Source organism: Trichoplusia ni, unplaced genomic scaffold (assembly GCF_003590095.1).
Source record: "Trichoplusia ni isolate ovarian cell line Hi5 unplaced genomic scaffold, tn1 tig00001826, whole genome shotgun sequence".
In the NCBI taxonomy this organism is placed as follows: domain Eukaryota; kingdom Metazoa; phylum Arthropoda; class Insecta; order Lepidoptera; family Noctuidae; genus Trichoplusia; species Trichoplusia ni.
The window spans coordinates 16,758-88,846 of NW_020800153.1; the positions used below are offsets into that span (position 1 = coordinate 16,758).

At 36.2% G+C, this 72,089-nt stretch overlaps 3 protein-coding genes across 3 annotated transcripts; 2 read left to right on the forward strand and 1 right to left on the reverse strand.

The window, feature by feature from the left end:
- Positions 1 to 9,386: 9,386 nt before the first annotated feature.
- On the forward strand, positions 9,387 to 11,010 carry LOC113507365. Its single transcript, XM_026890227.1, has 3 exons — positions 9,387 to 10,109; positions 10,276 to 10,474; positions 10,598 to 11,010. The coding sequence occupies exons 1-3, from the start codon at positions 10,095 to 10,097 to the stop codon at positions 10,912 to 10,914; spliced, it is 531 nt and encodes a 176-aa protein (XP_026746028.1). The 5' UTR covers positions 9,387 to 10,094; the 3' UTR covers positions 10,915 to 11,010.
- Positions 11,011 to 11,801: 791 nt separating this feature from the next.
- Positions 11,802 to 13,379, reverse strand: LOC113507364 (putative nuclease HARBI1). The gene is made up of 3 exons (XM_026890225.1): positions 12,829 to 13,379; positions 12,428 to 12,715; positions 11,802 to 12,342 (listed from the first exon to the last, which is right to left on the reverse strand). The coding sequence occupies exons 1-3, from the start codon at positions 13,111 to 13,113 to the stop codon at positions 11,842 to 11,844; spliced, it is 1,074 nt and encodes a 357-aa protein (XP_026746026.1). The 5' UTR covers positions 13,114 to 13,379; the 3' UTR covers positions 11,802 to 11,841.
- Positions 13,380 to 35,163: 21,784 nt separating this feature from the next.
- LOC113507363 (Krueppel-like factor 6) lies at positions 35,164 to 55,706 on the forward strand. The gene is made up of 3 exons (XM_026890224.1): positions 35,164 to 36,690; positions 36,871 to 37,038; positions 48,077 to 55,706. The coding sequence occupies exons 1-3, from the start codon at positions 36,519 to 36,521 to the stop codon at positions 48,250 to 48,252; spliced, it is 516 nt and encodes a 171-aa protein (XP_026746025.1). The 5' UTR covers positions 35,164 to 36,518; the 3' UTR covers positions 48,253 to 55,706.
- The last annotated feature ends 16,383 nt before the right edge of the window (positions 55,707 to 72,089 follow it).

The following is a 72,089-nucleotide window of genomic DNA, read 5'->3' on the forward strand; positions in this document are numbered from 1 at the left end:
AGGAGCTCCGAGTCACTTACCTCGTAACAAGAGTAAGCAGTTTCATTTCAAAGGCGAGTAAAACGCATAACTTTAGTACATTGCGGCACCGTGCAGCTTTGGTTTCAAGAGTGGTGTAACATTGCCAGCAATGTATTTGCAACTCTCACAATATTGTTTTGCATTAGGTATCTAAGAAAAATTGGGAGATTCTTTAAGGGCTTCGCGACTATTTAACATGTTCGACTCAATAGCGTATTTATTTTTAAGCATTCTCCCTCGTTTTTATATACTCGCTTTCTTGTTTGTTTGTATGTCATTCCGGTTATTTGCAACTTACTTTTGAGGCACTTCCCGATAAGCTAGCAGGCTGAAATTTTCAGGGTGGCTTCAAACCCAATGACAATGCAATTTAGAACTATGAAAAGGGCTGGCCGGATTTCGATAAAATTTGAATGGACTGATATTTAAAAACGTGTGTATTCAGATTTATCTAATATATAAAATTCCCGTGTCACGATGTTAGTTACTGTACTCCTCCGAAACGGCTTATCCGATTTTTACCAAATTTTATATGCGTATTCAGTAGGTCTGAGAATCGACTAACATCTATTTTTCATACCCCTAAGTGTCACGGGTAGCTCGCACTAAAAAAATATATTTTATTATTTGGCCGAAATTGTTTGTTTTTATTTTTTTATAATGTGGCACTAAAAATACATACAACTAGAAAAAAAATCGGCAAAACAACTAGCTAAGCTAGTTAAATCTATAAAAAATTATACTAGTGCTTGTTACGTGTTTCATAGACATTCAAGTCACAAACACAAAAACATATAGATTCAGAACAAGCGTTCGCAGAACAAAATAATTGTTTGTCCTACGCGGGGATGGAACTCGCGGCACGTCGCGCACAGTAGGTACTAAAACCTTTTTGTTTGAGAAACAAAGGATTTATATGAAAACGCATGACCCAGTTTCGAGGTCGAAAGGAATATATTTTCTCTTCAAGTAGAAGAAACCATGTGTATGAAATGTTACAATGCTCGTCATTTCTATAGCTGTAGAGAAAAGGAATAAAAATGGACGTTCAGGAATGAAACAATGAACTGACTGCGAAACTTGGTAACTTAAAAATGAAAAAATATTTTAATGAATACGAGTATCGTATGGTTGTCAAGATGCATATGAAGTATATCTATACACTAGGTGTTGCCCGCGACTTCGTCCCCGTGGGTAGAAGATATACCTAAGTTATTATTTATACCTGCCCTGTTTTTTTCACATTTTCTATTGTATCTTCGCTCCTATTAGTCGCAGCGTGATGGTTTGTAGCCTAAAGCCGTCCTCGATGAATGGTCTATTCAACACAAAAAAAATTTTCAATTTGGACCAGTAGTTCCTGAGATTAGCGCGTTCAAACAAACAAACAAACTCTTCAGCTTTATATATTAGTATAGATATTTTGTATAATAAGAAAGAAAATAAGGCATTCACCTTTTTTTATTTGCGTTCAAAGAGAGATATTACATAGCTAAATAAGATTGAAAACTATCACCCTCCCTTTGATGTAAATTACATAAATATCTGTTAAATAGCTGCTGAAACATTACTCTCCTTTAGTCAGCTATCTCCTTACCAAATGTCATCGAAATCGGTCCAGACGTTCAGGCGTGAAGGAATACAAACACACATAAGTGCGATGTCCTGTAATTATGCACCCTGTACCACGAACGCTTGTGGTCGTCACGACCCCCTACCATGAGACGGTACAAACGCTTTCAGCAATTGATACAGTATAAACAAACGGACCAAACTAGAATATTCGCAACACAGTTGACCCCCAACAAGGTTATACACAGCGACTGCATGAAACGTACACGAATTGGAAATGCTAACTAGGCTAGGCAACCAAAAACTGGCCACAGACTAGTTACCTCACAGAGGCGACACTTCGTACATCTGCGCCACCGTTGGTATAGATCGGGTTTCAACAAAGCTGATCATGTTTTTTAACTTACACACAACGCCATCTAATCTCAAACGAAGCAAAGCTTGTTGTATGAAAGTATAGATGGTATTATGAGTATTTCACAAGTGATATATTTCGCACTCACGACCTCCGGTATAGCAGTCAGGGCCACCAACCACTAGATCAACAGATTAATTGTAAAATGGAAATCAAAATTTACTTTTGCAGGTCTGCCGCTGAAATACTTCAAGCGACCTACATTTTTACAGTTGCGTGAACCATCCCCTCTGTATTCCTACTCTGTGGACTGAGCGTCAGATAGGATATTCCGTATTTGCTCCACTTAACCCTCGGACGCTACCAGTTTACCCAGTTACCTGTTTGCTAGCCTTTGAACGTACTGGGTTTAGACTAGTTTAGAACGGTATTTACCTAAGTGCAGTCAACCGCGAATTAGCATAAACACCCCTATCGCAGCGGATTAAATACTATTTTTGCCTTAAACGAAGTATATTATAGTATATTTATTTTAGCTTCGCTTTGGGAGCGTTGATTTTATTCGTTATATTTACCTATATTGAATGTTGATTTGCCTTCAAATGCCTCTTTTTTTGGTAAGGCGGGGAATGGGTAGTGTCAGACTTTTCCTGACTGCACCTGAACCGCCGTGCTACAACATCCGCGTTTTTGTGTCGGTGTATGGCAATGCGTTGCAATCCTTTATACGGCCTGGAAGAGGCCTGCGTGAGTTAGGTAATTTCAATGAAGCCAGTTTAAGAATTCAGAAAGTGGGTCTTAAGGTTGGTTCACGCATACACAAGTTATGTGGTAATAATGAATTAAAATATGAAAATGATGAGCCCTTAATATTGTTATCATACCTACTTAAGGTGGGGCTGTCAGAGAAAAATGCGTAGATATAAATAGACGTGTTTTTGAGAATCATTTTTTTTAGTTTTTCCTATTGTTCTTTACACATGTATAAAGCCTCTTTGAGGACAAAATCATTTAGGTATTCAATTTATTTTTAGTCTATTGTGAGCAACAAAAAATCTGTCTAGACGATTTTCTGTGATATGATAATTAACTTTAGAAGTCAAGGTTCGTTATGTAAGTGTTAATAGATGTCTGTAAAAGATAATCTATCTTACCTACCTAGTAACAAGAATGACTAAGTATGTTTGATTCAATCCGTTTGAGTCTCTTGCCGGTTCTTCTCCATAGTGATTGCTGTAACGTTTTAAAATTGGGTATCATTCAAACGATATTTCTGTAATATCTCTCGTCTTTTGTTTTGTTTATAAATCTTATCAAATCGTTGAATGCTCAGTCACTCAAATATCAATTGGGATGGAAGCAGAAATATGTTAATTATATTTCCTTTTTATTTTTATTTTTTTGATTTTTGTTGCTCAGTATGTTCTTCATTTCTTTATTTAACCCACTGTGTCCCACTGCTGGGCAAAGACCTCCTCTAAATCCTTAAAAGATTTGTTCTGGGCCACACGGAACCAGTCCACGTCGTAATCCTTTAGATTAAGATACTAATTATTAAATTTGAAGTTTTATTTTATAACAAAAGAAGAAGTTACACAGCCGCCAAAAAGCAAATATGAAAAGGAAAACAGTTAAATTAGTCAAATTGACGCCCTATTTTTGAAGTCGGTTTATAAATAACTGGCAATCACGCACCGTGCTCCATTTTCAACCATCACAATTGTAAGTCGACACTTAGTAGGCAAACACCATAAAATAACACATTTTGAGCCAAAAACCGTGTCATTATTGACCTGCATTATAAACTGCTGATGCAGGACTGTTAGTGCGGTCAAAGCGAGACGTCAATATATTGGGCGTAGCGGCGTCTCGTTTACTCAACGGCGTAGCGACGGTACGCGAATCACGGACATGGATCGTAGAAAAAAAAGGAAGTGGTGTACGCTTGTTATGCTCGTGTCATTGTTAGGAGATAATGATTGACATACAAACATTTGATAGGTTTTAAACTTATGTAAGTGTTTATTACGATTATTTTTCTGTTTAATGTCGTTTTGTGTGATGAAACTGCACCATTCAGACATATGTATGTATGTATAGTAAAGCAATTGTATTTTACGCAAACGGTAATTTCAAGAACAAAACGAGGGAAGTCATAGATTGTGTTTTGTCAACACAGGCCGATTTTTTCTTGGCTTGGCTGGAAAATCGTCATAGACACCCATCTCCTCTGGGGAGCCAAACCGCGGGTAGCGAGTGTCAACGTCTCCCGCCTTTTCGCCGGTGCGTGGCAATTTATCACGCATTTGTTCTCCGGCACTTCCCTCTATTAGCTTATGCTCGGTGTTCACGCTCGACGGTAACTCCGAAGCTATTGTAAACATGATGACGTCACATCCTCTGACCGTACATTGTTGGGCCCATTACGGTAATATGAGGGCAATTCTCACTAGCGTTCTGTTTAGGGCTAGATACTTTAATTTTTGGACTATTACTCTCTATGCTCACTGTGTATCTTATAGTATCTGTGGCCAGCCTGCTACATATCGAAAATGATCCCACAGGAACATAAAATTGGGATAAAAACTATCCTATGTGTTAATTCTGGTTGTAAACTATCTGTGCACCAAGTTTCTTCAAAATCCGTCCTGTGTTTTTTGCGTAAAGAGGAACGAACATACACACAAACAGTTTCACGTTTATAAAATTAGTAGGGTTATGAATTAACTCTGTCACGGGTTAACAGGATCTCCAAAAAATTATAAACAGGTATTCGAGCGAAGCTTTGCTTTTTTTATCATCAGCTCAATTTTCTATGTATGTATGTTCGTTACTTTTCACTCCCAACCAAATGAAACAATCTTGATGAAATTTGGCATTGAGGTTGGAATAGTTCAAGTATTCTAATTCATAGCGATAGACTATATACATTACTAGCTGTTGCCTGCGACTTCGTCCCCGTGGGTAGAAGATATAAGTTATGATTTAGGTATACCTGCCCGGTTTTTTTCACATTTTCCATTGTATCTTAGCTCCTATTAGTCGCAGCGTGATGGTTTATAGCCTTAAGCTTTCCTCGATTAATGGTCTATTCAACACAAAAAGATTTTTTCAACTTGGACCAGTAGTTCCTGAGATTATCGCGTTCAAACAAACAAACAAACAAACTTTTCAGCTTTATATATTAGTATAGATATAGATAACACATCATCGACATCATTTTACTAATATTATAAATGCGAAAGTGAGTGAGTAGGTATGTTTGTTCTCTTCGCGTCCAAACGGTTGAGCTGAAAGCTATTTTTAACCGAATCCGTTTAAAGAAAAAATATTGCATCTACACCTACATCCAGGCAAGCGAAACAGCGAGTAACATCTTCTCATAAATAACTATTTGACATGAAAATAACCCATTACGTAGAGTAAACAACAGCGGAGTCTCATTTAATTTGACTAATGCACGCCAAACTGAATTTGGTTAATAACCTCCCCGGTCCAGGATAACCAATTCCAATTAATCCTTCGTCGGTATAATCCACAATAGAGTTTGAATTAATTTGGTCTGCAGGTGAATTGATTATGTACGATCCAATATGGCTGGTCGAATAGATCGGGTTCGAAAGCCTGATACAGTATTAATGCAACTAAAATGACTATGATTTGTGATTCGATGGTGAATTGGGATTATAATGTGTATTTGTAATGAAATATTAAATTAGACTAATATAGTGCGAATTTGAAATGAACAATAGAGTACCTACTTATATTCTGTACTTTTGTGAATTTGTGAAAAGAAAATTAAAAAAAATATACACCGTGATTTTTTTGTCGTCTTACAAAAGCAGCCCAGTTCATGTATCCAATGACTAGAACACGTTCATGATAAAAAAATAGGTATTTATGAGATTTGAAAAAAAAACTGCAATTTTTATTCAATATTATGATGCAATTCGTAGTTTTTTAGAAACACAGCTCTGTTGCGAGCGCGGTCCGAGCCTTGTAACAATGGTGAGGGGTGCGGGCGGCGGCGTTTTTTTCATTTTTAAGAGTATATTTCAGATTTTTATTGTTTAATTTTCTTCGTACTTATTATATTAGTTGATGATAAAAAAATAAAAATCGCGCCTAGGGGTATTTTACGTCGGATACATGAACTGGGCTGCTTTTGTAAGACGACTAAAAAATCACCGTGTATAACGTCGACATTTTCATCCTTTCTGGGCGAAAATGTGTGTCATGTGTATAAAATTATCCCACTAATATTATAATCGCTAAAGTGTGTATGTGTGTTTATTACCCTTTCGCACAAAACCTTTTTTTTTTACAACTTTCACACAACGCCATCTAGTCTCAAACTAAGCAGAGCTATTAATTGTGAGTACTAGACAACTGATAAACATACTTATATATTACTAAATACATAAATAATATAGATATATTACACTAAAGACACGCAACAAATTATCGTGCTCATCACACAAACCTTTGTTCTGGGTGGGAATCGAACCCACGACCTCCGGTACAGCAGTCAGGGTCACAAACCATAAGACCAATAGGATTTTAAAGCGAGATCGGTAAACAAAAAATCAATGCAGCGGCGTACCTACCCAGACGTCTTTATTTTTTGGAATCTGAGGGCACGGCAGTGCCCCTGCCAAGTCTCGAGCAAAACGGGCACGGCCGTACCATCTTTTCTCGAAGCGATTCGCGGCTGTTTCGCCCCCCCTGTATCTTTGACGTGGACAAAGCTAGGAGTTTAGCTTTTCGGGGAATAATAGTAGGCATTAGAACAAGCTGAAGTTCGAAATTACATGCCAATTGAATTAATGGTTTAGGAGTTACGGTCGATCAAAGTTACACCATTTTGTCACTCACTGACTCACTGACAGATCATCAAAAATCTAAGGTACTTCTAGCAGACTTAGATACTTCAAATTTTGCACCAAGATAGGTCCTTAGCTACATATAAAGGAAAAATTATAAAAACATTAAAAAATAATATGCCATAGAAAACAATTTTATATTTGCGGTTTGGCAAGAACATTATGTATGGATTTTGACTGCATTGTTAACTTTGTTCGTTGTTTAAGTACCTATTCAATTGGATGAATACATACATAGAATAGAAAAGAATAATATAAATGTAATACACAGACTATCATTAATACAAATTAATACATAAAATTCATAATTCATTAAATTAATAAAGCTAAAACTCCATTGTATTGCGATAAATATTGTATGCGCGCTCGATAGATGGCGTTGTACGTGTCTGAATCGCGCTATGGTTTCGTTACAAAGCGCAGTCTAAGTAGTACTTCAGAATAATTCGATAATTTTCATTTGATAGCGCCACCTGTCTATGAAAAACCATTTCGAAACTAAAAAATATTGTAGTGATAATTGATATTCGGAGAACTTTACGTGTTATTTAGTTTAGTTTAGCTATAGTTTGTAAGTTAGTAGATATATATATGCATATATATATAAGTTTAAGCTTGTTTACATTAGAAGTAACGAAGTCTCAGAGAAGAAACAAAAGAGATAGAGATAGAGAATGGGTTCTAAGCAAAGCAGTAGCTGAAGTCCTAGAAATTATGACACCTAAAAAAAAAGAAAGAAATACACTTACAAAAAATAAATGAGATCCCACCAAAAACATTAAATGTAAAAAAATGCCAAGTCTCTCGATGCAGTCTTTCCATCGTAAAAAGTTTTGAGATCTCATAGAAGCCAAGTCCTATTCAAAATATTTTGTAGTTATAAATCAACATTTAGTAATTGTATCAATAGTTTTCTTTATATTATAATTATAGTGACTTGGCAATGAGCACAAATTAAAAGCTGCTTGATGCCTGGAATTATGTGCAAATGTTACTGACGAGACCAGTGATCAGATTATTTGTTATGTGTGAATCATGATGGTCACTACCGACTACATGCTCCAATACAATAATTAAGAATACCTTACGGGCCATCGCTTTATGAAAGTAAATGAATCGAGAGTACACTAAGACTGACTGCCGTTGCCGAAATTCGGTTGGGACGACACGGATAAACCAAAAGAAAATTAATTTTGTGATATTAATGTTTACGCATGCGGTGTGTGTAACTTTCAACTCCTACAAATATGCCGTTTTATTTGTTTCTTCTTGTGCTCATTGCCAAGTCACTATAATTATAATATAAAGAAAACTATTGATACAATTACTAAATGTTGATTTATAACTACAAAATATTTTGAATAGGACTTGGCTTCTATGAGATCTCAAAACTTTTTACGATGGAAAGACTGCATCGAGAGACTTGGCATTTTTTTACATTTAATGTTTTTGGTGGGATCGAAATTATTTAGTTACTAGAACCAAATTTGAAGGACACTCTTGTCAACCCTAACATCTATGTACAGTTTTCATTACTTGTTCGTTATGAGTAACCTTTGAGTCAGAGATAACCAGAGTAAACATAGCAACGTGTTTGTTTATGCCTAACGCCGGCGGTCCCTGTGAAGCACTCTGTTTAAACACGTTGGCAGAACTTATGCGAGTTTTATGTGTTACTTAATGACGGTACGGTCCTGCCCGTTGCGAATCGAAAATGATCGGGATAAAAGCTATCCTATATATTAATCCTTCTTATAAACTATCTGTATACAAAATTTCGTCTAAATCCGTTCAGTGGTTTTTGTGTGAAAGAGGATCGAACATCCATATATAAAAACACTCGCGTTTATAATATTAAAATAGACGAAACTTGGTACAAAGATAGTTTAGAACCAGGATTGACATACAGTTTTATCAAAATTAAATCAAATGAATGTATTTGTCAGGAATGAGGTACAATATTAATGTATTACATAAATTTTAGCGCGTTTCATTTCACATTTCTCCATGCTATGTTCCCGTGGGATCATTTTTATTTTGAATTTTAGACATCAGCTGATGAATTATAAAAATGTCACGTACGTACAGAGTTTGCTCTCGTTACCAATCTAGATGTTTGTCTGCTAAACACAGCGTAACTGAATTTACATGATAATACAATTTATCCAGGTCGTCTGACTAAACTAAGAGTGGTTTCACCTAACGCGACTCGGTGACATCACGCGCGTCAGCTAAATTGTATCTGAAAATCCATACTTAGATTACAAATGCGATAGTATCTGGCTCGCTTTCAGAACTATTCAATTGATTCTAATTAATTTTGGTACACAGACTGGAAAAGGACATGGGCTACTTTTAAATGAAAAAAAGGGTTAAAAAGGATGGTCTAAGTTTGTATTTAACTTTTTTGAATGGACTACGGCATTGAATTTCGTCTTAAAAAATATTTATTAAAAATAATGAAATATTTCCACAGGGGTTTTTGGGTATTTTGAATTAATTGGGCTAATAAGTCCACGCGGACGGAGTCGCGGGCAACACCTAGGTCCGTATTACAGAAGGCTACTCAAGTCCAGTTTGATCTTAAATCACCTGATCATAGTTTAAATATTGAATCTGCACTTGAGGGTCATTCTTATTTCAGAACATTATTCAAACTTCACTCAGCTGAATCGAGATTCAAATCGCGTCTCAAGCAGAGAATATGTCTTGTCTATGAATCAGACTGTCTTCGTTTACAAATGTATCTTTCCCGAAATTCTGGTTCAACATACGCAAAATAAGAATTTAGTTTCAAACCGAATTAATAATTATATTGTAGTTTTAAGACAATATTAGCTTTTTACCCTTCGATTTTATTTAAAAACCTTAATTTCACGTGGCATAAAAGTATTAAAGAATGTGAAGTCGGATATAATATTTAAAAATTCAAAAACACATTGACGTGTTCCTAGAATGGAATGTTTTATAGGTATATCTGTGGTGGTAGAGATTGACACTTGACAGAATAATTTAAATACAGTTGTTGATTTTTGTAATCAATCTATTTAGTGTAACTTAATTGTACTTCTCTTTTTTATTATTATTGTTCTGTAAAATGTCAGGAAGAAAGAAAAATTTTAGTGTTTTGGAACGAAATTTATTAATAGAAACTCTCAAAGAGTTCAAAGATGTTATAGAAAATAAAAAAAACAGATAGTGTAAGCGCAGCGAAGAAGAAGTCTGCTTAGGCGCATATTGCGGAAAAATTCAATGCCTCATCTATGATTAATGAGCCTGTAAGTATCTTCTTATATTTATATCCATTATTTCCTAACCGTCACTTACCGTTATGGTTTCATGTCAGTTTTAAAAGTATCTAAATTACGGATAAAAAAGTTCTAAGCAGTCAATAGGTAATATAACCTACTATTGGTCATTTATTTTTACTCCTCAATGTTAAAGGCGTCAGGAGAACAATTAAGGCGTCTTTGGCAAAATTTGAAGACCCGGCAAAGAGATGCTCTCACAAGAGAGCGTCAACATAGAATGGCCACTGGCGGTGGTGGTCCCTGCCCTGACGCTGACATCGACCCAAATATAGCCGAGATATCTCCCGCTCTCTTCGTGGAAATACAGAATACTTTGGACTCTGACCATATTGGTATGTGATCAGTGCTAATACTAGTACTATCTTGATTTACTATTCATTACCATCAATCAAAATAAGCCTAGAATATATACAGTGAGTATAAGCTCATCCTTAAGAATATTAATGACATTTCAGAGGTAGAAACTGTTCAGGAAACAAGTAACATGGAAACAGATGTAACCGCCACTGTTCCTGATCCTACATCCAATCCAATCATTTCACATAGTGAAATTCAATCTGATGAACCTAGCTCTGAATTTTCATCAAATGAAAAAAAAATGCGTGTACAAATTTTAAAAGCAGAACACATCAGCAGAGAAAAAAGAGCAGAAGAATTACACAAGCTCCAAGTAAAATTTCTGCAAGAAAAACATGATGTAGAAATGCAAATTATGAAAGAAAAATTAAAAGAAGCGAAAGCTAAAGCCGAGTCAGCACAACATCACCAGTGATATAAGTCATTTTAATGTATTTTTAATGAAGAGAGATCTCCGCAGATGAGCCTATAGCACCTTTTATTTGTTGTGTTTATTTTACAGTTGTTGATTTTTTATTATTATGCTTGTTTACGATTGTTAAATTATTTGTATTAAGACCATTGAGAACAAAAGAGATCTCATTTTGTGTTATACTTCATTGAAAATAAATAAAAAGATGATTATTTTTACATAGTTTTTCCTTTATTTCATTAAAATACATATAAATTACATTTTTAAATATATATAAAAAACAACATACATTTAAAAATATAAAAAATAGTGTCCAATCGGCAACGGGTACAGGGCCCAAGCTGCCGGCGGTCAGGGCTCCAGAGAGAGGAACCTCCTCACGATGCGCGCCGTGTCCAGAAGTACCGCTTTCTGAATCAAACCCTTGACCCAGACGCCCAACGAGAGCCTCCGAAGATGTTGATCGAGGCTCTTGGCTATTAAGCCATTGGCACTTACGACTATCGGGACAATGATTGCCGAGTCCACCTCCCACAAGTCGACAACCTCGTGAGCTAAATCCAAATATTTCAATTGTTTTTCTTTTTCTGCTTTCACGAGGTTCTCGTCATGGGGGATAGTGATATCAACAATTATTGTCCGACGCTCTGATCGATCGATCACCACTATATCAGGCTTATTGGCAACAATAGTCCTGTCAGTGATGATAGATCGATCCCAGTACAGTGTGATATGACCACTTTCGAGAACTGGGTCGGGCACATACTTATAGTACGGCACCTCAGATTCCACAAGTTTGTATTTCAGAGCAAGCTGCTGATGGATAATCCTGGCCACTTGGTTATGTCTGTGCAAGTATTCACCGTTAGCAAGACGAGAACATAGTTAACACATAGTTTTTTATTGTTAGAAAAACTGAATAATATAAAATCAAGAGTAATTACTAATAATTGTGTTTCTAAAAGCAAATCCATCGGTAGTCCCTTCACTGTTGGATTCATCATATATGACTTCTTCATTGATTTCACCATCTTCTTCATATGAAGGCATCATGTCATTTGTAGACAATGATATATTAAAAAGTACAGCACATGCTACTATTATATTTGACACTGTGGTCAATTTGTTGCCCAACCCCCTACTTAGACATGGAAACCGCCGTTTCCATCGCCCAAAGGTTCTTTCCACCACATTTCTTGTTTTGACATGCACTCTATTGTATGTTTGTTCCGCATGGGTTGTTGGAGTACCTACAGGTGTTAGCAGGAACCTTAAACAAGGATATCCGCTGTCTCCAATGAGATAACCAGAATGTTGTTGATGTATGTATTTGGTGCGCAACAAACACATCTGGAATATTCTGCTGTCGTGTGTACTGCCAGCCCATCGAGCCACAATGTCCATGAAATTGCCAAATGGTCCAACAACTGCCTGAAATAAAAATAAAACAATAAATGTTATTGGATGACATGCCCATTTCAAAGAAGAATAATAATTTAAACCTTATTTTGCTGACCTGGACATTTATAGAAAAGTAAGATTTTCTGTTTCTGTAGGCTTCATGATGTTCCACCCCTGGAGTATTTACTATTTTAATGTGTGTGCAATCAATTGCACCATCCACATTTCTTAGGCCTGGATTTTGTTGATACTGGCCGAGCTGTGCAAACTGTGCCCTGTGTGAGACCATGTCTTGAGGATATTTTATGTAATGCCTCTGTTGTAGAGCTATCAACCTTGATATATTTGCAACTATATTTGAAGCAGCTGGTTGCGATACATTTAATAAATCTCCACAAACTATCTGCAAAAGTAAAAAAGTATTAATATGAGTAGTATGATCAACTTTGCTGAATTTATGTTTTTTTTTTTATATATTTGCATATTATGTATTGTAATGTGAGCAGCAAAACTTACCTGGAATGACGCTGTCGCATAGAAACGCAAACACACAAGAATTTGTAATTCCGGGGCTATTGGATTGCCACGGTTGCTTAACCTTCTCAGATCTTGGTCAATTAATGGCAAAATCACAGATTTCACTACATCTTGTGAAAACCTATACCTTTTCTTGAAATTTTCAATATTGTATGGGTCTTGCACATCTCTGAGATATCTGAGAGGAACGCGAAAGTTCAACCTTCTGTTAGAATCATCGTTAAATAAATTATCGTAATAATCAAACTGTTCAAAAATATCCATTATTTATATTCACAACACAATTATTTGCTAAAACTCAAAACTGACAGGGAAATCTCTGCTCAAGCGCGGTGTCGACCACACTTGAGTAATCACAGATCAAATCTCTACTTGAGTATTAATCTAGAACTGAGTAATGATTTGGAATAAGATCTACACTCAGCTGAACTATGATCACCGAATCTATGCTTGAGGAGCGTTCTAAAATGAAATCTCAACTCAAATCTAGTTTTAAACAGAGATTAGGACTTGAGTAGCCTTCTGTAATACGGACCCTAGTGTTTAATAGAAGTACCTATCGTCTTCAAACTCTTCAAGAATAAATTAATATTTTTCCGTTCATTAAATATTTCATTTAACTAATAAAATGTTTTCATTGATTTCAGGTATATAAATAAGCGAGAGTATTCCCTTAGGGGGTAAGTAGAGAAGTGCTCGGCGTTACAACACTGACCTTTGCTTGCGATAACATACAGGTAAGGTTGAATGACTAAATAACTAGACTCAGAACAGCAATGCAGTAGCGATAATTTTGCAATATCGCTCTTAAAATGTAAGTTTAACAGCGATATAGTAGAATTATTGTTGAATTGCTTTTTCTTGTGAGGATAATAAACGTTCATCTTAAACTGAAAATATAATTTAAATTTGATTTAAGACACAATTAGTTATTAAAAGCAGTTTTAAATGGGATTTTTTATACAGAAATCTGTTGTATACAAATAAAATGACGTCAATCTACAAAAAAATACAATTTTGTATTCTAAACAATATAAGAACATTAATTTCAAACAATTAAAACAAAAAACGAAATTCATTTGTCTAAACCACTAAACTACAAACCGAAACAAAACGAGAAAACCCGAACAGTTATCGTTATTCAGTTAAAATAACCTTGAAACCGCAAACACAGTTACACAAGCCGTGTAATATACGTACTAATATAAAAATGATTCATCTCGCCTAGATCTCGGATGCTGACTCACTTCTCCAGCTGATCTGAAGAGGCAAGGAGGAGGGGGGGGGGTAACGAGAAATATGATTGGTTTTCTATTTTAGACATTCCATGTGTATGGAATATCGGAAAATGTATTTAAATGAGTTTGTAATGTTTAAATAGAGTAGGTAGGTATAGTCGAATCAACTAATCTTTGTGTTTTAAACCCCTGTGAATATAATAGTAAGTTTTTGTGTTGAAGTTAGGCCTAAATTACATCCTAATATACGCAGCGTCCGACCGTACGTCACCGTTCCCTATACTTAACTGTCATTTAGGAAGAATTTTATATACTTACTACCAAAAAAATACATCCTGTACCTACCAAGAAGGTTTAATGTCATTTTAAAATAAAAACTGTTTTGAATATTCATCTCATTGTGTATTATAGCTTGAAGTTAGATGCAACTTGATGCTTCAGTACAATGAGCTTAAGTGCGACTCAAGCTACTTACAACACGGGGCAAACAATACACCCTTAGGAAAAGCCTCTTTGCAACGTTGATAGGAAAATGAACTTACATTTTGTTGCCGTAATAAAAATACACCAGTTTTAAGGTAAAATATTTTTAGAAAACAGTGGGTTTAAGTCGTTTTATAAGCCAGTTAAATGCTAGTTGGACCCACGAAGCTAAGGGTTCCGTGCAAATAGGTTAAAGAACAAGTTTTCAAAAATCGGTCACCCATCAAAATTATGACCGTAGCAATAGTTGCTATTTATATTCTTACTACAAAAGAAATATATCATCTGTGAATCACGACTTCGCTCTCATGGATAAATATTATAGTGGCAAAATCATGACCCTCCTTAAACTCAGTCGGATAAAAGTAGCCTATGTGTTAATCCAAGGTCTCAACTACCTCCATACCAAAATTCACCGAAATCGGTCCAGCCGTTTAGGCGTGAAGATGTAACAAAACACACTCGCATACTTTCAAATAAAATTTTAATATTTTCTGAATTGTATGAACATTTATCACAAGATATACGAACACAGTCTGTCTGCACATTTCCTAATCTTGAGTATTTATTAAGTTCACTATGTATTGCAAAGGGCGCGGTCTGATAATCATATTTATTGCATCGCATTCCCATGACTCACGCGGTTGTAATGTATCATTATAAAGTTAACTTACATACGGCTGCCTAAGTCATGTAATAAGCAGTGCTTAGTAGTAACACCGTTGGGTTGCCAACTTTAATGTCGTAGGTTTGAATCCATAATATATCAATGTATTTTTAAAGTCAAATGCCAATTAAAAAGTAGTAAGGTTTTTTTAAAAATGGTGATAAATTTTGCGAAAATTTTGAGTCACGTCAAAGGCTTAACCTCTGACACCAGGTTGTGTTGCAGGCATATAAGAAGAAGATATCTGAATAAACCATTTCAAAGTGCCCGCGACTTCGTCCGTGTGGAATTGATCAAATATTACATTATTTTTCAATTATAAGTTACTCCTTATTAAATCAACTATCGGCCAATTTGAGTCTCGTCGTAATCAGTCGAGCTATCACAGAGATTAGCCGGGACAAACAGACAGGCACACAAAAATTGTGAAAAAAAATATATTTGGCGTATGTCTTTAGAGACACTTTCATAATATGCATGTAATTAGAGCGGTAATTTCAATATAACGAACAGACACTCCCATTGCATATACTTGCATATACAGGTATATGTACCTATAGATACTAAATCCGTATAAAAAATGAACGAAAAAGGAAAGTTAGATGTTTGCGAAAACACAATGTTACCAGCACATTGCCGTCGACGTTAAATCACATTTGATACCAGAACTAAGCGACGCCGCAATGTATTACAACTGCGGCGATATTTCTCCAGCTTTTATAACTGTTGAGAGGTACTTTATACATGGTGAGGTCTGGCTAACATCCGCCGGCGACTGGCCCCCGCGGTCCGGAAACACTGCATGCGTTTCCTTAGCAACATCTCCTAGTACTAGCTATCCTGTCTGAACTTGTAACTAATAGCAAAGCGGTAAAACATTTCATTTTTGTGTAAGTGTGTATGTGTCTGTCCGTGGCATCGTAGTTCCCAAACGGATGATCCGATTTTAATGCGGATTTTTTTGTTCGAATGGTACATCAGTCGTGAGTGCTATGTTTGGCGGAAATCGGTGCAGGTCTTCAAGGTCATCAGGTCGTTTGTTAGGTGGGATAGGAATGTTACACGCTCAGTTTACTTACAAGCATATGTGGGATTTGATATTTGAAACACTAATGTCTTCTGGAACCTCTGAGCTGGTCTGCTGTTAGGGCTCGCAGGTAGGAGACGTAACCTTGGTCTACCTTTTAGTAAACCTATCAAGTTTGGGCTCATTGAATAAATCTCTTCATGTTTCTAATTTGGGTCGGGGGTTTTTAAATTTTTAATTTACCTTTATTAAACCCTGACGCAAAATAATTGTGTAGTTCCACGTGCTTGTTTGTGGCATCATACCTCCCGAAGGGATTGAACGATTTGAAATTTGGTTGGTTCGTAGTAAAGGAGAATTATGTGCGAGTGTGCGATACATGTTTGATAAAAATCGGTTGAGCCGGTAAAGGTTGTAAGGGTTGAAATTGAATTGAATAACTGAATGTCTGCGAATATTTTTAAGTGGGGACTCGAATAAAAGCGCACTGATATAAAATATTGATAACTTAAATGAGTTTTTAGCTTCGTTTGATGAGAAAATTGGTGGTGGGATATTATAAAAAAAAATTGTTGCGTATTGTTTCAACAGTTTCCACTGGATTCCTTTAGTCAAATCAAGAGAGAAATAAAGATCTCAGTTCAAGTCCAAGACACTAGTCGGGCAATCTCTCTCGGGACATTCCATTTCCATCATAAACACATTAATTACTATGTAAAATAAACGATTTTCAACTTGTAATTTGTCTCAAAGTCGATCGTAGTCGAGATTCAAAAAGCTCGTAATTCGTGGTTTCGTGCCGGTTAATCGAATTCCCCTCAACCCCGGGTGGGTCCCCCTGGCTCGTGACGCATGTTACCGGACACCGGAAGAATCCCGGTAATGGTTTCAACGGTAATTGCCAATTTACGCGCTACTCTCGGATCTCGGTGACATCTCGACAAGTTTGTTGAAACTTTGGATGTGTTGGGGCATTGTTATGGCTGTCCGTTTTGTGTGCGTAGTTTATTTGCTATTTCGATTCGCAAATTGCTTTGTAGTTATAAAGAGTGGATAATAACAGACTATGTAGGGATTAATTGTACAGTGATGTATGGAAATTATTAAGATTAGGCTTTACACTGAGAAATAGATTTATACAATTTGTATCTAAATCCCTATGAATATGATATGTCCAATGCCGATTTAGTCTATAAAAAATCCCAAAAAAGGTTTTTTATCTGTCTCACTGTGTCCCACCGCTGGGCAAAGGCCTCCCCCAAATCCAAAAAGGTTATAGACAAAAACAGTTCTAGATGTTCAGCTGATGGTAAACCTAAATTTCTTTTGAGAACTTAATAATATCAGCCTCTATTCTCCCCACTGTTGGGCACAGTCCTCTCCCATTATAAAGAATTTAAAAGCATTTATCGCCACACTAACTCACCGCAAGTTGGCTTCTTCAGATTCCATATCCCAACTACATATTTGCAGTACATATGGCAACCTAATGGCAAGTTACAACGATACCGCTTGAAACTTTTCCGTGGTTCAATGATGTTGATATAAATCCATCTGAATTGGTCTACGTTGGGAACTTTGAACTGCTCGTGTTAAGTCTATAACACCGCACATTCGAACGTATTTTTAGATACTACGCCATGCCCGAAATTGAACCGTGTCGGGACGTGGATGAACGAAGGAATGGATGTGGGATGTGCAGAAGTGTAGACGGGAATTTATGAGGTTTTTTTTTTGTTGTATGTCTGTTGTAGTTGTACATTCATATAAAAAGATGGGTTTTAAAAATGTATGTCAAGATGTAATTGCTTGTGTGATTCTTTAATTTGGAAAAAATAATTTAAATAATTAGTAAATCTAAATGGATAAATAATTTGAGAAAAAATAGCTATCCTTAAAACTGAAAAGTGGTGTCGTATATAGCTTGAAGTGAAAAATATCATTTGTACTGTTGCGAGGACTATAACAATACTCTGTCCCTACCCTATCAAAATAGGTTTAGGCATTCGTAATTCATGTACGAATAAAATATATTAAACTCACACAATTACCTATTCTATTGAAAATGGTTAAATAATTATTAGAAACGGGAAATCCCGAAACCCTAAATAAATATGTTTGCATTCGTCATTCATTCTAATAGGAGAATATTTTAATTGTTTACAATTATTATGAACTAGCTCTTGCCCGCGGGCCCGCCCTGTATTAATGCTCTGAATTGTGACTTGACAGAATTATTGATAACACATACATACGCATGTCGTACGATAAAAATATAAACATATCTCCTTTACACCCTTTTTTACCCCACTACGGTATAAAAAAGAACAAAGAAAATACTAAAATATTCGGAACCCATTTACCATTTTTAATACTTTCGTAAACAAAACATTATCTAACCAAAACATCAAATATTAAATCGGTTTACAAATTCACTTTGATAAACGGGTCTCTATGCAAAATCATGTCTTTAATAGCCGTAGAATATTAATTAAAACTTCGTAAATCTGCATATAAATTAAGCATTACATTTTACAGCTGAACCTCTGAGATCTCGATTATCGTGCTAAGAAAACTTGGTAATTAACATTTTGCATATTTTAATTGTTTCTGAATCATTATTCGCTAAAAATATTGGGTAAGAGAAAAAAATATATCATCGTCCTAGCCTTTTCTCAAATACGTTGGAGTCGGCTTAAAGTCTAATCGGTTACAGCAAAATAGCTGTGTTTTGCTAGGAGTCTATCTATCTTTACCCAGTTACCTGGGAAACACGATACCCCTTGGTTAGACTGGTCGTCAGACTTTCTAGCTTTTGACTACCCGTAACGACTGTCAAAAATGTATGAATAACAGCCGGGACCCACAATTTAACGTGCCTTCCGAAACACAGTGGAACTCGTCATGACATAGATGGTCACCCATCCACGGACCGACCGTATCAAGCGTAGCTTTACCTGTGATCGGTCAACTTGTCCAGTTGAAGCTTAGCCACGAGCTCCTGTGTACTATGTAAATATTATGCTTTTTTTATAACAATTTGTCAATGATTTAAAGCAAAAAACAATGCCATATCCATTGGTATTTTTTCTCATAATTCCGTGCGATATCAATTCATACACTCGTTGTACGGGTAGAGTTGCTCACAGACACAACTCAGCCCTTCCTGACGCATTTGTTTCTTCATTTATTTTACACTAGCTTTTCACTAGATCAGCCTTGATTTTTGCCTATAATTTCTTCTCCATAGGAATGCCATTTTGGGACAGTGCACCTAGAGTACCTAATTACTGTAACGTTAAGTGCCTGGACAACGGCCTATTTAAAATCAAAACTTTATTTGGATTTATAGTTGCAAAACCATTTCAATTCAGTCTAACGTATTCTTCACTCTATACTAACTTTTATCAAAACCAATCCAGCCGTTTGAGAGTGAAGATGTTACAAACATACACACAAAAATACTTTCGTGTTTCAAAGTGCACATTTTGCTCGTGAAGCAATTGTGGTTCAGCTTTTTTAAATGGTCATCAATACTCAATCCTTCTCCATGAGAGAAAAGAGTTGTGAACCACATTTTTCTGTTTTTTTTTCTTGAACCTATATGCAAAGATCTCTCAGAGTTGAGAGTTCAACTGGAAGTTGACGGTTATTTTTCAAAACGACTTCAAAAATAAGGTTTTTAATTCGTCAGTATTTTTTATGCTTGTTACCTCAGCACTTCGGACTGGATGAACCCATTTTATTGATTCTTATTTCATTTAAATCAATAGCTGTCATTTTGTCCGCAATATTCAACACACTTAGCTTCGGTTGAATGATGATAATCTATACTAATCTATATCTATCTATACTAATATATAAAGCTGAAGAGTTTGTTTGTTTGAACGCGCTAATCTCAGGAACTACTGGTTCGAATTGAAAAAATATTTTTGTGTTGTATAGACCATTTATCAAGGAAGGCTATATAACATCACGCTGCGACTAATAGGAGCGAAGATACAATGAAAGGAAAATATGAAAAAAATATCAGCAGGTATTAATCATAACATAAATCTTCTAACCACGAGGACGAAGTCACGGGCAACAGCCAGTGTATTATAAGTTTGAAATTCAGCTCTATTTAACTTCATTTAATCAAACCGTTAAAGTTAATTATAACGTGTTAAACCGTTGCTTTCCAATTATTGTTAGTCTAGTGAGTTACGGGAAATAGGTTAATAACTTTTGCAGTTTCTGATAACTTTAATGCAACAAGTTTAATTTAAACTAGTCGTTTGTACGTTCCCGTTTTATTATTTGAAAACTAATAGTTAGGTTTTGTTGGATATATTAACTGTCCGGAATCCCTACTAATATTATAAATGCGAAAGTAACTCTGTCGGTCTGTCTGTCTGTTACGCTTTCACATCTAAACCACTGAACTGATTTGAATGAAATTTGGTATAGAAATAGAGTTGACCTTGAGAAAGAACATAGGATAGTTTTTATCCCGGACTTTTGTAGAGTTCTCTTGGAAACGCGATATAACCGATCTCGACGCGGGCGAAGCCGCGGGCGAAAAGCTAGTAACTTATACTAATAAACTTATGAAAGTTGGACTCGGGAAATAAAGGTTCGGTACATAATAAAACTAGAACGAAATTTGATCACCAATCAGATTCTTTACCGTACCTAACGTTTTACCTAATATTGTTATTATTATACTGGCAACAAAAATACATCATCTCTATAAGTTTCATGAGATCCAGCCTGGTCACAAACAAACATCCAACGCTTTAGTAATAGGGTATTCCATGTTTGTAGATGAGACTATTATATGTATTAGAATAATTACAATATAGAGGCTAATTAACATTAAGTTAGGCTATAACGCTTTATCCAAAAAACTACATGACGATTCAATTTTTTATGATTTTTAATATTCACTCGACCACTTCAAAATCTGGGTAATTATTTCACAGTGTCTGTTTGTTTGTCATAACTTTTAGATTAGCACTTCTACTCCTCCCTATTGTAAAAAGACCTTTATAAGATAAATGTTCGTTTAGCAAAGTTCCCTTGGAGTTAGTTATTAAACCCGGATGCTAGCCGGCAGCATAGTCGCCGGTAGTGCCGGTAGTCCATAGTTACCCGGTCCATGAAGTCCGGATATTGCAGAATCTAGTAGCTATTGGCTAAATAGAACGTGCTTGAACAGCCCCCGGTCTGATTGAAAAAGTTTTCATATTAAAAAGCTGAATTTAAAACAAATGCCATCAGTTTTAGGATTTTCTTACTCAATGACTTAAAATGGAAGCATATCACTGAGGGTCCGCTGTCTTTCGGTCTATCTGCTATTCTTGTACCTTTGCCTACAAAATTTAGGAAAATTATTTAAAGAAAAAACGACTGCCGCTTTTTGGAATTGATTCCTTGTGTCGGGGTTTCACATGCATATTTCCCAGACTCAGATCAGGCGTCTATCACTCACATAAATGCTTGTCCTACGTGGGTATCAAAACCGGTACACGTGATGAATAGGCTCTGCGTGGGCACTTAAACCACTCGGGTATCCTTGCGTTTAAAAATGAAAAATCGACGAACAGTCGTGATTTTTTCAGTACCTTACAAATCGGATCTAAAATATTGTTCGTTCAATAGTTTAGTTTAAAATCACATTTCGCTTCGTAGTCTTCTAGTAATAGGATTGGCGTCAAACCGTTTTCATCCGATTGAGAGGCGCCGGTAAGTCCTTAGTCAACGCAAGGAAAATGTAGCGAAGAAATATCGAGGTTTCTTCGAAGAATTTAATAGATCGGACATTTTGCTTTCAAGTGATTCTAACTTACAAGGAAAATAAAAATGTCTGTTTTTCTCAGCTCTTAAAGTATCCTAACTACTATTATAAAGGCGAAAGTTTTTAAGTATGGATGTATGGATGTTTGTTACTTGAATTTGAGGACTTTGGATTTGAATGAAACTTTACCACAATATAGCTTATACATCAGAATAACACATAGGCTACAATTTTTGAGGTTTCTAATGTGAGGTCGTAAAAAGACACATTTTTTGCGCTTACATTGCAAACGCTGACTGAATTCTACAAGATAGATAGAAGGCAGATAGATAGATAGAAGGCAGGTATAAATTATAACTTATATCTTCTAACCACGCGGACGAAGTCGCGGGCAACAGCTAGTAGTTTACACATAAGCTACTGTTAGAGTTTTTAAACTAAAATTATTCGTCTGTAGTCAATAGATCGTCGAAAAAATCATTTGCAGGTACAGCGTTGATCGCCACGCCATTTTTAGGGGTAAAATTTGCAGAGTTATTGCGAATAAAACATGGTTATTATTAACACAGTTTACATTCAATTGTCTTGACCACCTACATTTATCCGAGTGAAGTAAATTTCGTCTAAAACCACTACGGCCTTGACGCCCGGTGCGACTTGTAAGTGGGTGAAATTACAATATAAAGCGACTACTGATTGAACGATTAATCGCTGCGACTGAGCTCTTTGGCTAATTCTTGACTGTACAAGGACAAGTACCTACATCGTTGCAGATGCGTCGGCTTTAGCTGTTATTTTGATATTGAACAATTGAGACAAGCAAACATCACTGGATTCGAAGGCGATCTCTCGATATACGGGTCAGTCCCTTTACAAACTAAGTTATTGAGATCATAGACCACATAGTGCACAGATAGTCTAGAGCCTGAGAAAGGACAGGTGCTACTTTTTAATTAGAAAAAAGGACTGTAAGGGGTCGAAGTAAGTTTCTTCTGGAATTTTGGCTGTCAATTTGATGTTTGCTTAAAATAGTGAAAAAAAGGTAATGTATAATGATAAATAAGCGGTAAAATTAGGGTCAAGGATTGCGCGCTGTAAAATGAAGTCCACGCGGACAGAGTCGCGGGCAACAGCTAGTCGAAACATATTTACATTACAATATACGATTCCATACAAAAACCATCTGACCCAGTTTCGTAGATGCGACGTCGTGCGTGCGACAGATGTTGCGTTGTTTACGATTTTTTGTCGCACAGTGCACCGCCGGCCTTGCGGTGTGACCTTAATGAGGCAATGAACTATTTTACAGAGAAACGTTTTGCTATACGTATAGTAAAACTCAGTTAGTTTAGCAGTTATTTGGTTCAAAATTACCTACAAATATTTTCTAGGAAAATCTTTTATCTTAATCGAGAAATAACTAAAATTGATGCCGTACCGAAGCGGTCGGTCATCGCGATGATGTTATTGCAAACAGTCTTTATATAGGTCACATTAATAAATATAAAAAAATACAGTTAAAAAATATCGTAATTCGAGTTATATTTGTGGAGGCATTTTTGGCTACCTCCGACTTTCAGAATTAACGGTCGCGAAGAATGTCCCGGTGTACGAAATTGAACTCCTTCGAAACCGATTCTCATAAAATGTGTGCTGGGCTAGGTCTGACAAACGAACGGCCTTATTCATGAGAATTAATTTGTTCTGCAAAACCACTTAGCCGGGACTGCCAGTATTGTTAAATAAATCTGAATAGAAAAGAATAAATTGTCCCAAGTTTGAAAATTTTATCCTAATCGGAAAATATAGAATTGCTTACAAAAATGCATCCACTGAAATATACTATTGACATACCAACCTGACTCTTAGGTACACAATAACATTGCTTCATTGCTTTCCTTTAGCGGTAACAGACCGTTATGAATAAATTCGTAAACCGCGAGTGATGGTATTGAACACTTCCTTGTTTATCTTGCGTCTATATATAAAAAGAAGACCACTATGAGCTCTTCAAATAAGACTGTCGGCTGTGGGAGCGAGATAGCATACTATAAGTTACTAGCTGACCCAGCAAACGTTGTTTTACCTAATAAATTATTTCTAGTTGTATGTATTTTTTAATGCCACATCATAAAAAAAAAATTCGTCCAAAAAATAAAAAATATAAATTATATTGTGAGCAACCCTTCTTATCATTTAGGGGTATGAAAAATAGATGTTAGTCGATTCTCAGACCGACTGAATACGCATATAAAATTTGGTAAAAGTCCTTTCGGAGGAGTACGGTAACTTACATCGTGACACGGGAAGTTTATATACTAGAAGATAGAGCGCTGCCCTGCTCCTGCATCTGCTATTTCACTTAACGATGTCATGGTACGGGGTTTTATTAGAATCCTAGAGGCTCGTACACGCTGTGTCGGTACGCGAGTGAATGACAGCTATTTTAGTCTTCATAACTGGGTATCAACTAAGATTGTACAGGGCGGATACGAAAGAAATTTCAAGATTAACGTTTGTCTTTGTAGACTAGTTTTATCACGCGGTTTCGATTGATGACTGTAGGAAAATTAGTGAGGTTTTTTGATGTATGAAATCTTTTAATAATTTTGAGTGATATTTACCTATTTACCTATTTTTGTAACTTAATCTTTTGTTCGCGTTGTTAATAATTGATGTAAAGCATAATCTAGATGTTTAGGTAGGGAAATAGTTATGGATTCTGACAGAATATTATCTATCTTCGTACCAAGGTTCATCAAAATGAGTTCAGTACTTTTTGCGTGAAATAGCTACTACTATTTTAATTTTCGTTAGTTTCGATTTTAAATTTTCTCTTTATACATAAGTTACTGAAATATCTGTCTTTCTTTCTATATCACAATGAAATACCTACTTATAACGCCACAGCCTCTGGCTCTTAATTCTCATTTGATTCATTTTCGGCCAAATTTTTTTCCCAACTATGTTGGGGTCGGCTTGATCCCAAATAAAAAAACGTAATATTTTTATAACAACCTTATTAATATTCAATATACGAGAGATTAGTATAAACCCTGCAAACATCACGCCGGCTCTGCATGAGTCATCGACAGAAATGGATGAAGTGTTGAGATGAATGACAGAATTAAGACGCGCTCCTAACATTAATTTTAAATAACTACATCTACTAAAGAACACTGTGACGTCACACATGTTTAAGCAACGCGTAGTTATAGTAATTAATATAACGTTCTAAAAGTGATTAAAAATATTTTTTAGAAAAACCTTGCGATTTTGAAACATTTAACACACAGTCATTTTTTTCAACACTGCTTCGGGGCACTGATTTCAAAATGAACGGTTAAGTGTAAGTTTGATATGAGACACATATTGTTGTGTACAAAAAGTCTAAACAAATACTCTTTATAATATATTTTAAAAGTCTTGCGTGAACAACCTTTTCTGGAGGCCCAAAAATAAACATGCAAGGATCTAACCCATACAATAGATGTACAAATCTTAAAAATATAATGGCTCACGCATTAAAGAGATTTAAATCCTTGTGGTCACCATTATCATCTTTAAACATTCAAGTCACGTCACAAAGACACCCAGACTCAGGACAAGCATTCGTGGATCACACAAATGTTTGTCCTACGCGGGGTTTGAACCCGCGACCGCAACCACTCGGCTATCCGCGTCGTCAAATTTCTAGGATTTGAACCTAAGATCTCGGGTAGGTAATCTTGCTTTTACAACCGCAACAGTCATTTTAAATGGTTTTCATAGGCAATAAGGAACATTTAGTCAGAATTTTAGATATTCGCAATACAAATGTCGCATTCAGTAAATTCCTAAAATACTTTTGATAATACAATGAAGTTTAAACTTTACGCTACTGTAACAAAGTTGAATTTTCAACGAGCTAACGTTTTATTAAAGATAATGACACAATTTAGCTTGTTACATGAATTTGAATCTTAAGTGTTGATGGTTAGAGTTTAGTATCCATTGCCGTTCTTATGGTATGCTTTCAAATGGAGTTGTCGCTTACCAATTCGCGTAAAACGTGGACCTGCGAACAAAGATAAATGGAATTAGTTGAAATTGTTATAACTTTAAAACATTAAAAAATTATCATATCATTCAACTAGAAAACCAGAAGTTGTTATAATACCTATCTGATGGGTGATCAATTTGCTAATTAACTTGAATTCATTAGTCCTTTGTATATGAATATACGACTGGCTTTAAATAAAAAAAAAACAATAATAAATTGATAAAAAAATCTAAAATCCACGTTTTTAAATGTCACTTCCTATCAAACTTTATAAAAATAGGTCCAGCCTTTTTCATAGTTCTAAATTGCATTGTCATGAGGTTTGAAGCTACCCTGAAAATTTCAGCCTGCTAGCTTATCGGGAAGTGCCTCAAATCGACAAAAACCAACTTCAACGACAAACAAACAAGAAAAGCGAGTGTATAAAAACGTGGGAATACAAACTCCAAAATTTTTGAACTTCATGTAACCGGCCACCCACGTCACTGCCTCGTGAACGTAACAAAACGATTCAAATACTTCTCCCAAACAACGAACAGTAAAATTATCATCAATTATCACTCGGGCAGTTTCTAAATCGATGACCTCGATTCACGAATCTATAGAACATCACTAAGCTACCAGCAAATCGATTTCCACTGATCTATTTCATGAAAATTAATTATAAAATTATTTATTTATTTTATTATTTATTTATTTCGAAAATTTGTGGCAAAAATGTCTGTTCGGTTTTACGAATGTTGTTTAGAGATAAAAAAAAAACAGTTTTTGTTGTTAATGTAATGTATTTGACTAAAAGGTCTAATTAGCCCGTTTTTGGTTTCGAATAGTAAAATTAAGACCCAGTTAAAAACTTAAACCCCTCGATTTTAATCAAACATACCTAAAAACAAATCAAGTTGATACAAAATAAACTAAATTTAAATCGCTCCATCCGTTTGAGAATTATAACGCCATTGACAAACAGACACGACAAACTCAAGACCCCTATTTTAGCATATAAGTCTATGTAAGTAACCACAAGTAAAACGGGTTATCGCTGACTCTTTTTCACACGCCATGCACATACAACTTGCATCTCGCTTTAATTACTTTGACGCCAATATTGAGACCTATAATTTCTATAAGATGAAAACCAGAACACTAGAAAAAAAACAAACGTTTTTTAGCTAAGATTTTCCTGTAATTTCATAAAAAACCCGAAACGGAATGATGGCTGATTCATTTATGTGACAGATCGACTTTCCTCTCTATGAGTCACTCGCAGTCTGTGATTTCGTTCGCGTAGTTGTCGAAAATGCCATCGTGATGACCAATAAAAAAGGATTTCGCGAGTTAATATAATATTCCACAACTTTCACACAACGCCATCTAGTCTCAAACTAAGCAAAGCTTGTATGATAATGTTATAAATGCGAAAGTAACTCTGTCTGACTGTCTGTTACGCTTTCACGTCAAAACCAATGAACTGATTTTAATGAAATTTGGTACAGAGATAGAGTTGACCTTGACAAAGAACATGGATAGTTTTTAGCCCGGAATTTTGAAGAGTTCTCTTGGAAACGCGATATAACCGACCTCGACGCGGGCGAAGCCGCGGGCGAAAAGCTAGTTACTTATATATTTCTAAATACATACATTTTATAGATAAATAACATCCAGACACAGAACAAATGCGTCTTCATCACACAAACATTTGTCCTGGATAGGAATCGAGGCCACAATCTCCGTTGTAGCAGTCAGGGCCACTAATCACTAGACCAACAGGCCAGTCAATTTAAAACAATTAATTTTCTTCCGCCTAAAGCAATATAGAATAACACGTTATCTTAGTAAATTGGATTCTGTAACAATGATGTGATGTGTTAGCACGTACATACCAGTAGTTAGACTATTGATCTTGATGCACAAAGCGAGGTATACAGTGACGCTCAGTCTATGTGTGAGAACAGTCCATTGTAAGGGCTTGCCTCCCAATTTACACCTGTATAGGTTAAGGTTATGTACAGAATACTAGCTTTTCGCCCGCGGCCTCGCCCGCGGCCTCGCCCGCGGCCTCGCCCGCGTCGAGATCGGTTATATCGCGTTTCCAAGAGAACTTTTCAAAAGTCCGGGATAAAACTATCCTATGTCCTTTCTCAAGGTCAACTCTATCCCTGTACCAAATTTCATTAAAATCTGTTCTGTAGTTTAGCCGTGAAAGCGTAACAGACAGACAGACAGAGTTAGTTTCGCATTTATAATATTAGTAGGGAATAGGGATGAGATATGACGAGCCTTTGTTTCCGCAATTTCGTAGGTTGCGATTGAAGACAAACATTTTTGATCGTCGTCACTAAAACGCCTAGGTCGAAAGTATTGTGAAATAATCACTATTAATAACTTCATATCGTCGTATTACTTTTACTCATATTAAAAGCTGAAGAGTTTGTTTCTTTGTTTGAAAGCGTTGATCCCAGGAATAGATGCTCCGATTTTTACAATAATTTCCATCTTAAAAAGCACAGTTATTGAATAAGGCTCATATTGTATTGGTAAAACCAACTCGCTAAAACTATTAATACATTTTCAATTGCTTACTCATATCGCCATAACCGTAAGAACCGTGGTTAGATAAACTCTTAGAATAATATTATTCTTGTTCAAATTTTATGTAACGTTTGCTATTTTCTTGCCTTATAATTTTTGCCACGCAATGAAAAAATCTTTGGGAATCCTCAGTGACGAACGAAATAAATTAATGCTTTCACATCCTCGCAAGAAGGTACCTCCAAAAAGATTCTATAGAATTAACTATCAAATCAGATCTCCTCCAACTTCGAAAGCATTTTGTACCTGTATGCACATTACAAAAGTATGTAGGTATAGGTATCTACACTTCTGTCGCAAGCCGGTTTGTGCTCCGGATATTGTCAGTCCCTTTTCCATACGGAGGAAATCGCTCGGAATCTAGTTTCCAACATTTTCTACTGTCAAAGAGCAGGCTTACGGTGCCGTTGCTGCCTATAATTGCATTGGTCTCACATCAAGAAGGTGTAAAACAAACATGGTTTATGGAAAATGGACCTTATGCTGTATCGAATACAGGCGTTTGGGATGCTCGTTTTGGTCTTGACGTTGGGATAATGGCGGACCCTCTTCCTATCCAAATCATATTTGCTGGAGTAATGCATTTCACGACAGGGTTACCTTTTGAAGTGGAGGGCTTTGGATAATACAAATTTTAATTGTATTAAAACTAGGGTATCTATTAAACTGTACTATAATATTATAAAGGCGTAAGTTTGTGAACATGGGTTTTTACGCAAAAACTACTGAACGGATTTAGACGAAAACTTGTTACACAGATAGTTTAGAACCTGAATTAACGCATAGGATGGTTTTATCCCGAGTTTATGTACCCTTCTGATCATTTTCGGTTTGTATTGTGCAGGCAAAAGCTAGCCAATCATAAATTGACACCTAAATATTTCACTAAATCCCATTTGAGAGAAAAGACTTTTCCAAATCTTTCCCGATTTTCTCTCATCGCCAAACAGTTTGAAAGGAATATAAATTGTTGAAGTAAACCAATACATGAGAATGACCAAAGCAATGAAGACGCGGCGTGACGTCACACAAGGATCGGGTGTCAGCAGCGCGCATAACCGATGGTCTGATACAATAGGGTATTTGACTAAATCCTATAACATACGTATGTACAGTCCGTCAGACAGATTTCCAAAAAATAGTGAATACGTATTTTTCATTTTATCAGATCAGCCTGACAAAGAAACAAAATCTGCGAGAGTCGCTTTTAGGATTCAATTGTACATATAATTATAGGGTATTTGACAAAACCTATTTAGTTCTTCAGATAGATTTCGGAAATATAGGCATCATTAAAAAGATTTAAAAAACTTAAAATGATGAAAGGTAGTGGGGACTAGAAACATCACTTACTAGTAAAAAGCGTACTGGCAAGTGACGTCACACGAGATTGTAAACAACTTTATGCCCTTTATTCTTCGTTTACGAGATAAAATAAAAAAATACATCCAATATCAATCCAATATTTTTTGGTAATCTGTCTTATGGACTACTAGCTTTTCGCCCGCGGCTTCGCCCGCGCCGATGTCGGTTATATCGCGTTTCCAAGAGTACTCTTCAAAAATCCGAGATAAAAACTATCCTATGTTCTGTCTCAAGGTCAACTCTATCTTTGTACCAAATTTCATTAAAATCGGTTCAGTGGTTTAGACGTGAAAGCGTAACAGACAGACAGAGTTACTTTCGCATTTATAATATTAGTAGGGATACAGCTGTTTTTTGTTCATTATACAATTCACATAATACACCGATCTGTCGCGTTTCTAACCGTGGAAACATCGTACACGAGAAACTATGAAAGACGCTGTGAAAGTTATTTGAGCGCGCAGTAGAGTGGCCTCGTGGTCTGGCAATACGAATATACCTACATTTACCCGATTTTCAAAGGGTTGAAAAGAGTTGTCAATTGGAGTGTTACTTTAAAAAAACATGTATCACACGGTATCAAGGTTTAATTATTTTTAAAACATCAAAGTTAAAGTCAAGTTCTTTATTTCAATAAGACCTGTATATGACACTTTTGAACGTCAAATAATTTAACGTAAAACAATATTAAAATCTAGTGTCAGTCTGTCGGTCAGTCTCCTAAGCTACCGCTCGTTCGGAAGGTAGATTCTCATGGCGAAGAACGAGCAAGAAACTCCATGGTTACTCTTTCTCATCATCATCATCATTCCCCTGCTCTATCCCAATTATTTTTTGGGGTTGAATGTAACAAATAAATAGAATTTCGGTCATATTTTAATTCTCGTATAAATAAAATATGTATGTATTTCATAAAGATCAAGGAAAATCGGTTATTCTCAAAAAAATAGGTTACCATACAAAATTGTCAGCTGACCAAAATTTGTATGTGCAAACAATTTTTTTCGGAATCGCTTTTTTTCTTATTTTTAAGAAATCTGCTTATTACCATTTATGGAAACGATATTAAAAATATGACTAGGTATCAGCGAAAAAAAAACAAATTTTGACACGTTTTTAATACAAATTTTAATATATTAAATTTGTAGCGAATAAAAGCCATAGCGATTTCTAATATTGCGAAATTTTCGTGTACATTGCGAATTTATTTTGCTCTTTATCTGCGAGTGCGAATATTGTGTGCGAATTTACTATTAATTGACAGCTATCGCATGACACTTGTAATTAATTGTCTGTGTTTCTGTGCCGTGACATACATTCAGACCTCCAGCACAGTTTATATTGTTGTGTATTTTATTAGTGTTTTTGAAATGCGTGTCACATTTATAATTAATGCTTTCTCGTCTTGCTAGATATTAAATTAAACCGCTTGCTTGTATCTTTTTCACATTTAAATAATATAACTTAATATGTAGAAAATAATTTCCTTATTGAAACCTTTATCACACGAACGCCTGATCAAAATTCCTAATTGACCAAAAAAACATATCAAAATTATAAGGCATCTAATAGAAAATGTCTTCCTGGCAGGAAATTCTCGTGGCATCGGTACCTAACAGGTTGGTCACCGCAAACCGCATTTGTATGACAGTTCCCCCCACCTCGCCCCCCTCTCGCCTGCGCGCGCGCATTATAGATGCCAGGCGATGCGCGCGACTCCACATGCACAATGGCCGCTAGATCGCCGATAAACGCCATTACGAAGCATAGTTCCCTACTTACTGTCGTTGTATGACCACGCAACGTGTTTATAAACTAATTATGTTACTAACACGTGTAAAAATACTCGCTCGAAACGAGAATCTCTGTTTGAAGTGGGTTAGAAAACTGATAAAGAGATTTTGCTTAATAAGTTTCTGTAACTGAATATTTTGACTTCTGCATCCAGAACCAAAAACTGATCTTAATATTAAGGTTCCGCTGCTTATCTGTCTGTCCGTCTGTCACCAGGTTGTATCTCAAAAACCTTGTTAGCTAGAAAGTTAACGTTGATTAAAATAAAAATATACTTTCTTCTTCTTTCTTTATTTACATAAAGATATCAAATTTGGCTCATATATTGAGTCGTACGAAATACACAAATATATTTTTTCAAAATTAATAAACACATATCAAACGGTTTGCATTTTTTTTACACTGAGGTATCTTTTTTTTCATTTGTTTCACAAACATACAAATCACATGCACAAAGACACCCAGACTCTGGACAAGCATTTGTGGATCACACTATTAATGCTTGTCCAACGAGGCGATCGAACCCGCGACACGTCGCGCTCAGTGGGTTTGGCGTGGTGACCTCAACCACTCGCCTATCCGTGCAGACGTCTATCTATTTATATACATTCATCATTAAAAGATGCATCTTTTGTAAAAAGTAATATACGGAACTCGTGCTTAAAAACAACTCTTACTTGTCTTTACTACATTGACGTGTTTTGAAACGAGAAGGATAATTCTTTACGTGACAAACGACCGAAAAAGAAACTTAAAATTCTCTTTAATTCATGACCGTATTTAATGAAAATTGTTGTGGTCTGCCTGGGGTCCACATTTGTTCAATATCTCACCAAAAACGGTGCAGCTATTTCAAAGATCAGCCGTGATAAACAAATGAAATCTGTACGAGTCGTTTTTAGGTTTCAATTATAAATCTATAGAGCCCTTCACACTGATTTTCAAACAATTAAATCATTCAAAAGTAAGAAAGATTGAAGGCACTTAAGATCCTACTACTATTATAAAGGCGAAAGTTTGTAAGTATGGATGTATGGATGTTTGTTACTCTTTCACGTAAAAACTACTGAATGGATTTGAATTAAACTTTACCACAATATAGCTTATACATCAGAATAACACATAGGCTACAATTTTTGAGGTTTCTAATGTGAGGTCGTAAAAAATCACATTTTTTGCGCTTACATTGAAAACGCTGACTTAATACTACAAGATAGATAGAAGGCAGGTATAAATTATAACTTATAAGTATCTTCTAACCACGCGGACGAAGTCGCGGGCAACAGCTAGTGATAAAATATATGTAGTTAAAAACATCACTTGCTAGTAAAAAGCGTGCTGGTAAGTGACGTCACACGAGATTTAAAACACTGTACCGCCTTCATTTTTTGTTTACGAGACAAAATGAAAAATATCTATCCATTATTTTTTGGAAATCTATCTGAATAGACTAAACTGTATTTTTACTTATATTTTTCAAACATTTCCACGATCAATATAATTTATTGCCTCAAATTAATTTTCATACATCAAAGCTTCAAAATAAGTTATTTAATGTATACAATCAAGCCCTTTCCGCCTCTTCGTTGTCTAAACATAGGGTCGTTGCCTTCGCCCAAGGTTACTCCGCACTTAAGCCTTGTATAACGGTAACTTAATACCAACGTCCATTTACTTCCTCATCAACCTTATGTCTCTGTGATAAGGTCGATAATCGCGTGAAAACGGTCAAAGGGCTTGTTGTGTTTAAAAAATACGATTTGTACGATTCGTTTTTCTATTGTTTAGAGTTTTTTGTGGTTGTTCTATCAATTGTTTTTAGTTTAGACTCGGTTCCAGAGATTGAGTCGTAATAAAAATAGTATTCAAAATAGATTAAATTATCTTGCAATAAAAAAGCATACTTATTTTAAGAAGTTATATTTTTTTATATCATATCATTGTTTGCTTCGGAATTAACAAAAAAAAAAACAGAGCAACTCGCAAGACACTCAAAAAATGCATGAAAAGCGTGTATCGGGATCGAACCCGCGACACGTCGGACACAGTGAGTTTGGCTTGGTGACCTATGCCACTCGGCTATGATTTGTCGTGACTAAAGATTGTTACTCTAAATTTGGGGACTGGTCAACATTTTGACTCCATATGACTCCATCATAATGCTGAGGTTTTCTTTTACCCGGTCAAATATAAAATGTAAAACAATACGTTGTTAACAATAATAAAAAAAAACATATTTCACAACTTTTAAACAACGCCATCTATATTCAAACTAAGGAAAGCTTATATTAGACAAGACAGCTGATAATAATTTAATAGGTATTTAAAAAAAACTATAATATAGATAAATTAAACCTAAACATAATCATCGTGCTCACCACACAATCATTTTTCCTGGCTGGGAATCGAACCCATAACTGTATAGCAGTTGGGGCCACTAACCAATAGACCAACAAGCCAGGTTGTGTTGTTGACACCACAACAGTAAAAAAAACTACGAAAGACTTCACGAATAGCCGAGTGGTTGAGGTCACAACGCCAAGACCAAGTGCGCGTCGTGTCGCGGGTTCGATCCACGCGTAGGAAAAGCATTTGTGTGATCAACGAATGCTTGTTCTGAGTCTGGGTATCATTGTGCATGTGATTTGTATATTTGTGAAACCACAGCAACACAAGGATTAAATTCCTTAATTGGGAGAGTCGTTTAAAAAAAAAAGAAATATTAAAGAGTTATTTTTCCATCTCGATATTAGAGCCAATTCTCGAAAGGCAACAAATTCCTACTACATCTGAACCAGGGCTTATTAATCCCGGGCAGTAGTCTACTCGAACCAGTACAATGAATCGATGACTCTCACCATACACGAGAAAGTTTATCGAAACAAATACGCAATCGATTCTTTCTCGATTTACATAAGACCGCGTTATTACGAACAATTGTGAGAAAACGTATGTTGTGAGAAAATATACGTTGCTTATGAACGAGGTGACAACGATTTTCACTTATTTCTATCGCAAATTTACACATGTGTAAGCTATAACTGCATAAGTGGATCAATCAGCTAAGCAACGGTCGGTGATCACGATGGGTGACCATCTTTGTCATAACGAGTCCCTCCGTGTTTCGGAAAGCACGTTGAATTGTGGGTCACTCCTGAATGATAGTAGAAGCTAGAAATTTTGACAACCAGTCTAACCAAGGGGTATCGTGTTGCCCAGGTAACTGGGTTGAGGAGGTCAGTCGCTCCTTGTATAACACTGGTACTTTGCTGAAACCGGTTAGACTGGAAGCCGATCAAAACATCGTTGTAGAAAAGGCTAGGCCAATGATGATGATGGTAATAAGTACGCTAATATATTTTAAAGACTTCAAAATTAAGGAGTTTCTCAATTCAGGTAATTTTGACCATGTTAAAAATACCCATTTTCATTTTAGTAGAAAAGAGAATTTTTAAATAATGTTATCGTCGAGTTGGTGATTAAGATAGTATTGTGCTGTCGTTAAGTTATTAAGATTTATTCATGAGATACATCCTCGTGATAAACGGATAGACGGTGCAGCAGTAATAGAGTTTAGACCTTTTCACCTCTATGGGTACGGAATATTATAAATAAAAAACACTTTTTTTAGTAGCCGCATTCGCTGCGTCTACATTCCACTTTAAGGTGACAAAGACAGCATGCCACTTCAAGGAGACATTCGACTAAGTTTCACGCAATAAGCAACAGTAGTGTTGCATGTTATTGCAATTATTTTTAGATTTCTCAAATGTCATTTTGTTATCAAGCGTTATAAATCAGCAGTAACTGTCCCTCTGTCAACTATAAATCATAATTAAATGTTTAATTGTTTATTAACTTTGTATCGTAAAAGCACTGTTGGGTTAATGGACATTCTCAGAAATATATAAATTAATTCATAAATCGTTGAGGCATTATCCTCGATTCGTCTGGGATACCATCATCTGAGGATAATTATGTTCGAAATTAAAATAAAGTTTAACAAAAATTTGCAACACTAGCCGTTACAGATGGAAAATGATATCACAGGTACTTAAAATCGATATAAAAACGTAACCTATGTGGTAATCCCGGTTTTAAATTATCTTTGTACCAAGTTTCGTCTAAATCCGTTCAGTGGTTTTTGCGTGAAAGAGGGACTTAGATAAAAACTTTCAAGTTTATGCTGCTTCTGATTAGGATCATGTCTGTCATTACCAAAGTCACATAACTCTCCAGTTGCAGTAAACAAATTTCTTACGATTAAAGGCCATAGAAGTATTAGACCACAGAAGATCAGGAAAATGAGCACCATAGGCATAGCAGCTTACCATAATTATTTGCAGTAGACCAATAATCCAATACCACAACCTCACGCCAGCTTTCAAACCAAAGGATGAAATCAGTCGATTACGATCTATCCAGAATATAGCTCATTGTATCAATAGAGGCATAAAACCTTTTTTGTTCTCACCTTACAATACGAGCCACCTGACCAAGCTACCCAAAATGATCAGACCAGCACACAATTATAAGCCTGATAGTAGCTGATTTTATAGCTCTGGTATGAGCACGCTTACCCCGCATTACTTAAATAACAAACGTATCGTGGTACTCAGTGAAGTCGTGAAGGAATCTTAGATGTTCAATACAAAAAGCCTTGTAACTTCCAGACATGTTACGAGATGGAGCGATACCTTCGCGACGAGCCGCGCAAGGGTCGCGACCAACAGGAAGAGGAGTGGGCTATCCCCAGCCCGGCCAGCCCGGGCAGCCAGCAGGACTCCTCCAACGAGCCGGACTTCAGCGTGCAGGCCATGAAGTGCGAACCGCAGAGCGACTCCGACGAGCCGCGTGGTAAGTACACCTCGAACTACTCAAAACAAACTCCAATTCTAACTAATGTCACTTTTTCGAAGAGCTCTCAATGGGATTCAATGGTACGTTCACTTTTTGCCTAAGGATTTGGAATCGAGTATTTTTTGGTGTTGAACGGTGTAAGGTGGAGAGTGTGATGTGTGTGTCGTGTGGTTCCAGAAGAGCCGCCGAGCCCTGCGCCGGCCCCGGCCCGCCGCGCGCACCAGCCGCGCCACGCGCCGCACGCCACCGACCCGCGCCGCCGCGTGCATCGCTGCGAGTTCCCCGCCTGCGACAAGGTCTACACCAAGAGCTCGCATCTCAAAGCTCATAAGAGAACCCACACCGGTGAGTATCCCCCACCCATCCTTTTCTAAGCCTCGCACTTCTAACACAAGCTTTCCTATAAAACATGCGAATGATTTTTTCTATGATTTTAGAATACAGTATTTATTCAGCTACATATCTGTATGAAATCGCAACCGGCAATCGTATACTTGTGACGTTTGATTCCGTCGCGCATAACGCACGTTTTGTAACTATTTGAGTGTCGAGTCAATGATACGAGTAACTGTTATGAGTTATGGAATCGGCGTGGCATCATGTATAGTCTTGTGGCATCGCAGTTTCGTACGGACGTGTGCACCTATTCATACTGTATTCTAGAAACGATTGGGATCTTAACACGGCTATGGTAAGTGTGACGAGTTAACAAAATTTTCAAAGCAGTTCAATCAGCGCGCTTAAGCTCCATTATATTTCTAAGCATAATCAAAATACTTTCCTAACAGTTGATTCCCATTTCAGAAATAAACAAAAAAGAATTATTCAAAAAACGCCGAACAAAGTCTTTGCCGCAATCTTTAATTGCCGCTCTCTCGAGCGCTAACGGCTCGGCTAAGTCGAAAGCCAATAGATCGGCTCCACGGCCCGTAGCTAGTCCGGCTCAGCCGAAAATGTATAACGCGGCTGCGCCAATGGCCTTTAACGTGGCTAAATCGGCGGCGTCTAACGACTTTCTGTTGGCCCAGCCGCTAATTGCCCAGTTGGTCCAGCAAAACCTGGCTGCCCTAGCGCAATCCAACATGGTGCGCCTGTCCGCGCCGATGGCTATTCGCGTGGCTAGTACTGATCCAAACGCTAATGGTGACGAAAACCCACTGCATTACGTTGTATTCCGCTTCAAAACCGACAGTTTTGTAAAAGAGTATTAAATTACCGACAAAATTGAAACAACTTATTATCCAACGTCAACGTTGTTCGTGTTAGCTAGGTAACTAACCATTGTGAACCATTGTCATCTAAGTTACTAATTTTAATATCAATAACTTTTAAGCTTTAATTAACAAGTAATTTGTTTGGCTTTTTTCATACCAAACAAGTAGTCAGCCGCCCACTATGAGCGATCGTTGATCAGTTCATTTTCATTCACACATTCCACTTGTTCGTTCATGCAATCGACATCCTAGAATCCGTTTTTAAGCTACGCGTAGGTGCTAAAACCGTCTGATAAAACCGCCGCCGCGCCGTCTAGTTTCCCTCCTACCGTTCGGCGGCTGGCTGCGCATTTGGTTTGAATACGGCCTAATGTTTGAAGACAGCCGAACCGGTCTAGACCCAAGACATGATAACAATCGCTGATCAACTCTGTCACTTGCCTGAGAGTCCACTCTATAACAATATGAACTAAAGAGGTCATATGTAATTTCAACGCGGTTTGCTTGTCTGAGGGGGTAGACGCAATCTTTTTAAAGGTCAGAGAGCCCGATGACCTTTCATATTAAAATGAATTTTGAATTCTTCAATACTATCATGTCTAGACTGAACGCTTTCACACCGCTTAATACTTTGCAAGCTCTACTTGACTTTAAAAAGGTCATTCGACTGAATCTAAAACGAAAAACCTAATTGTTTTAAACATTATAAGGTAAGGTTTATAAACCAATGAATTTTCCGTGTCAATTTAATTATTGTTTTAATGATAGGTGTCATTTAAAAGTCACTAAACATTAGGTAGTTTCGCGTATCAAATTGTACTGTTATATTTCATTAACGAGCGCTTTAACGCATAGCAATTGACACGTCAGCTTCAAATAGTACCTATGTGAAGTTGTTTTGCAATTTAAGGCAGCCACTGCCAATAACTACTGTTAATTTTGTTAATAATTTTGTATGCGAGCATTGCTATGAAGCGAAGCGATTAATTTCTAAAGAAATATTTGTACTTGTAAATAAAAACATTTGTTATCCGTAGACGTGCATGTTAGGTGATGTATTTTTGTATTATTCAAGGAGGCATGAAAGAGGTTTGTTTGTTTTTCACTTACATTTTATTAATTCGATATTGTTGTGAAGCATCCAATCTAATATAATTAACGCTTCCTAACAAAAACGGCTTTCAAAATATTTCATTTTCAAATGCTTGACGCTCTAAAATTACATATGTATGCCTTGAACAATACAACAATATATCTATTAGAATAATATAGCAATCATCACATAATCATTTATAAACTAAGCTTCATGCCATCTATGATATTCAAGGTAAACAATATTAAGTTAAGGTAGACTTGTGCTAACAACGCCATCTATCGAAACGTTCACGAAGCTTGCAGCTTACAATCTAGCTTGCCTAGTAACCAACTAGAGTACTAGGGGTTTCGGATAGATGGCGTTATTAAAACTACCCCTAGAGTGTAGAAGCACCCTCTAGTTGTAAGGTAACAAATCATATTCAACGAGACATCAAAACTGAATGGCAATGCCTGTAGTTTCATGCATAGTGTAATAGATGGCGTGATTACAAGTAATTAAAAACGAAAAATTGTAAAACGCAAAAAAAAATAAAGTTAATGATCTACTTGTTAGTAAGTACTAATGTGACTGTTATAATACAGGACATTTTGTTAAATTAGGATCGTATGTTAGGATAATGAGGTCGATTATGTACCAATGACTTCACTTAGGTATATGTCCAATTTCATATTGTCTTCATGTAGTTTAAAAAGAAAATACATTTGAAATGTATTCGTGTTTTTCAATATTTTTAATTTATTTTTTTAATTTGTTTTCTTCCCCCACAATTAAGTTGAGATATATTATAATAAGGCAGATAGAAACACTTTTTATTACTTCAAAATCGATTTAAAAATGATCAAGACATACTTTTCTATCATGCGCAATGCACTTTTGTCGTTTATTTATTAAGACTTTAGAAAACTTTCGTTTTAAAACTGAAGATAAATACAAAAATAAATTAGTGCATGCGAGGATCGAACCCGCAGCATGTTTCATAATAGATGATGGTAGTCAAGATAAAAATTAAATTCCATTAGCATTGAGTAAGAATGAAAGGATAGAAAGATAAATTTTCTTTAGAGATAGTGTTAGATGACCTATGCCTTTCGATCCCGTATTATCCTACCTTTGCAGAGACCTTATCAAATCACACAATCTTTGAAAAAGTATTCCCTCATATCACGTATAGGCCATTAGGGAGTAGAAAGAAACAAAATAGGTCAGTTATTTATTTTATTTTCTTTAATTTCGTTATTTAATTTGTCCTCATCATTGGTACCGATAGATAAATGCGGTTGCGAAGCTCAGTTGTGATTCAACGAAGCGAAACCAGCTGCAATGCATTCCGGAGATCAGATATATCTGCTCCATGAGTAAGTAACTACTGATGTAAAGGAAAAAGACAAAAATAATAATATGACGCTGCGAAGACAGCCTGTTGTACCTATCACCACCAGAAATGGCGAGCCACCACTACCACTTGCATACATCCCAAATTTTTTTGGGACACTAAGGCAAAATATGTTAGAGTGAGATAGTATCGTTTGGAATGCATTATTAACAAATAGTGGCAGGCTCTAAATACATTTCTATATGAAAGCTATCACACCTCAGGATATTGAAATATTGGCAAACTATAATCTAAATTCTTTCTGATATTCCTGAGGCTGACTGAGGCGTATGTGAATGACAAAATATGTGAGATGAACTATCAATACTATTAAAAATATACTGGAATCCCGCCTAAGCACACGTGGTGATGCTTCTACAAATTTAGTTTTTGAGAGAGCTTGCCTTTTTCAGCAGTGGATTTAACTGGTATTCAATAATTAGGGCAGGCATTGGTGACTATCTTTCCTGATATAACATAAGGTCAAAATTTCTTTGTAAAATTAATCGGTCCATTACTGGACGTAGACTTTCTGACGACTCTCTCTCATACTATTTGATCTTGTACATTCTACATTCAATTTGCTCTACCTTTAGATCATAGGTATATTCCATAATTTTACTCCACGTGTTTTTATACACTCGCTTTCTTGTTTGTTTGTGGTTCCGGTTGGATCTTTGTAACTCGGTTTTGAGGCACTTTGCGATAAGCTAGCAGGCTGAAATTTTCAAGGTAGCTTCGAACCCGATGACAAAGCAATTTACAACCAAAAAAATGGCTAGACCAATTTTGATAAAATTTGCATGGAGTGAAATTTGACAATGTGGGTTTTTAGATTAGATTTTTTTATTCTATTAATTTTCTCTTTGATTTAATTTCTTCTGGGCTCATGTCAATTTCCATTCAACATGGTTTTTCTTGGTTGATGCGTTTATTGAAGCTGCTCTTGCAACGTAAGGAGTTTATTTCTCATTGAGGCTGTTCTGTGCGGCTCATGGCTGCTTTTTAATTCCATGGGGTATCACGATAGGTAACTGATATTTTACGACAGTCGAGAATATTTTTCTGTTGTTGCTGTTGCTTTTGACTTTTATATCAAATCTTTGTCAGACCTTTAAGTTATTGCAATTCGACTAAAATAAATCCAAAAGGCACTTGTCCGGTGTTGCTTGTCTGCTCGTTTGGTCCTTAGTTCATAAAATAAAATCGTTACTCAGCTTAGGCACCTAGATTTACTCAAATAGTAATAAATGAGATATCTCCTGTGAAACGCCGATCTCTTCATTCTAGTTTTGACTGGCCGCGCTCATTCACTTAATTCTTACACAAATATCTCAAACAAGGTACCTTGTGGGCTCGTAGTAAGGAAATTTTTCACATTTTTTCTCCCTAGACCTTTAAGCAAAGCCGTTTTTCTGACCTCCTTGCTACTGGCCATATCACTCGACTGCTGGAGTAACCCAGGCACTCAATATTTAACCATCAATATAGTTTCCTTGTACCATTTTCGATCCTCGCTTGGTCTGATCTGATGTTTTCTCACGTCGCCCCTTTACGTTAGCCCTTATCAATAAAAAATTTACTCTACTTTCTTAAATTTTGTATCAACTTGACACGACTGTCTGGGGCCTGCCCATGTCCTCATCAATTTGGCCTCTAGTCTTAGTACTGTATGCGTTAAATTTTTGGTTCGGCCTTGTTTATCAGACAACGCATATAGGCTACAGTGCTGGTACACGCAACCTCGTAACTTAATTTCTGGTGAAAGTATTTTCGGGATTCATTAAAGTTTCTCACGGATTAATAACCGTTTTTTTTTAGCGTGACTCTAAGACCAGTTATTTTCGGATTTCGGCTACTAGGTTTTCTTTACTTGAACATTCGCGGTTACTGTCTTCCTTTCATTGCTATTTAACAACTTTGTCGCTCGGGTTTGCAGGCTATAACATCTTTATCGCTTGTAGCATTCGACTGATTAGGGGGTTTCCTTGCAAAATCTGCCTTTTTCAACTGTAAATAAAACTCTTATTACGATATTATAATAGATCCATCATCTGTCACTATTTTTTTCATTCAATTCACAATCAATGCACATTTTTCTCTGCTTGTTTACATAATTATTCACATCTATTTTCAGAACTCTGTTTTTGTGACATGATTTAATTCTTCCTCCTAATTATGTCTACAGGGGATTGCGAGTTCGTCTCTAATTTAATTCTGTAAGCATTTTCCTGATCGAACGTATTTTGTTTGTATCAAATGAAACATCCATGTGAATGCATTCTGTTACAGGAATATTTTTTCTCGCGAAACTCACATCTGCAGTAAGTCACAAAAGCTGGAAACCGTCTCGTACATCACAGACACATCTTGGGTGTCACCTATTCCTATTGCTGATAGATATTAGGAAAGGACTTTATTTTGGCTCTACCTAAATCTGCATAGATCTCTCAACCCAAAATAGATTGCAAACTCTAGCTAGTTTCGATTTTATTGATACTCAAACATACTTCTTGGACGATAAATAGGATTTTGAATATCATCATCATCCAGGCCATTTTTCAACTGTGTTGGGGTCGGTTTCCAGTCTAAACAGTTGCAACTAAGTACCAGTGCTTTACAAGGAGCGACTGCCTATCTGACCTCCTCAACCCAGTAACCTGGGCAAGACAATACAGTTGTATTAGTATTAGTCTTGTTCAAACTAATATTTGTACTCATACATGCTCTAGTACAAATCACTGCTACTTTTGGCTAGGTTGGTCTTCTATAATAACTTATCCAATTTATGAATGCCTTTTCTGCTCCAATGCACATCCAAGTATTTCTGGTCCATTTCCGTCTACTCTTCAATGTGGGCGCCCTCATCTAGACCTTGCATTCTGTCCATCATAATTATTTACCCGTCATGTTAAATATTTACTCAGTACCTGGCCTCATCCATAACCCACAGTCAGACAACACTCTCATACATACATAACCATGCATGCTGAGTTAAGCAAGGAATCGTAAGTATGTACGGATTTCTATTGTATTACACTGTCCATTTAATGGGTTGGCATATCCAACGACTGCTAAATAAATAAAGGTATAATTATAATCCATATGATCCTATATCAATAGTTCTCCCTTTAGCAGGAAGCTAAAGTGTACCGAATAGTCTTTTTTGAATATGTGTTTAGAATGAGCTCATCTGACTATCTCTGAACATTGTGACAGTTTATGATGAAAAGAGTAACAGTAGTCAAAACATTACCAAAAAGTCTTGCCTTCCATAGTGGACAGAAACGTTCTTGATGAGCAAAGGCCTGCATATCTCTAGTAATTGGTAATCTCTCTCTTTCTCTCTCATTCAATTCATTGGACAGTTTTAAATGTGTGGTACTGTCACATCTTTTAAGGTGCGTACAACATCCTGTCAGTCTAAATCAATTTCATCTTGACGTAGTATTATTGGCCGTCATTTAGCTACTACTAGTACAAGGTTTGTTCAGTTATTCTTCGGTGATTCTAAATTCTTGTATTTATTATCTTGTATATACATTTTGACTAGAGGAACTCGTGGCTAGGTTATAACTGCACTAGTTGATCGATCACAGGTTAAGCTAGGCTTGACAGGTTCGGTCCGTAAATAGGTGACCATCTTTCGGAAGGCACGTTAGATTGTGGGTCCCAGCTGTTATTAATACATCTTTGATAGTCGTCAAAAATCACATTTCTCGAAGGATATTGATAGGTCTTCCGAGGTTTACAGTTCAGGTTAAGTTAGGTTAGTCTTCAAATCAATTACAAACTCAAATTCACTTCAATTCGGCCTATCAAGGGCTGCTGTCGGTCTCAAGTTGCTGGATATAGGCCTTCTCCAAGTAGCGCCACAACACCTGGTCCTCTGACTAATGTAAACTCATATTTGCTCGATTAGAATGCTGTATTCTGAGTGTTAGTTCAGGTTCTAATATGAATCCTTATCATTTTGGGTCAAAGGCAAATTCGGACAGAACAATGTCAGGTTTGAATCCACACCAATCTCGTCTCTGCTAGGTTTTCAGTACTTTTTTTGAAACGCCTTCCTCACTAATAAATTCATTCCTTGTGTCACGGGGCTTTCACTATCAAGTCACATGCACAAAGACACCCAGTACCTTCTCTCGTTTCGCTTCAATACCGGGCCTTCGCCTTTCACAAAAATCAGTCAGTTATCTTATTCCGTCCTAAGAATTATCTTCATATATGCCTGCATTTAAGCCTCAATATTTTTCTATACTAAGTATCCCTCATTGAATCTGGGTGTTTCCAGCAAACTATACAATTTCCTCTCTCCAACCTGCTCTCGGTCGTCCCTGACCATGGAGTGAGTTGAGGAGTGCGACTAATGCCAGCCATCATTTAGTAACAGATTGAATGTATCGCACCGTCTTTATGTCATTCTAGATGTCCCGTTCAACTCCAGTCGTATCGTTTTGCCATTGATTGTATCTTAAAATAAATTTATCGATCGTTTCTAACATTCGAACACTTCTCTGCTCCATCATGTATCAATAGTCAAGTTCTTCTTATTACCTTCTCTGCTTTCTGATGCTGTAAGCTTCATCTTCAGCTATAGCCCGCGGCTCCGCTCGCTACAAATCGAAAATGATCCCATGAGAACATAACATCGGGATAAAAACCATACCATATGGTCACCCTAGGTTATAAACCTGTGACTCAATTTTGTCTAAATCCGTTCAGTGGTTTATGCGTGTAAGAGGAACAAATATCCATGCATACTAAAAACGTCGTTTAAGTATTAGTAAGATAACCGTTCATCTCTGTAGCAAACAGATTTTCCTCACTAGCTAGTTCTGCTGTTGGTTTCGACTTAAGTCTTCTTGACATAGCTTTAGTCATCTCACTGCTGATTATAGGCCTGAATCTATTCTACTCATACTTCATACTTGTCATTTCCTCCATAAATAAGTAGCTACATAAGCTTTCACACAGTAATTAACGCACGAATACACAAAACATAAGTACGCATTGATATTATAACTATGGGGTGGTGATAGGTAAACAAGGAAATTAACAAGAGAGTTAAAATCATCTGAAACTGGCATCTTGGTCAAAAATGAATCTAATTACTAAAGCTACAAAAGCTACTTCAGTCATGCCAAGAATCATTTCTACGAGTATTCATGATGATAGTAATCACCATACACTACTAACGAGAATATTTTTTGTCATCACTTTGATATATTTTAACGAGCTATCATCATAAGTACTTGTAGATCTGCTTAGTCTAATGCTGCATCCACGCATTTGGGTACTGCTGTGGTATACAATAAAGCTGCAAGATGCATAGCCAGAAATTATAAAACTATATTCGCTAATATCACTCATCATGCCTCAGCAGCAATATGGCCGCCTGCTTTCTAACTATTGCTGACAAAGCATTGAGGACCAAACCGGCCTGTTGATGTAGTAGTTATTGGCCCTGACTGCGATACCGGAGGTCGTAGGTTCGATTCCCTGGACTAATATTTCTGATGAGCACGATCATTTGTTTTCTATCTAGATGTAATTAATCTTTAATATGTATGTATTTAGAAATTTATAAGTATATCAGTCTAGTACTCATAATACAACCTTCGCTTAGTTTGGGACTAGATGGCGTTGTGTGAAGGTTGTGGAATATTATATCTGTCAAAAGGGAAGGTTAAAAGCCGCTGTCAAAATGACGTTATACGAGCGATGGCGACTGAGTTTTCGCGTTTTATAGAAACAATTGCATCCTGGCCGCTAAACTGTCACATAAGCAGATCAAGATGGCGACGAACCATTGACTCTACAAGAAATTCAATATCAATCATAAAATCAGATATTGGAATCTTGTAATAACCAAGCTGACTTGGGTTGTGATATACTACTAGAGTGACAGACAATTTACCACCCGGATATAAACGAATACCTTATCCGGCCGATTTTGTAGTTTCTGGTCGGTTTGTTGAGCAAAAACATCCGTTGTGCTCTAAGAGCCTATAAGTGGATTCAGATTACGAGTTTGCTTGAGAAGCGTGCCTGAATATTTGTGGGGAAGCACCAGTTGCAAATCTTGCAACTACAATAAAAAATCCACAATATATCTCACAACTTACAACGCCATCTAGTCTCAAACTAAGCAAAGCTTTTACTAGCGCTAGACAACTGATAAACATACTTAATTGTTTCTTAACACTTAATATAGATAAATTACAACCAGAGACAGAACGATTGATTGTGCCTATCATAATATAATTTGTCCTGGTGTTTAACGGTGGGAATCGCAACCACGACCTCCGGTATAGCAGTAAGGGCCACTAGCAACTATACTGGGCATTGTTTACACTCACGATGGTTTCAAGGGGTTCCAAGGTATTCGTCGTGTGCCAAGCAACATATGAATGCACATTTACACATATTATATTATGCAGTATATAACTAAGCAGTGCCCAAAGGTGATGTCGACTAGATGTGAATGTAACTAACAACAAACCTACAACCGACTTCAAATAGAAACCACTGAGCCAAACTTGACAAATATGGTAGAAAACGACGGATTTAATGTTGAATAAAAAAAACATCAAATCACGAAATAGTTAAGATATATTATAAAAGAAACAGACTAGGTTATTGAGAACTGCCTAATTTCTGAAGTCGGTTGTTGAAACTCCGTTGTGCTATTCTACACTCGGTGGCTGTCTATAAGTTTAATCTAAACGCAGCCTACGTATCTGTGAATTCTAAAGCACACACAAAGCTTGCATTAATACCGTGATGTCGGACTAACAACAAAGCATCACGATTCAAAAAAATAAATAATAATAACAATTGACAACTTTCACACAACGCCATCTGTTATTCTCAGTCTCAAACTAAGCACAACTTGTTTAATGAGTACATACTAGACAACTGATAAACATACTTATACATTTCTAAACACATACATAATTTAGATAAATCACACCTAGACACAGAAAAAAATATCGTGCTCATCACAAAAACATTTGTCCTGGGTGGGAATCGAACCTACGACCTCCGGTGTAGCAGTCAGGATCACTAACCACTAGACCAGCAGGTCATAATGAAAGCTTGTAACGTTATGGGCCGGACACAAATATATCTATATATACATAAGGGTCCCCTCTTTGTGAAGGTCGAGAAAGTCAAAAAATTATAAAAGCCCTTTTAAAGCGAGCGCTCATTTAAAACAGAACAGAATAGAAAATCAAAACGTCGCATAGACAAAACCAGTCTTTGTCTATGAGATGTTGTATGTATTACTGTATTTTATAAAAAAAAGGCTCAGCCAAGACTCTCTGGTATCAAATGAGCGCTCGCCTTTAACTAAGTTTATATGTGAAAACGCTACGTATAAAAATTGTATAGCAAAATAATTATATTTAAGTGTAAGCTTTGTAACTACTCAAATCTACCATATATGAAATCCCCAAGATGATCAAATATTGTTTGATCATCTTGGCTACTAAGCATTAAGCGGAATAAGATAATGTGTATTAAGTACGTTTAATTAAATCTAAAATGGTGTTGCGTAATTGCGTACCGAATTTCGGAAGTCTGCGATTTGAATTATATAATATTTTCTCTGCAATTGCAATGTGTAATAGTCCTAGATCTATTTTAAAATTATGAAGTTGATTAACGTGTATATTTCATTGGTTCCAGGTGAGAAACCGTACAAGTGTTCTTGGGAGGGGTGCGAGTGGCGCTTCGCTCGCTCGGACGAGCTGACGCGGCACTATCGCAAGCACACCGGCGCCAAGCCGTTCCGCTGCCGCCACTGCGAGCGCTGCTTCTCGCGCTCCGACCACCTCGCGCTGCACGCCAAGCGCCACGCGTAAACCCACCCCCACCGCCACCATCTCTCACCTTACGTTCTATAAGTGAATTCCCCTAATTTAAATTGATTGTGATGTTCGCTGCTCCTCAGAGCGTCAAGCCAAAGAATGCCGCTACACCGTAGCCGAGTCAACAATCATTCATTTAATGCTTTAAAGTTTTTTATTTAAGTTTAACGTTTTTGTTCAGTAAAATCTATATGATACTTTAGTAATAATTTAAGTTTAGATCCATAGCCTGCAACAGTGTCATCTTCCTAGGGCTTTGGCTGTTTGTTCTCTACGGAGCAAATAACAAATGTCTGTAATGCCCGAGCGTCTCACGATCTGTCGCGGTCACCGTTCGACTCTAATGTTTACCACCTCGTCACCGGGTTTCAGCTCGGTCGTCATCTGATCGTGAGAGGCCGCGTTATAAAAGTTTCATCCCAGTTTAGTTATTTTTCAATCAAAAAGTTGCGTGTCGGATCTCGGTCCTCGCGTAAGCCAGTCCATGATCCCGGTCTCTAACTCAAGTTATCCCGTGAAGTTAAGATAAACCATATTAAGTTTAACCTTCGTTTAATTAACTGAGAGATCGATTTATAGCCGTTTTGTATTATGTAATTATGTGAGCTTTGTATATTTTGGCGCTGTCGCGTAGCGATGGCGCGAGTGTGCCATGAGCGCGGGCTCGCCTGGGCGGCCCCGCGCATGCATTTCTGTCGCGGTCATATTTATTGGGTAGTTCGGCTAATCATCCCACCGACGCCGAGCACGACCTTTATTATTTTAGGCTTAGTGCGTCGCGTTACCTGATGTTATGTCGATGCCGCGCATCAGTCGACGGCTCAGCTCGGCGGCTATGACCCGCGCTCGCCTCTCGGCCGGCAATGTATACACACCAGAGCGACACAACCGCTCGACTGGTGCGCGGCCTCGACGCAGATTCGTATTTTTATTTTGTATATTGTTTATAAACGTATTTTATTCAGTAATTTAAGCTTTCTCTTACTTTTTCATTCCGATATTGTGCGGTTAACTGGCCTTTATTTCGTTAGTTGTAAGATTTATTATCGTCTGCACTATATTATTTGTAATGCCGTTACACACATAGCGTACAAATTATTTTTAGCCTACAGGGAGGGTAACATCTATAGTACATATTTTGTTTTGTATTTTTGTAATGTGTGAACGCTAAGTGTGTATGGGCCTAAGGTTGTTGGTGGGCGAGGGACGCGCGCGGCTGCGAGCTCGCTTGATCTCAAACAAGAGCACTTGTCACCAGCGTCGCTAGCCCAAGCACAATCGCGATTTCCTGACATTCAGAATTCATGTCCGTTTGTGCCGTTTTAGTTGCGTAAGGCCTAACTTCGTGACGTTTAGATATCATAGCACCCTTCTGCAACACAACTGACTTTGCAGTCACGTCCGCAAGTTGTGGCAGTTACGTAACTATCGAATGTCAAGCGACCCCGCTGTCTGTCCATCAGACGCGGCGTCGTGAGTGCAGTGAGTGTTTAGTGCGACGTACCTCCCGGGGCCAATTATTTAGTCTTCCCATTTGATAAGTTTCTATTGAACTAGTTTTGTAATTTCTTTACAGCTGTGACTTTACGCGCACCCGTCGCCATTTTGAACAGACTTTGGAACGACTGATTTTTTAATGAATTTACGATTATAGTTGGATTGTCTGAAATTTAGTTTTTTTTAAAAAGAACTGACTTTGTTGTTACGAACAAACATTTCGAGCGTGTGATAATTATATATGTATATCGGTGCGTGTGACGTCACAGCCTCTCACCCCCTACACAATATGTAGCACTTATATAAAATTTCTATTGTTTTTTTATCTCTTTGAATTATTTAACCAAGAAGTTTACTAAAAGTATATTTATAAACTTTTTATTCATGTTATTTAAAGTTACACATAGTTTAAGTAGATAGTTAATTTAACGCGTTTTTAGCGTTTTTTTTGAAGAATAATTTATTAGTTTCTAAGTAATCTCAGTTTTTTTATACTTTTTCATTTTGTTATCATTTACGCATTGTCGTCGGCTGTCAAAATGGTTATAATTATGCATATTTCGTGTTTTGTTTTGACAGTAGACAACAACCGAATTACGTGGCCAATAGCGATTCACGGTAATGACTAGAAAACAAACATATTTCTGTAATTGATGATATGAATATTTTTTTTATAAATCAATAAAGTGTCGTTCACTATAACCCATTTTTATCATACTCTACAGACTCTGTTAAGATTTAGCAAATTTGAAAGAATACCTTATAATAAATTCCCACATCTGATTCGAAATTGAACACCAATATTATGATGCTAAATATTCACCAATTCGCTCATCGATAGTTTTGGTAATGAAAAACACACCCTAACCAAGTTCCATGCAACCGAAACACACCTAATATCAGATCATCGATGTCTGCCAACACCTCAGAATTCCCAACAATCTCGAGTTCCGACTTCGACCTATGACGAAATCAAAGCAAAACCTCTTTTAAAGGAAAATAAAGCAAGAAGGTACCAGCTCAGCTAGTTGACAAAGTTTATTAAAACATTAAATTAATTATTAGGGTTGTACGGTCGCTCGCAAAGCACTCCAGTAAAAAAGCAACCAGAGTTTTAAACATCAACAGAAATAACTTGCATCATTATTCATTAACACGCTTTTTCTTCTTGTGGTCAAATATGAAAAATCCTGACAGATCGAAGTGGGTAAAAATCATGTCTAAAAGAGTCGGTTACGAACAAACAAACAGGGGAAGGTAATCATAGGGACTTAGTATAACAACCTCCTTGAATAGGTATCGCAGTTATTGCGTGAAAACTACATGCCTAGGGGTATCAAAAACTTGTGGCTGAAACGAAGCGACAATTCAGCTGCGAGAGACGCTCAGAACTTCATTTGAGTATCCAAAAAACCACTAAGTCTTAAAGAGGAATTCAAAAACGTCACTTCACTTGGTAACTATCTCCAATGAATGTTTGTATCTAGCGTCCAGCTTCAGTGTGATACTTGGAAACCACTAACAACTATGAATTAAGACGAGAGAGATATGAGTGTCAAGACCCGGTACCGTTCAAGTATTATTCTTTCTAAGGACATACGTTAGTGAGGGAAATGGATTTGATTTAGATAAACTTGGTCTCAGAGAGTATTGTGTTGAGAGGGGTGGACGATAACAGTGGTCTTTCCCCTCCTCAAGTGAAGCTTGTTCCTGTAGCTAGGAGAGAATCGGATTTGATTTGGTCAAACCAAAAAAACTCCACTTCCCAAGAAAGTGTTTCCAAATTGATATTTAGTTGAAATTAATTTATCTATCAAACGGTTGGTATTACGAAATTGCTATTGAGAACACGTAATGACACCGCACGGGCGAATACAGGGGGTTTTGTATGTTTGACGATACAGGGTGGTGCCGGATGCTCTCGGCTGCATCGCGGCTCGTGGCTGGTCCTGTATAAGCCCAGTTAGCGACCATCTCGCTCTAGTGTACACGACATACGTAACACACTCTAGCCCTACGAATTTAGCTTATAATCATAAATCATACATAAAAAAAAATATTGCATTTCTTTTACTAGATCGATGTATTGTAACAAAAGTGAAATTATAAATGTAAGAACAGAAAAAAAATGAAAAAAAAAATAATGTGATTCATATGTTTATTCGATGTATTCAAATGGGTATAATATAATAGTAAATGTTTCATTATATATGGTATGAACCGCTTTATATGGTCTGTGTGTAGTGATATACGCACCGCGGTAGAAGTAGACAAGTCTAACATGTTCCCCGCTGACATAGCACCACACCGTAGCGACCACCACGGCTTGTCTGTGGCGCCAACACACGCCCTACTCTTACTAAAATAACAGCGAAACAGCGGGTGGCTATCGATAGAAATAAAATCCGAAAATATGTCGTAATTATATTAGAGAAACGTGTTATGTAAACAAATTTTACAATTATCGTATATACCTACTAACATATTATAATAAAAATAGTGAATTTCATGATGCGGCTGTGTTGCAATCAATCCTTATGCCAATGAACTTTGGAATCCAACAAATCGGGAACCCGTATCAAGTAAATAGTGTTTAAGAGGAAATTATTGTCATTTGAGACAATTCACATGCTAGGGCACCTCACTACGCAGCGCGGCGGTAATTTACAACAAAAATATATTAATATAAAGAAGAGTCCAAAAATCAAAAAGTATCAAAACGGATAATATACGGTTCAAAAATTGCATGTGCACACTAAAATACTTCTTAAATATTCAGAAAAGTCAAAATTTTACCTAAATGGGCCTAAATCATCATTACTATAATAAAAACAATGGCAAATAGTCACAACATTTATTGCACACAAAGCACACAGATAGTAAAGAAAAAAATATCGCAAGAGATCCTTAAAACAACTAAATTATAAATAAAAACGCCCAATCTTAGGATGTAGAGACTAAAATACGAAACACATGAAACACTATGAAGGAAATATCGTCGAAATTATATTCTCAAAAAGGCTTCAACAGCAATAAAATCTACATGAAAACTGGAGCATGCAAGATCTTTTTAACATTGGATATGCCATCAATATATTCAAACAATATTTCCCTATCATAGATTCAGACATTTCCACATTTAACATACAAAAAAAAAACGTCACGGATTGTATCTAATTCGAGATTTTAAGATACAAAAGGAAATAGGATAGTTTTGGTCTAGAGTAGACAATGTCCGTCAATCAATTTGATCATTACAAAGGATGTGAAACAAACCTCACGCTCGGGCCGCCACTAACACTATTTTGGCACCAAAACTTAAGTCACTGTCACGAATTAGCGTCCACTGTCATTTTCCGTAAACAAGTCCCGTTGTTATCCCGTCACAAACCACTTAATATTCACATAAATCAGCGCGCAGCGGCGCGCCGCCCGCCGACAGCTCGGAGCTCGATTGATTACCGGTCTAACCTTAGGCTAAAAAAACACTCTGCGCAGGTGACCTGCATTCGTAACCGCACAACGAACACAACAAAAAATTAGCTCAGCGCTCATATTTGAGCGAAATAACATATTCTGAGGCTAGGGACGTTTAAAAAGACATTAGAACATCGTTTGTTTACGTCGCCTGTAAAAACTGAAAGGACTGCACCGGCGGCGGCTGTAAATCAATACATTCACCTAGTTTGCAAGCAATAGCTCATGTGCAAGGAGCTGACAGCGCCGCGCGGCGGGACGCGGAACTAACGGCGGCACTAACTTTGAATGTCGGCTCCCATCTGTTGCGCCGTCCTGACGCAATATAGATAGCACTCGAAGCGAGAGTTATTGCCTCCATTTCGCTCCGTTCGCGCGCTTTTCACAATGACGCGCGGTCTTATGTTAGCGCCAACAGAATATTTGATGAGGTGCCGAGCTTTCTTAATACTTTCGTATATTAATATAGATAATTTGTGTAATTTTAAGTATACTGCATTAGTACATTCCATTGGGTTCCCGATTCGCGTGGACGTTTTCAATATCATTATTGTAGGGTCGATTTTCCGCTTGTAACCGGCTGTTGGATAAATATTTAGCACAGTTTTTTATGGAACCGTGATATTTAGGTTTATAATTTTTGATAAAATATATTTTTTACTTATCGTATACATGTACCTTTTATAAGCACTATTTCTACGCTTTTTTTACACGAATTTTATTTCTAAAAGCTTCTTCAACCTTTAAATGAGACCTCATATATTATTAGATGAATTGTTAGGCTCTTCATAAACGACGCAACGCAAGTCTTTATAGTCGACGATTGATTCTCCATCGTTTGCTTATGTACGAAGCTCTCAGAGTTAATATGGCGGCAATCGCTTGGAGATTCAATCTTCGGAGTGTAATTTGGCGTTGCGTCGTATATGAAAAGCCTTAGACTTTTAAACAATATTATCTTACTCTATAAATAAGTAATGAATATTAAGTATCTATAACATCAAAAAGGTTGTTTGTATTTCTAATTAATTAACTGACTAGGTAAGTTATCTGAGGTTGTATTTGAGAATAAAATTCAAAATTAGTCATAGTTCGAACAACGAGTTACCACGATGCACTGTCGGTTTCGAAAAAGCGTTTAGAAATATGAATATAGTTAATTATTTTCGACAGACTTACTCCTTACTGTATAAGATTGAACAGGTAATTAGATCAAATAATGCAAGTTGAGGTATCAACAGTCGGTTACTAGCTACACTTAACGTATGAATATATGTATGGACTTTTCCACGGAGGGGTCGTCTCGATGACGTCCGTAATTACGTCATCAATTTGCCAAATATCGTCACCGTTCTAGGGACTTATCGCCACGTGTGAGTCAAAGACACGTCGTGTTGCTTCCAACTGCAACAGTTTTATTCGATGGCGCTAGGTTTCTGGATGTCGTGACCCGAGTCTGAAAAGCCGCGCCGTTTTTCTGACTATCCAGATATTAGATAAGCCAAATTGTTTAGGGCTCAAAACTAAATGAATTCTTTAATGAAATTATACATGAATACGCGGTTAACTTAGCTCTTGAATTGGCTTTAAAAGTGATTTGGAAATCTTTGGTTGTATTAAAATGAGATTAAATTTTATGGTCGTTCAGTTAGTTCGGCTAACTGTAACCGCATTTGTTATCCGCGTGACAATTTTATATTCTAGTAAAGTTAAGTATTTAGTATTAAAAATTAGTAAAAATTGTATTTGATTTGCATTTTTGGACGCAGTTTTTTGAAAATTGTATTTGTTATTGTCGCTTGGATAAAATTGTTATTGTAATTCGAAACGTGACGTGTTTTTAGGGTTGTGCAGCGCGTTATTTTTAGTTCTTTAGTAAGTTAAGCTTATGTTAATACATTTGACATGCCTGGAACTTTATTATTATTTATATCATTGAAGTTATTCAATATGAAATCGTTTGTCGCGGTGATACGATTGTCTTTTTTTCTCGACTTCGTTTTGAATAATTTGTCTTGTTCACAAGTTTAGGTGTACTGTAGAGCTCTCGCAGCCCTTACGAATACGTCACGCGTTCACGAAAAATTGAAGAAGAGAACTATGAATTAATTGTAATTGAAAATCTTTTCGTTTGTGAACAACTATGAGTCTGGATGGTCGTAAATGTTTTTGTGTTGTTATGAAACGTTTTGAAAAAGGCGAAGCTTTGATAATACACATTTTCTTATAGTAGGTAGTAATATGTGTCGGCGTTTATATTTCCATGAGCCGTGTTGTATATAAACATTTAAAAATAGTTACTAATCATAAATATTTACAAAAATAAACTGCGAAATGTAATAATAATGGTAATCGATACTGATTACTATTATTACGTGTTCGTTTTCTTTCTGATGTATGTATGTAGGTCTCTTCGGAGACGGACAACGTAGCATACACATTTTATAATATTAAATTTTTCTTATATGTGGAAAGTGTGGTGTTTTCTTTTCCTACGTACTCACTGTCCGACGTCTAACGTAGTTCCTCCTAAAGTTGATCCTGTCACATCCTTTGGATCACAAATCACTTGATTAATTACACAATTAACACAGTTTTACACACAACGCGAATTGTTCACGAGCGAGAGGTACGTCCGCTCGGTAAGGCTTTCGCCGCTTTAATGAGCGTCATCCAAAACTAAGGAGGCTATTTTTAGAACTTTACCAACGGTCTATCGATCAGGTACTTGCACTTAATATTGCACACACAAGTCTTACCTGTTGATGTTCAATGTTTTAACTAGAATGGGTATTCGAATAGTGTATTTCTATTCTCTACTTGGTCTAATAAATGTCATTCGTGTTTTAAAGACTGCATCTTTACATCAGAGTAAATTGTTTTTTTTCTGTTGCCTGAATGAGTCTTTATAACGTTAGTTACCTATAGATCTGATGGTTCTAGGTGAGCGGTTCTAAAATATCATTCCAATGGAGAAGAATTGCCAAGAAACTAAAAAGTCCCTTTTTTTAACCCCCAGGGGGTTTTATTAGTTTAACATCTGTGTCTCTCCGTCTCATCATAACTCACTAAAAAAAATAGTGATTTTATTTTAGTTCATTTTGTATTAAAGATAAATTAGGTGAGAGTGTTCAAAGACATGTTTGATAAAAATCGGTCGAACCGTTAAAAATCACGAAATAATAGGCCTGATGACTAGGTACTTAAAGTAAACACATTTAAATAAAATAAATAAATAAATAAATTTAACACATAAACACATATTTAGCTTTTCCCACTATGCGCGACATGTCGCGGCTTCGATCCCCCGTAGGACAAGCATTTGTGTGATCCATTAATGCTTGTTCTGAGTCTGGGTGTCTTGGTGCATGTAACGTGAATGTTTGTGAAATCCCCGCGACACAAGGATTAAATTCCTTAATGCGGGAGTCTTTAAAATAAATGTATACAAAGAAATGACGTCACTTAATTTAAATTCACTATGCCTACATCAATTTGGCTGCGGGAAAAGAAGAAAAAATACCTTATTTATTAAGCCCCTCTCCTACACTTTGAAGCAGTTTAAAATTTAATTTGGATTGTTCAGGTAAATTAAAAAAAAAAACGTGTCTAATATCTATCAAACGGTCTAATCATTTTATTATTCTCGCAGTAAAGACTTTCATCCTTGAGTCGCGGTCCTATTCACAAACATTCAAGTCACATAAATACTTTTCCCACGCGGGAATCGAACCCGCGACACGTCGCGCTCAATAAGTTTGGCGTGGTGGCAACCAGTATTAGCTGGTGGCCTCTATCGCGCAAGATCCGTTCAGTAGTTTTAAATAGATTTATTTATTTATTTCAATATATATAACTATCAGGAGCTCGTGGCTAAGCTATAACCGCAGAAGTGAAACGATCACATGTTAAGCTATGCTTGACACGGTTGGTCCGTAGATGGGTGACCATCTTTGTCATAAGGAGTTCCTCCGTGTTTCGGAAGGTACGTTAAATTGTGGGTTCCGGCTGTTATTCTTACATCTTTGACAGTCGTTACAGGTAGTCAGAAGCTTGAAAAGTCTGACAACCAGTCTAACCGAGGGGTATCGCGTCTCCCAGGTGACTGGGTTGAGGAGGTCAGATAGGCAGTCGCTACTTGTAAAACAGTGGTACTTAGCTGAAACCTTTAGACTGGTACCCGACCCCAACATAGTTGGGAAAAGGGTAGGCCAATGATGATGACATATAACTATCATCACAGGCTTGACCTAATATAATATTGTAGTTATACTCATAACTACCCTATTATATTCTATTATATTAGTAAGCAAACTTACGGGTAGAGAAATATTCCCACTACCGGTAGTATTAGAGTCGGTGTCAAGTCGGTTTCTGTCGTTTATCGAAAAATCTTAATATAAAAAAAAAAATACTATGCAAATCAAAAATGATCCCTCGGGAACATCAAATCGGGAATAAACCTATCCTATTTGTTATTTTTGGAAAGAGGAACAAACATCCATACATACAAACTTTCGCGTTTATAACGTAAGCAGGTTTAGCTAAACATAATTGTGAGTCCGCTAACTTCAACTTTCCCATATCCCGTAGAACTACAGAATGAATGAAATAGAATAAAGACCGAAATTGAATGAATGAATCAGTCGAATGAAATGGAGACCGAAATGAATGAATGGATGTTTGTCAGAATAAACTCGTACAGCATGACAAATGAATACGCGAATGAAGTCTATCGATCATGTGAAACTGAATGAAAATGAATGAACGAGGGGTTGAGATGAATGAGTGAGTTTTAGCGGCGTGATTGAAGGAGCGAACTTTACCAACGCATGTTGGGTTGACCTACTGATCTATATGAATAGAATGCATTCGCGAACCCTTATAAAGGTCGTCGTCCTTTTCCAATCGCTTTATTGTGGTTTGAAATACTATTAGTATTTTTTATTTTAGGCATAAATATTTAAAAAATATTAGTTAAGAATGAACTAGCTGTGCTAGCGACTTCGTTCGCATGGAATTGTGACTTTACTCAGTAGTTTTTGGATATATTTTTGAAACTTTTTTTACATCATAGTAATTGGCAGTGCGAAAGAAAGAGCAGCAATAAGAACAAAGAGCCTGTCTTTATGTTTTTCAATAATTTTGTGAAATGATTAGACCTCCTCTCAGCAGGATATATCATTACGTCTTCATACTGTTTTAAACTCGCTGCAGAAGATATTTTTCATCTAAACTGTTACCTCGTGTTAAGCGTGGACTTTGGTGGCTTCGCTTCATTCTGTTACTTAAATCGTTAAAAAAAAGTCATCAAATTTATCTTATATCCAAGAAAATATTCGATTCAAAAGAAAACCATTATAAGACAAGAAGTGTGATAATAATGAAACAAAATGACAAAAGATTTTGACTCTGGAGAGATTGCCGCGACGATAAAAATTTAAATTAAAATCTTTAGCAAAATTGCATTACTCTGACTTGTCGATTTCATTTCCGTATCCCATTTTCCATCACCAATTTTATTATCAAAATAAATGAAGCTATGAATCCTCCTGATGATGTCATCAATATTGTATTACAGTGCGCTTAAATTTGAGTTACAATTCGAGTACATTTTCAAACCTTCGGTTATTTTTTCCCATTTTCACCCCCTTTAAACTTCTCAACCATCATCATCGGCCTAGCCTTTTCCCAACTATGTTGGGGTCGGCTACCAGTCCAACCGGTTTCAGCTAAGTACCAGTGTTTTACAAGAAGCGACTGCCCGGCACCCCTTGGTTAGACTAGCGGTCAGACTTTTCAAGCTTTTTACTACCCGTAACGGCTGTCAAAGATGTAGGAATAACAACCGGGACCCAAAATTTAAAGTGCCTTCCAAAACACGGAGGAACTCGCTATGACAAAGATGGTCACCCATCTACGAACCAACCGATGCGGTTATAGCTTAGTCACGACCTTTATTATTAAACTCTAGCTGTCCCTGCGTATTTATTACGTACCGCATAACAGTTGATGTACATTTGTTTTGCAGTTCGTCTTTATTTTCTCGCCGTTGAAACCTTACCTGGACTGGTACGAATATATCAAGGCTAAAATTATCCAAATCGGTCTAGCTGCTCTCGAGTTTTAGCGAGACTAACGAACAGCAATTCATCACTACATATTATAAAACAGAAGCGCTTTTCCTGTCGTTATTTCCTCTTGACTACTCTAATCTTTGAAAATACTTGACGGATTTTGAAGCGGTTTTTTTAATAGATAATTTGATTTATGAGGAAGGTTTCATCTATGCATAATTTAGTAGAGGAACATAGTCAATTTTAGAGGTTTCAAATTTATTTACTATTCTTTTACGTTTTCAATGCAAACGCTGGCTTAACCGCACGACATACATCAAAATAATGTTCTACAATATTGTACACCATAAAAGATCTACAAATGAGAGCATATCTCTATCTTTTAAGGTTCACTCACAATAACCACTTCTTTTGTAACCATTTTATTTTATACTTTCATCGCAAACGCTGGCTTAACCCTACTACATACATCAAAATAATGTTTAACAATATTGTACACCATAAAAGATCTACAAAAAAGTCTCAGACATCATAATATATTTCTATCTTTTAAGATTGACTCACAATAACCATTATTTGGCTATTAATTTTATTCCAAAACAAAACATTTTTGGGAAGCCGTTTTTTGTTGAGATGGTACTTATCCTTATCAAAATAAATACGAATACTGTGACAAGTATTCAATTTTTCTTTCAAACACTTATTCCAAAGTTGTTTCATAACGATGATATGAATGCTTATCAAAATAAATAACGTTAAAGAAATTCTGTAGCTTATATTAGCATTGCTCCCGTGCGAAGCCGGGGTGGCTTGCTAGTTTTTATATAAAAGATAAAAAAATAAGAAGATTTTGTAAAATATTTTAGAAAACTATATAATAATAATGATTACTTAATGTATCAATACCTACTTGAAATAAATACATAAAATTAATGAATGTATACTTAAATATAATCTTTTAAGTTTTTTAATATAACCTTTTATTATTAACTTCCTCTACCCGCGACTTCGTCTGCGAGGACATCATAATTGGGTCTAAAAAGATGCGAAAATTATAGACTTATGAATAAGAACGAATAAAAATAATATGAAAAGTAACAAAAAGGAACTTCCTGCATTGGTGGCCACGACAGGATTCGAACCTGCGACCGCCGAAGCTGTGTTCGGTCGCTCTGACCTCTGAGCTACGTGGCCTTGTGGAAACATATTTCAAATTTACCTTCACATGAACGTAGCCGGAAATCAGCAATGCAATGTGGAACGTAGCACCCTAGACATAGAGTACAATTTAGCGATTCCCGCTGTAACGAGAATAGGGGGCACGTGACGGTTTGTTTAGGCGCCAGGGAATCAAATAGTAAACTATAGAGCAAAAGTTGCGTGGACTAAAAAATGAATCCGATTTTTTTTATATCATCAAACACACGGACGAGGTCGCGGGCAATAGCTAGTATCTAATAAAGCAGCGTTCTTCTTTGTCATGAAAATTGGTTTGGCACCGACTTCAAATAGAGGTGTGTGTTATAATATCCTTATATACATATTATAAAACAAAGTCCCCCGCCGCGTCTGTCTGTCTGTCTGTTCGCGATAAACTAGAAAAGTACTGAACGGATTTTTATGCGGTTTTGAACAATAGATAGAGCAATTCTTGAGGAAGGTTTTAGTGTATAATAAATTTAGGTTTTGTGTAAACTGACGATATTACATCGATATTAGTTAAACATGTCGGAAAAAATTAAGCCATTCGAGAACTTTCCTCGAGAACGCTGCCAAAACCTTTTGAGTTACAACAAAACAATGTATGGCGGGTTTGTACCTCTTTAATAGATCTACAAAAAAGTCCGCAGTGGTATATGTCTATCTTCCAAGGATATCCCACAATAACCATTTTCATGTGTTTTCTTAATACAGTAAAATTATGGGTTATATACGAGCCTATTTTAAACAATACAGTGTTAATCCTTATCCAAATAAATAAGTTAGATATATTATGCATGTAATATAGAACAAAATTGCCTTTTACACTACACCAAATAAGTTAATAGGTTATCGTAATATTAAAATCTCCGCGCGAGAAATTAAAAATCGATGAAATGTAGCGAAGATATCGTTGGCATCTATATACTAATATATAATACTGAAGAGTTTGTTTGTTTGTTTGAACGCGCTAATCTCAGGAACTACTGGTTCGAATTAAAAAAAATATTTTTATGTTGAATAGACCATTAATCGAGGAAGGTTTTAGGCTATATATCATCACGCTGCGACCAATAGGAGCGAAGAAAAAGTCATAACTAATATCTTCTAACCACGCAGACGAAGTCGCGGGCAACAGCTAGTAGATAATATAAATTATTTTATTCTTTTCAGTTGGTTTTATTGAAGGCGGTTCATTTTTTACTAATTTATAGTCTTTCTGTTTTTTAATAAGAATTTTTGATTTATTTTTTATTTTAAAGTGACAGTTTCTTAATTTAAAGGAAGCTCATCGGCATGTGCGTCCTGTCCGTCCTAACCTACGGTGCTCAAAGTTGGTCACTTACAGAACACCAGAAGCCCGAACTCAAAATTTGGTGTCGAACTAACGGACCGAGTAAGAAACACCACACTGCGCTCCATAACGCAAGTAACAGATGTCGGGGAAAAACAGCCAGACTAAAGTGGGAGTGGGCTGGTCACGTCGCGCCATTGCAGCCTGACCGTTGGCCAAAAATCGTCACACACTGGACGCCGGAGGAAGGGCATCGTCGACGAGGTCGTCCGCGACGAAGGTGGTGTGACTAGTCAAATACGCGGGGCGCTCGTGGCCGGAACTTGCACAGAATAGAGAGGTGTGGAAGAGAAAGGGGGAGGCCTTTGCCCAGCAGTGGGAACAAAAGCAAGCTGTATAAAAAAAGGTTTTTTTTTTACTTTCCTTTAAGTTTTCGTTAAGTGACCGATTACTTTATTCTAAGCGAATTAGTGATAGTTTTATAGGGATTTTAATTTTGATATCTCTGTTCATTAATAATTACTAGTGGTCGCCCAGTGGTCGAAATTCGACCATATAATAAATTTAAATTGTAAGTGACTTAATATACATTATTAAAATATAATATTCAAACATTATTAAGGTTCTACTGTCGAAAACTAAACTACTATAACCACAGATTTGACCAAGACTGTTATTTGCCAATTTCTTTTTTGAACAAATTATATGAAATTAAAAGAAAATATGTTTACTAAAACAAAACATGCTATAAGAGGATGCAAAACAAAAAATCATGCGTTAAAAATACTATCCATTTAGAGCATTTTTTATCGCATATTGCAATCATTTTGTTAATGATTTAAAACTTCTCTGAAAACAATGTTTTTTGTAAAAACTCTTTCATCGTTTGCTATATGTACATATCAACAACCCATTGCAGAAATAGTTTTTGTGAATGGTGTAACATGCTGAAATCATCTCTAATTGCAAGTCGATAGGCTGTATACTGAAGCATGGTTAATTTATTTCTGGGTGCTCTTGAATTAGATGTAGTTGGTGTATTATGAGCAATATTGACATGCCACCCAGTATCACCGTTGGGAAAAAGCAGTGGGTATGCTAAAGGGTCTAATAATGAGTCCAAAACTGAGATATTCTTAATTATACCATTAACTTTTGTAAAACAAATCATATTTCGTTCAAAAGGTGGCTCACCATCAACTGTACTAAATATTACTGCTACATCAGTTTGAACTGCATCATTAAATCGGTGTAGATCTAAATCATGATTTACTTTAATGAGCAAACAAATTTCTTTGTTTTGATTTTCGACTCTCTGACAATGATCTTTCATTGCAATGAATGACCGCACAAAAGGATTACTGCATTCCAATTCCAGTGAAATTTCACGCTTTATGTTGTTGTTACATGTTTGGTTAATAACAAATAATAAACGTTCTTGTAATCTATAATTAATGGCAGTGTCAACATCATAAAAATATAATTGTGCATAACATGGTGAGCGACCATATGCGGCAGTCATTGGGCCTGATCTGTGATAAAAAACATCATGTATTTTGAAATGATACACTCCACTTGTAACTGCCTCAGCAACTTTTGCTTCTGAGCTAACCATAGCAAAACATGAATTATATTTCCTAATATTTTCAAAATAATTTTTTGTTTACTTTTTATTGAAGGTTCATTTGAAGTTTTAATATAATGATTTAAAATATTCATTTTGACTTAAGGGTGGTAATATTGCTTTACCCTTGTGACAACATGAAGTGAATGCAGTTCGGTCGCCTAAAGTCACTTCAGATTCAAAATGTTTCGCATTGCAAAACCTGCACTCTAAATTCATTAATCCACAATCATAACTTAAAAACACATTTGGAACGACATTGAGAGCACATTTAAATGCATCTCTCAAAATCATATTACTATCTAATACTACTGATGGGGAATTCTTCCTCTTAGAGAAATATTCCTTCTTATTTGTCTCTCACTCCGGTTCGTTAATGTTCTATGTCGAGGCATAATTAAAGTTCTTTCATCAAATTACTGAAATCAAGAAGAGAAAAAGTTTTTACCTGTATGGTGATTTGTTAATTCTGATAATTCGAACACAAAATCACTTATTTATCCTAAAGTATATGCAATTACTGAAATCTAGCTAACTATAGCAAAAAAAATTGTACCTGAATGTTGTTAGGTATTGCAGATTGCTGCTACAGAAGATAGAAGTCCTTAAAAGACGACACAACTCACATACACAACTCATATAAATTTGTATAAGCGCTCAGTATTTCACGTAGTATTCGTAAACTTTTAAAGTTTGAAAAACTTTCAAATTAAAGTTTAAACATGTCAATAATAGACAAAAGAACTATTTGACCACAGACTCCACAGAGTATGTATGCGTGTGTCAAATGCATGCTGGTTAGTATAATGTTTTATTAAATATTTAATGTATTTTTTATGCATTATTATTAAAATATTTTTTATATTAAATGAGGCAAATAAACATTTTTTTTGAGTACTCTACGCCTATGCAAAAAATGAAAATCAAAAGAAACCAATTTGACCACAGAGTATGTATAGGCAAATATATATATTTTTGATATGTCAATGTCAGTACTCTATGCCTATGGACAAAATGAAATATAAAAGAAACATGGGTGTGTGAAATGCATGGTAGTGTGGGTAATGTTTTATTTATTGATTTAATGTACTTTAGAAGCATTATTATTGAAAAATATTAGCGTTCTGCACTTCTCCTGCACATAAACTATAAGTGTGCCAAATTTTATGCTCGTGCGTCCGCGCAATTTTTGTAAAAAGGGGTACAAAGTTTTGGCATCACGTATTAATATATAGATAATCGAATAACATAAATTAACATATAGGTATTGATAACTCTTTGTCTAATAATCGCGGACAAACATACATACAAACAATCGAACGGAGAACCTCCTTTTTTTAAGTGGCTTAAAAACAACTAAAAATCTTCATACCTATACATACATACCTATATACATTCTTAAAAATCAAACTCAGAACCTTCTTTTTTTGAGTCGGCGAAAGCACTAAAACCTACCCCTGAAAGTAAAACATACTTTTCTGAAAAAACCGCATCCAAATTGCTTCAGCCAAACGCGAGATAATCGCGGACAAACATACAAACAATCGAACAGAAACTCTCCTTTTTTTGAAGTCGCTTAAAACAACAAACTCGAATGCGTGTAGGTACGTACTATTATTTATAATTCGATAGTCTGCCTTACTGAAATTCTGGCAAATTCAAAGACAGCTCATATATTCCGAACTAATCTACCCACATAGTATTTACCAATAAAATTGACATCATCATCATTAGGACCTCGTCTTAGCCCAGTAGTCCACTATTGGACATGGGCCTCTCAAATGGATGGAATTAATCGAAAGGTCTTCAGCTCTTTTTGAATCTGACCTACGAATACTATCGCCCCACCTATCTACCGTACATTAATTATACACGCTTATAATAACACTAGCTGTTGCCCGCGACTTCGTCCTCGTGGTTGGAAGATATAAGTTATGACACCTTGGGTTACAATATCGCAATTTTCTTGCGGAGCCCTAATATTTTTGAAATAATTTATAGCCTATGTTCAGCGGAGATAATGTAGCTTCTCAACAGTGAAATAATTTTTCAAATCGGACCAGCAATTTCGAAGCCTATTCGTGTCAAACGAACAATCAAATATTTCCTCTTTATAATATTAGTATAGATAAAAACAACACTCTCTTTTCATTCAGGCAATATGTCAGTTAGTCGGCTCTGCCTACACGTATTAAAGCGAGAGGGCCCTATTGAGTAAGGGAGACGTCAATATCCGCGTCGCCACGTCTTCAGTCTCGGTAGGGCTCGGCTTGACAGCTGCACACAATCTAACATGAATGAAGTCTCAAACGGTTATTAAATACCTATAAGATAAGAGATGAGAATAAAACCGATTTTCTCATATCCGAAGTAGTCTTCTGCCAAAAATTTCTTTTGACTCAATATATTCAGAAAAAAAATGGAATTAAACAAAAATCTAAGTACTTCTTTAAAGACACAGTTTTTTAAAAGGTTTAAGACGTTCTTAATGAACAAAAAATGTATATCTGTCGCTACTGAATACATTAATCTGACAAAGACAGCATGCGACCAACGCAACTGTTAATATTTTGAATTTTCCGCCCCAACGTAGAACATTATATTAGTGTTTTAAATGAATACTATTTTTTTTGCAGTATTGATATTTTGATTACACAATTAATTGAAGGTTTTCCAAATTTAGTTTGAAGTTTCTTGGATTTTAATAAATTACATGAGGTGATTTGAAAGGAATCACTAAAGTGAAAAATTAATATTTGAGAAATCACTCTGAAAAACATCTTTTTTGTAAGAGTTTTTAATCACTATCAAAGTTTTGTGATTGGTTTAAATTGATACGTAAACATCAAAGTAAATTTAAAGGTGAAGGGTTGAGTCGAATGACGTAAACAAAAAAAAAATGTTAAAGCGAGATTGAAATATAAATAAACTACGTGTAAGACAAAGACAGCGATGTCTGACGTAGGTTTTCAGGGTGGCCAACCTCAAATCATTTACTTTTTGCTAGGGTTACGGAAAATGTACGTCGTCATTACAACAACTTCTAAGATTTTGGAGTTACAATACTAACAAAAAGAAAAAAGTATTTTTCAAAAATTCTCAACTATTTTTATCATTTTATTTAAACAATAGTACTCAATTTATCTCTAGGCACTTAAAAGATAAGACGAGACCTGTATTCAAAACCCCTCAAATTTACCTTTAGGTTGTTATTCATGATTCTCATATCGGTCGGTAAAGCAGAGAGGCGTGTCTACCTGTTTTACCAGGCAAAATCATAGACTAAAATGGAACGTCAAAATTTACTCTAAAGTTTACGGTGTTCGGAGCTACAGATAATAAATAAATGTTGTTTATGGTCTATTATTTTTTTATTGTATTATGACAGGAGATTTAGGTATTTGGTTTAGTTTTCATAGTTATAGGTATATTTAAAAGTATCAAAAATGTCCATTTAATAGTTATGCAATAAGCATAAAATAATTATGCCTTGCAATTATTAGATTCAGAATCATTTATTCATATGTGAGTTTTCAGCTTTGGGAGGAATATTTTACTACCACAATTCTGACAAATTTAATGATACCTCATATGTCAAAAGTCGTTCAATCTTTTCCAAGGCACAAATTCGATTTTCGCTAAGCATCGAATAAACGAATTAAGATATGATAGGCCCGAAATTAGATAAAAATTATTTCTTAAAATCAAAATACTCAAATCTCAATATTTTTGTTAGTAAAACAATTTAAGGAAATGCTATAAACCAAGCTGAATGAGAAAAAGCAGAAATTCGATGGGAATTTACAGCTATATTTTTCTTGGTTTTTCATATGCATTTAAATCATAGAAGACAAGAATACGATTCAAACGCACATTGCGTTGCTCTTCCTGTTCCCGGGTAAAACCCGTGACCAGAATGAACAGGTCCATGCTATATTATAGCGTTTCTATTTATTGTAGACTCTCTACTGCAGTCAAGATGGACCTCCGCGCGGCCAGATTGACTCCAGTAGGAGTGACGCGCTGAAAGCTTGCATGCCCTTGTATAGAGCCCGGAGCGAACCTTAATCGCCATCTCCCGCTAGCTTTGTAAACATTCACCTGTAATAAGAAAATTATAATGAAAACATTGCTTGCGGCGAACATGAAAATATACCTTACGATATTTTATGTAGCTCTCAATTTAAATAACATGTCAAAACTATGAAATTTATCGAAAAGGAGATCTTATCAGATCTTCAATGATTTGTGATAGTCATACTGAAACCAGAACTATAGCATTATTATATTAAGGCTCCAAATAGCATTGCACTGGGTTAGCGGAAATTATGACTAAGATCGTCATCAATACAACCACTTAAAAGAATAATGAGTGTAAAAACTAAGAAGATAGAGTCGAAAATTCAATGCTCTATTCTGTCCGTTTATTTAAGTAGTAATACTTCGTAATTTATATTTAAATATGAATGCACCTTTAACAAGAAAGGAAGCACTATTCAACCCTTTTAGTTTTCATTTTGTATGCTATTCGCCGACAGATGGCTTCACACGTATCGGTCGGTAAAACAGATTGCCGCCTCTGATTTTCTCCCCTCGCTGAGTAGGACCCATTGTAACTTATTCTATTGCTAAGGTACCTGTCAAATTCCGTTAGTATTGCTTTTCACCGCTAGGGTGATACAAGCAGGGAGACATGATGTCGGTGCAACACTTTGAGTTGAACGCAATAATTGTTTTAAGCGGGAAAATTCAAAATGGTGTTCAGACCTAACACTCTTTACCCAAAGCAACAAGCAACGTTATGATATTTTCAAGGTTTATGAATGGGAGTTTATTGCGTCACAGTTTAGACTCACTTTAGTTACACTATACACACACTAATGTCACTTGCAACGTCTCAAACCCCTGTTAGGTTTCCAGAAATTGTGACGCTCTTTAAAAGCTCTTTTAAAACGTAACAATAATGACTCTAGTTGCAGGGTCCAAAGTGTCATTCTTATGGAGAAGAACCGGCAAAAAACTCCATAACATACATAGTTTCCTTATCTCATAATCATTTACAATTGCATTACCTAGGTCACATTTGTAACACGGTTAACTCGCAATCCGAGTCGTTAACACAATATCTCATTAACGTCGAGATAGAAAAGCTAATTAAACTGATTTATGGTCTATTCTTCTAGTTAGTCAGTTACTTCTTAGTGCTTGCTTAGGATCAATCACTATTCCCGCGTTTTTATACACTCTTTTCTTGTTTGTTTTTTTGTCGTGGCGGTTGGATTTTTGCAACTCAATTTTGAAGGGATTCCCGATAAGCTAGCAGGCAGACAATGCAATTTACAACTATAAAAGCGGCTGGGCCGATTTTTATAAAATTTGTCATTTAAAAACGTCGGTTTTTTATTTTTTTTTGATCTATTAATTTATTTTTCTTTGGAATGGTTTGAAACCCGTTCAAAGGTCATGTCAATGGAAAGCAGAAGCCATACAAAAACCCATAACATTTAATGAAGCCAGCTTCAACGGCCCTTTGCCAGTCCTTATAAAACAGCTATCGCAATCAACGCCGTGATTAACTGTGAGAACGTTATGGGTATACAGAATACAAATAAAAAAGTGTTTATGGCACCTAATTACATAAGAAACTGACAGAAACGCTAAGGTTGTTAAATATAACGTCAAATAGTACGTAGTGAACTCTCCATTTCTTTTGCTACGCCGTAGGCATCGTAGCAACTTACTTAATGAGTACAAAAGATGTAATTGCTCCGCGCCGTAGTGGGGCGTTTAACACGATCCGGTGTTATAACTAGCCGTTGCCCGCGATTTCGTCTGCGCGCTATGATGAAACGTAAATATATGGTAGGTTTTAATAAATTTAATTAATTATAATTATTTTGCTACGGTGTTATGTTCAAGTGGATACCTAAGATGGTCGATTTGAGCACTGATAAGTTATCTACTCTAGTCTAGAATATTAGACTTACGCTCACCACCTCGAGAAGTAGGTGAACAAGTGGTCTATATTTTGCAGATGGCTAAGAAGACTTACAGTAACAGGGCTTAAAATTAGTAAAATAATTATTAGATGAAAAAAAAATGTCCTCCATTTTTTTTTTCGAAATCGGTCCTGCCGTTTTAAACTTGCAAATTGCATTGTCATCGGATTTAAAACTACCCTGAAGATTTCAGCCAGCTAGCTTATCGGGGAGTGTTTCAAAACCAACCGGAACCACAAACAATCAAGAAAAACGAGTGTATAAAAACGCGGGGAAAAATATGTGTATAATTTTTGAATTATCTAACTGAGGGGCAAAATTGTTTTTTTTATTTTTATACCCAGTCATCATCAGTCAGCCTTCAATGTTATCCCACTCTAACCCATTGAAAATATGTTTGATTCATTAGACCGCAGGACCCCCGGTTGCCATTAGAGTAAACTGAAATATATTCAAATGTGAAACGCACAAAACATTCAACATTAAAAATCTTGTAGTCCCAATGAATGCCTTAACAATCCCACAGCATGGTGGCTGTCATGTAAAAGATCGAAAGACACTATAACTAAAATAAATAAAAAAAAATCCAGTTTATGGAACCGTAATTTCATTTCTAATCTGTATAAATAACTAGCTGTAGCCCGCGGGCCCGCTCGCTACTCATCGTAAATGATCCCAAGGGAACATTAGCGCAAGATAAATACCTCCTATGAGTTAATGCTGGTTGTAAACTATCTGTACACCAAGTTTCGTCTAAATCCGTTCAGTGGTTTTTGTGGATTAAACTTAGAGCTGTTATGTTTTTTTTTAATAATAGAAATATTATAAATTGATGATATTTTAATAAATATATTTTATGAAAATTTATAAATATTATTGATATTTTAAGAAAGTTTAGGAGCGACCTGTATACCCTAAGATATTCACTTAAATTAAATGATGATAACGCCAACTCATCATAATAATATATATTTACGAAATTGCCTAAAGACTCTATTTTTTATTTCCCTAATTATTATTTAGCTTAAGATCGAAAAATCACCCTTAATGGGCCTGAAAATATGTGAGTTTAAAGTTAAATCTACATCGCTTAAAACTCTATCCATTCTAAAAAACAGCTGTTAAACTATTAAAACATTGAAGAATCGAATTTGTCATTAAAAATCAAATTAAAACTATCAACAAAATCATAATCAGAGCCTCTACAATTTTAACTGTAAAATACACAAGCTAAAAGTCAAGATCAACCACCTCATATAGATTTAAATCATTTTAAACAACAATGTAGATTTACATTATTGTAAAACATGATTTAAACGCACATTGCGTAGACACCCCTACGCAGATAGAACCTGCGACTAGAGCGAACAACCCAACGGTGCCATGGTTTGGCGTTTCTCAGTTTTAAGACTCCCTACTAAAGTCAATTAGGACCTCTGCTCGGCCCAATTGACTCCAGTGGGAGTGACGTGCGGCAAGCCTGCGTCCCCTTATATAGTGCCCGACGTACCTTAACAGCGATTCAGGAATTTACAAGTCGCCATCTCTCGCTAACTCTGCGAACCGAAAGCAATTTCCAAAAAAGTACTTCTTTTCGAAAACCATTACACTTCAAGAAAAAAAAAATATATTTTGTATTTTTTGTAATTTTCAATATTAAAAATTGAGATTTTATTATCAGAAACTAAATATTAAACAAAATTTCGAGTTTATTTAGATCGTCAATGATCTATGTTAGTCATGCTAAAAGCAGTGCTATTACATCCGACATTAGGGCCCGAAATAGTCTTGCATCTAGGACGAGACGGAGTCGGGCGTTTGTACACAGATTTTGGGCTAGATGGCATTATTTTCAATCAAACTCTAAAAATCGATAATGCATGTTGTCGGCAGACATGTGTTATATTTATGTTGAGGTTACGCGGCTTCTGTTGTTATAGATGATGGTATAGATGTCTTTGTGTAAGAGTTCCATTTTCTTTTGGGTGTATTACATTTGTTAGTACGTCGCCTAACGATGTTATTACTGATGTTATTTCGTAGATGTTTATTTATTTTTGTTACTGTTGGACAATACACAAACGATATAAAACCCTATTATGTTTGATCAGGAGGAGGATAATATTCGTGATAATAATGATCAATTTTTAAGGATTTTTTATACAAAAAGACGGGGTAGAGAAATCATGATAAGTTGCCTATCATTTTTGTAATTTCGTGTAAATCAACCACAGCCTCTGGTTTAATTATTTATTTTTATACAAAACACAAAATCGATACCTTGTAAAACAGTTTGTGGGCTGCGTAAAACTTTTACGATTTCATACTGCTACGACGCCTACGGCGTAGCAAAATAAATCTAGAGCAACACAAAGAATTTGTAACCAAAGTAAACAAAAAAACTTTCCATTCAACGTCATGTTACACAAAGTTCTTAAACGAGTTGTCATTAATAAGTTCAAGTTATACTATTAACTCCAAGTACTCATAATGGCTTCTTCCTTCCTTTCTTCCCGCCTTTGTTCCGTTTAATTTGGGGTCGGCACAACATGTACTATATCATCAATATGACTGCGCAATAATAATAATCTCCAAATGACTCATTTGCTCATCCGATTGGAAAACATAGCCTATATACACGGTGATTTTTAGTCGTCTTACAA

Excerpts from the sequence above, each read along its gene's own strand:
- LOC113507365 (XM_026890227.1), top strand. Across the intron at positions 10,475-10,597 it reads TTTGGACTCTGACCATATTG|AGGTAGAAACTGTTCAGGAA; the intron begins GTATGTGATCAG and ends ATGACATTTCAG.
- LOC113507364 (XM_026890225.1), bottom strand. The coding sequence starts at position 13,113 with ATGGATATTTTTGAACAGTTTGATTATTACGATAATTTATTTAACGAT. Across the intron at positions 12,716-12,828 it reads ATGCGACAGCGTCATTCCAG|ATAGTTTGTGGAGATTTATT; the intron begins GTAAGTTTTGCT and ends TTACTTTTGCAG. Across the intron at positions 12,343-12,427 it reads ACTTTTCTATAAATGTCCAG|GCAGTTGTTGGACCATTTGG; the intron begins GTCAGCAAAATA and ends TTTTTATTTCAG.
- LOC113507363 (XM_026890224.1), top strand. The coding sequence starts at position 36,519 with ATGGAGCGATACCTTCGCGACGAGCCGCGCAAGGGTCGCGACCAACAG. Across the intron at positions 36,691-36,870 it reads CGACTCCGACGAGCCGCGTG|AAGAGCCGCCGAGCCCTGCG; the intron begins GTAAGTACACCT and ends GTGTGGTTCCAG. Across the intron at positions 37,039-48,076 it reads TCATAAGAGAACCCACACCG|GTGAGAAACCGTACAAGTGT; the intron begins GTGAGTATCCCC and ends CATTGGTTCCAG.